General features: G+C 36.1%; 2 protein-coding genes across 2 annotated transcripts; one reads left to right on the top strand and one right to left on the bottom strand.

Moving 5' to 3' along the window:
• Positions 1 to 15,924: 15,924 nt before the first annotated feature.
• LOC121406251 (scavenger receptor cysteine-rich domain superfamily protein-like) lies at positions 15,925 to 28,659 on the bottom strand (the record flags this gene model as incomplete). Its single annotated transcript, XM_041597271.1, has 9 exons — positions 15,925 to 16,989; positions 18,516 to 18,735; positions 19,345 to 19,475; positions 19,938 to 20,264; positions 21,484 to 21,816; positions 23,121 to 23,438; positions 26,080 to 26,400; positions 27,116 to 27,439; positions 28,245 to 28,659. Coding segments are annotated over 9 exons (2,472 nt in total), but the record flags the coding sequence as incomplete, so codon positions are not given.
• A 12,753-nt stretch (positions 28,660 to 41,412) lies between these two features.
• Positions 41,413 to 64,452, top strand: LOC121405920 (protein SAND-like). The gene is made up of 13 exons (XM_041596916.1): positions 41,413 to 41,547; positions 47,857 to 48,052; positions 48,902 to 49,124; positions 49,879 to 49,957; positions 51,027 to 51,113; positions 52,120 to 52,213; positions 53,978 to 54,092; positions 54,898 to 55,119; positions 57,744 to 57,955; positions 59,227 to 59,405; positions 61,266 to 61,368; positions 62,872 to 62,967; positions 64,138 to 64,452. The coding sequence occupies exons 1-13, from the start codon at positions 41,480 to 41,482 to the stop codon at positions 64,180 to 64,182; spliced, it is 1,719 nt and encodes a 572-aa protein (XP_041452850.1). The 5' UTR covers positions 41,413 to 41,479; the 3' UTR covers positions 64,183 to 64,452.
• The last annotated feature ends 7,637 nt before the right edge of the window (positions 64,453 to 72,089 follow it).

Here is a 72,089-nt window from a genome sequence, read left to right as displayed (position 1 = left end):
TAAAAAAATAAATGTTGCATTGACGTAACCCGCCTGACCCTATGATTTTTTTGTCATAATTATTAAATCATTCAGTTAAAAATAAAAGTAATGGTACACTGCAAAATATTACAATATCAATATCAACAAAACACTGTTCACAAAAGATAATTATACATCATTCGAATAATCGTACAAAATGTCATAGTAAAAACATTTTCATATAGAGTGGATAAATTCAGTAACAAAAAAGTAAATATAAGCCATTTATAACCAATATAAATTCACAAAACCATACTTCAGCAATTGTGCAGAAAAATTAATTGCTCATTATTAATGAAACTTGATTAAATTTATAATATATTTATGAAATTTATGATATATAAATAAATATATATATATATACATATGAAAAAATAAATATATATATATATCCAATTATTCTATCCGGTTTGATAGCTGCACACTTTGTACACGTATTGTGCCTCGTATATTATGGAGAACATTGGGAAAATAGAGTTTTAAATGGTTAACAATCAATGACAAATTTGCCTATGTATTAAAATATTTCTCAAATAAGACACACGGAACTAAGATTACCAAAGGAAACAAGAACTGCACATCGATTTTTTGCGATTTAAGTGATTTGTTATCAACTGCGCATATAATCTGTGAAATATAAAGTTCCAATCACGAACTTTAGTGCTTCAGGGCTCTCTCAAGCTAGGTAACGATCAAAGGACCAAATGGGTTCCAAAGGAAACTTATCAAACTTCGCAAACGCACTACACAAACACAATTTTGACATGGGCTAGCTTCAATAATCTTTACTAAGCACGTGTCAATAATTAAAAGATAGACTTTTATAACAAGGCTGTAGCCCTTGAAATCAATTGTATCCGGAATCCAAAGTCACAAAATGGCAAAAGAGTGAATCATGATTACAAAACTATGCTTATAATGTCCCTTTTTAGGACTGAATATCAAAAATTTTCAGCTCGCGCTTCGCATTATTTGATCAGTAGGTGGTTTCAAACCGCCTCGATCACAAGAATCCCCGTTAAATTACGAGAACTTTTTAAGGCTAAAAAATACCCGTTAATTATTCCTGCATTCACACCGCCCCGAAACACATCCTTCGCGATAAGTTCCCGAAGTTACGAGCATGCGCAGTGTGGTCTGATAAGCAGCCAAGGCGGGAGATTCAAAATCACTTGCCCAGCAGCCACCCACGCCGCCGCGCCCAACGACACGCTGGGATAAAAGTTCCCGTAAAACATATCCGTTTAATGGCACAGTCCTTAAAATGTCTCTATAAGGTCACCTAGCAATTGAGTGAAAAAGTGAATTCATTGTGTAAGCGTTGAATGTCCATCTCTTCATAGGTCCAAGGCCTGGTTACTCCGGGCCTCATCTGTAGGTAAGGTTAATCATCTTTGCTTTAAACATGTCAAGACAGCGCCAGGTGAGTAACACAAAGCCTCTACACTAAATATAAAAAACAGCCGCCTTTTTCAACTAATAAAATGATTCCCCTCCTTCGATTTCTATTCCTTCTGGTATAGCTGCATGAGGTTCGCCAAACTGCTACAAGGAATTCTGAAATTTTTCTCCGTAAACGTTCATTTTCCTGAGCAACTGAGAACTCAAATTTTTTATTGTAATAATTATTTGATAATTTTTCATACCTGAGGCCTTTAAAAAGTTCAATTTCATTTCAAGATAAGATAAGATAAGATTTATTTTATTTATACACGGTTAAAAAGCCCAAACAGTTCACGGACTGATTTCCATTGGGGCCGTGTCGAACATTAAAATTGACAAAGTAAACATTTTAAAATCAGTGTTTAACGAATAACATATATGGAACAGAATTAAGCATCAATTAAATATTACAATGCAATCATTAAAACGTGAAGAGGAGGGGAGGAGAGAAAAAAAAAGAAGAAGAAGAAGGGAAAAGTGAGAGGGAGAAGAAAAAGAAAACAGAGAAGATAACAGAAGAAGAAAAAGAATAATAATGATAGTAAGGAAAAGACGAAGAAATTATATTATACCGTTCTCAAAAACATCAATAATTTAGAACATGAAATATCTATGAAGAATATGCCAAAGTGATACATTCCTGTACAATTCATGTAAAAAATTAAGTCCTTGTCAGAAGAATGTTTTTTTATCAATAGAAAAAATCCCAAGCATGATGATGACAATTTCATCAAAATCGGGTGTGAAATAAGAAAGTTCTGACGTTTTAAGGTTTCGCTTATTTTCCACTAAAAATTGATGTGCACAAGTCAGTGATATGCAAATGAGAGAATCGGTGATGTCGATCAATCACTATCTATATTGTTTTTGATTTTTTTGAATTTTAGTCGATATTTAATTTTTTTCAGATTCAACAATTATCACCAACTTCACTGATGCACAATTGTTAAATGAATGATAATTCCACTTGTTCAGGGATGAATAAAAATATGTTTCATATGTAAATGTGGAGAAAATTAAAGTGTTTCATATTTCATAAAATGAAAAACATAATAAACAATGATTGGTGATGTCACCAGTCATCTGATTGGCATACAAAGTGAAAGAAAGCACCAATTTAAAATATCATACCTTTCTTATTTTGCATCCGATTTTGATGAAATGCCTCGGCAGTAATGCGCCAGGATCTGGACTACTTTTACTTCCCTCGTTACTTATGTTTGTAAATTATTATTTGTATATGTTTCAATGATGTAAATGTTTTATTGTATATGTCATCTGATCCTGTATGAATATCTGAACAAAGTGATATGAAAAAGACATATTGTCTTAAACATGGATGTGTTCACAACAGGAACAAGTACTTACGTTTTGTTCATGAGAAGTTATTACTGCGAGGTCTCCGCCCTGTGATCGGCAATAATCCTTAGCATCATTCCATGTTCTATTCGGGGTATTCACCAGAAGGTACTGGTTATTGCCATATTCTCGCCAATTAGGCGTGTTGCATATCTGACCGCTCCCTGCATGGAAACAATTGTACAGTATACGAAACAGTGATAGAAAAATATGGATGATAGTAACATGATAATGATTATAATGTAAATTACATGGGCCGAAAAAACGGGGGGGGGGAGGCTTCATTCCCCTCCCCACTATTTTCCCAAACCGTGTACAAAACTTTAAAAATGACCATAACTACGGATGTAATTTTTTGCATGGTCATCCCCACCCCCACTCTTTCAAAACCGTTCCGTGGCCCCTGAATAATGATACTACTACTAGACTACTACTACTACTACCTACTACTACTTTCCACTACTGTCTTCTTCTACTACTGCTGCTGCTGCTGCTACTACTACTACTTGTATTAACAATAATACTCTGGGTGGTAGGTTAATTTCTGATCACATAAAAACAAATAGGTGTAATAATTAAGAAAATAGAGAAAAGAATGAAATAAAAATCGAGGGAGAAAGAGGGGAGGGGCAGGACTACTCTCCATCGGATCCGGACCAAGGTCATTTTTCAGAATACTATACGGACCGACGATAAAATATGATTGACATTAACCTAGGCTGCCATGATGTGTGGGCGCGCGTGGTCTAGTGGTTCTGACTCTAGCCTTTCAAACACAGGGTCGTGGGTTCGAATCCTAGCCATGGTGTGTTTTCCTTCAGCAAGAAATTTGTCCACACTGTGCTGCACTCGACCCAGGTGAGGTGAATGGGTACCGGTAGGATTAATTCCTTGAATGCACCAAGCGCCTCTAGCAGCTGGAGCTACAGCCGGGGTAATATATAGTGCGCCACTGAATAGGCAACTAGATAGATCGGCGCCTCATCAATGCTATACAGTGCGTATAAAAAAACGGGACAGATTTGAAAAGTCTATAAAATTTTTGTTTCAAATTATGATGTCTATATTTTGGTGCTACTAGGTGCTCTAAAGTCTTATCTTTGAAATGCAATTAAAAAAAAAATGAATTTTTTTCATGCTTGAGCGAACGCGGGAAGTTTTTGTTGGGGGTTCAAAAAGAGGCTTGCGCCACGGGATTGCAGAATATGAGTAATGTGATGATCATACTTCTTGCTAATCATGAGAGTTCCTCTGGACCTTTTCATTATTTGTGCCACAATTTTCGAATTATGCTGTCAAATTTTATTAACAAATTTATGTATTTACTTGAATTATTACTTGAATTATTTTATTTCTTTCATTTAAACTTCTCTTACCTTTTAATTTTCCTTCATAAGTAACTGAGAAAAAAGGGTGTTTTTTTTTTGTTAACCCAAGCAAGAAGATTTGCATTATTAATTGGAAAAAACTTGTGATTATTCAAATTCTTTTATTATATGAAACAAATTACGTTATGTACCTTTTAAAGACATGAATCTATTTTTCAAGGGGTCATTGATTATTTGACCACGTTAAATTGCTTGACAGGAAACACAGGAAGGGATTCATGTCTCTCATTGACAATGGTGTATTGAGTCAATTTTGAAGGAGCTAGATATGGCAGATCGGGTAAAATGTATTAAAAAGTAGTGAGAGAGCGAAGTGAGCACGCAAATATTTCCACTTTTTTATTATAATATCAAATTTTGTGATAGATTTTGACATAATATTCAGAAAATCATATCATATTTTGCTTTCTATCTTTCATTTCATTTCCTGTCCAATTTTTTCTTTGTCATGATTTTTTTTTTAAATTGAGGGTGGGGGTCGAGCATCCCGAGCCCCCGCCCATCTGTGTGGCACTATTCAAAAGGGACCATAACCTTTGTAGCACACAATGAAAGGATTTGAAAAAAAAAATCCAGGCTCTCCCATACTTCGGTTGAAAATTGTTTTAGCTTGAAGAAGGAATATTCAAAGCTCACAGAGAGCATATTAAAATGATACAACAACAGAACAATTTAGGTAAATAAATAGATCTGAAAATGAATTTTGACGGATGAGATATGAAAAGGATAAGAGGAAGTCTGCTAATTAGCAAGAAGTCCAATCATCATTTATGCCATTTTGGCGCAAGCATCCTTTTTAACCCCAGACAAAAACATTCCGTGTTCGCTCAAGCATGAACGAACGAATTTTTTTTAATAGCATTTGAAAGATAAGACTTTAGAGCACCTATTAACATCAAAATATAGACAGCATAATTTGAATCAAAAATTTTATAGACTTTTCTAATCTGTCCCTATTTTTTATATGCACTGTATAGTATTATTATCATTATTTGATTCTTTTTGTGTCATTAAATAAAATTCTTATTCCAACCCAATTCGGATTTAGAAAAAAATTCTCAACCGATTTTGCAATTACTAAATTACTTGATAATGTTGTTGACTCTCTTTCAAAAAGAAGTCATATAATCGCTTTATTTATGGATCTAAGTAAAGCCTTCGACACCATTGATCATAAGATTTTATTACATAAATTATATAATTACGGAATACGTGGAGTTGCCTGGTCATGGATTAAAAGTTATCTTTCAAATCGACAACAATTCGTCTCAATTAATGATATTAAATCTCCGTTGTCCTTTTTTAATTGTGGAGTGCCACAAGGTTCGATTTTGGGGCCACTTCTGTTTTTAATATATATCAATGATATAGTAAATTCTTCCCAAATTCTTTCGTTTATTTTATATGCTGACGACTCCAACATTTTATTGTCTCACAGAAATTTAGATGAATTGATTAATACAATGAATTTAGAACTAAAAAATGTTTCGTCGTGATTTAAATGCAACACGTTATCCTTAAACATAAGTAAAACTCATTTTGTTCATTTTCAAGCCACTCATAGGAATGACGATTTTCCCCAAGACATTCTAATTGACAATGAGCCAATAGATAAAAAAAGAATCTGTGAAATTTCTTGGCATTACAATAGACAAACATTTATCATGGAACCAACACGTAAGCAATATATCCTCATCATTGGCTAAAGGAATTGGAATATTATACAAATTGAAGTATTTTTTGCCAGAGCACTCCCTTTTAATGATATACAATGCATTGATACTACCATATATTAATTATTGTAACCTTATTTGGGGAAACTGTAGTAAAACCAACCTTGAACATTTACTTTTATTACAAAAGAAAGCTGTTAGAATCTTCACAAAATCAACATATCTTTCACACACTGATCCGTTTCCAAATTTACGTGTATATCATGTTTGGTTCAATATCTTAGTATACATGTATGCGGTCCACACGCTAATCACAGTGCCTTGTTACGGTGACTTTAATTTATCATGAATATTGTGTTTTGCTCTGAGAGGATACGCTAACAATCTACAGAATACGCCCTCCTCTCCAAAAAAAAGTTCAGTAAAAATTTTAAATGTCACTAAAGTGAGACAGGGAATCTTCCTCATTACTTTTCAGGGGGGGGGGGGGCACTTACATTGGCGAGTGGATACCATATACGACCGAAAACAAAACACATAAAAAGGATGTCTTTTCTTTTCAAGATAGGCACTTTACGTACGTAACGTAATAAGGGTTTCAAAAACACTAAAATAATGACAAAAGTTTATCTGTTTCGCTAGGAAAGCTACGTGTTTATGAGGGTTAAACTTGCGAGGGTAAAAAAGACTAAAATGTTCTATAAAGAATGTACTTTTGCCCGAACAGTCAGCACTACTTGTTTAGAGTCCGATTTGCGTGAGGTGTGGGAGATGGGGCCGTACTAAACTCTAAAACCGACGCCATTGATATACAACCCCATAAAACAAATATCGCTTTACTTGTATAGGGGTTCAATTTAGGGGATACTTGCCAATTAAAGGGGAAGTTCACCCTGAAGAAAACTTTGTTGCAAAAATAGCAGAAAAAATAATAAAAAATATTGGAGAAGGTTTGAGGAAAATCCGTTAAAGAGTAGGAAAGTTATTTGGGTTCAAAGTTTTGGATTTGTGACGTCATAAACGAGCAGCAGCCCCATGTGTTATGTAATATAAACTGTATGAATTTCAAATTTTGTATGGTTCCTGATGACTTAATTTTGTTTTCTATTCTTGATCGGGTGTGAAATGATTAGTCTATTGATATACGAAAGGTACAGTGAAAACCATTTTCAATTTTCTGAGAAAATGACATTTCATTAATTTTTTACCATTCGCTATGTAGGAATACTGCTCGCATATGACGTCACAAATCAAATAATTGAAATTCTAATAACTTTTTAATTATTTGATGAATTTTTCTCAAACCTTCGGCAATATTTGTAATTATTTTTTCTGGTATTTTTACGATAAACTTTTTGTCAGGGTGAACTTCCCCTTTAAGGGTATCGTTTTGTTTCCAATACTTCTTAAGGGTAGGGTTTCACACGCCAACACTTGTTAAGGGGTGCATTTTCAGAATATGGAAAATACTAGTACTTGCTTAGGTTGTTTTTCGAGACCCCATGGTCGCGCATGTTATCCACTCATCAATGGACATGATGGAAGTGGCCCCCGAGCTTTTAACGAAACATCGCACCTAAATTCGAACACACACTTGCACCCTCTATATGCACCCCCACACACCCCGTCAACCAATCAATCCCCGCACACATTAACGAAAGCAGTCCTGGGGTCCGTTGCAGAAAGAGTTGCGTTTAAACGCAAGTAAAAAAAAATCAATCGCAAGTCCAAATTGCGCGCTTTTGATTGGTTGAAAATCAAGTTGCGGATGATTTTTAGAGTTGCGATTGATTGCAAATCTTTCTGCAACGGGCCCCTGATAAGAATTGATTTCTCAAATGGCGTGCATGCAACACCCCTAAAAAGACAAATTAATGTTCACATTGACACTGACTGACACGGAATGTCTAAATGGTTAATCCCCGGGGCCCGGGGGGGCCACTTCCATTCACGAGTGGATACCATGCGCGACCATGGGGTCTCGAAAAGCACCCCTAAACACGTAATTTCCATATTCTGAAAATGCACCCCTTAACAAGTATTGGCGTGTGAAACCTTACCCTTTACAAGTATTGGAAACAAAACGATACTCTTGGCAAATATTCCCTGAAATGGACCCCTAAACAAGTACAGGAATGTTTTATTGTTACGGGTCCTTCGGTCGTCGGCTTTACCTTATTTGGTTTAGTACGAACCCACCTTCTACACCTCGCGCAAATAGGACTCTAAACACGTAGTGTTGGGGCAAAAAGGACATCCTTTATAAAACATTTTAATTTTGTTTTATCATCCCCGCAAATTCGACCCTAAACACGTAATTTTCCTAGAGAAATAGATACCCTTTTTTCATTATTTTTGTGTTTTTGACACCCTTATCACGTTACGTACGTAACGTGCCCTATCGCGAAAAGGACATCCTTTTTACGTGTTTTTTTGGTCGCGCATGGTATCCACTCGTCAATGTAAGTGGCCCCCCCCGGGCCCCGGGGGGCCACTTCCATTCACGAGTGGATACCATGCGCGACCATGGGGTCTCGAAAAGCACCCTAAACACGTAATTTCCATATTCTGAAAATGCACCCCTTAACAAGTATTGGCGTGTGAAACCTTACCCTTTACAAGTATTGGAAACAAAACGATACTCTTGGCAAATATTCCCTGAAATGGACCCCTAAACAAGTACAGGAATGTTTTATTGTTACGGGTCCTTCGGTCGTCGGCTTTACCTTATTTGGTTTAGTACGAACCCACCTTCTACACCTCGCGCAAATAGGACTCTAAACACGTAGTGTTGGGGCAAAAAGGACATCCTTTATAAAACATTTTAATTTTGTTTTATCATCCCCGCAAATTCGACCCTAAACACGTAATTTTCCTAGAGAAATAGATACCCTTTTTTCATTATTTTTGTGTTTTTGACACCCTTATCACGTTACGTACGTAACGTGCCCTATCGCGAAAAGGACATCCTTTTTACGTGTTTTTTTGGTCGCGCATGGTATCCACTCGTCAATGTAAGTGGCCCCCCCGGGCCGGGGGGGCCACTTCCATTCACGAGTGGATACCATGCGCGACCATGGGGTCTCGAAAAGCACCCTAAACACGTAATTTCCATATTCTGAAAATGCACCCCTTAACAAGTATTGGCGTGTGAAACCCTACCCTTAACAAGTATTGGAAACAAAACGATACTCTTGGCAAATATTCCCTGAAATTAACCCCTAAACAAGTATACAGGAATGTTTTATTGTTACGGGTTGTGGAGCCGGGATATGTGCAAACGCCGGGATATGTGCAAAACAACGGTATATGTGCAAAATGTCGCCGGAAATTGTGCAAACGCCACGTCGGGAAATGCGCAAATCTGTCAAAATTTATCAACGGCATCTGTGTAAACGTGACGACGGGATATGTGCAAATGAACCATTTTCACGGGAAATGTGCAAACCTCCGGGATATGTGCAAATCACTGCTTTTATCCGTATTAAGGCTATTTCTCATGGAATGTTTCATAATATTTCTGTTAAAAATGAGAAACATGCCTGCATAAGGGAGAAGCTACAGTACCATCGGCAATGAAACGCTCTTCAGAGAGGCGGGGGGGGGGGGGGGTTACACCCACAATTGTAATAACACTTCACCCACAAATGTAAAAATGCACTTTACCAACAAATGTAATAATTTTTGATCGCCCACAAATTAATGTAATAATGACTTTACCCACAAATGTAATAAACATGAATAAGATGATTGGGGGGTATTTCATCAACATTTATGTCAGATAAGTTGTCCGATCTGACAACTTTCCTTGATGTTGATTGGCTAAGAAGCAGTGCTACTATGGTAAGTGTCGGATAAAACGTCTGATAACTCCTTTCATGAAATGCTCCTCGGGCTCTTAGTTTTGAAGATTTTTATTAATTAGAAATTTCTTTGCCTGGAAGAAAAGTATGTTTTAAATGCATTCTTAATTAAAGGATCTTAGGCTGGAAGAGGGTTTTAATTTTAAACGTTTTTTTTTTGTTCTGTTTTTTGTTTGGTAAAACTAAGTATGTATTATTACATGGTTTTATAGTTTGGAAGATGCTGGGGTCTAATTTATAAGATTATGATTCACTTAATTTGTATTTTTAAAAGAACTGAATATGGGGTAAAGACAACGCTGTAAACCTAAGCATTTTAACTGGGTCTAATTTTGAAGATTGATCTTAGATTTGAAGTATTATCAATTCACTTTTTAAATAACTGGATCTGGAGGAAAGAATACTTTTTAAAACTCGTGTTACTCCACGAGAATAAGAATATACTAGGTTCTTACTAAAAGATTTGTTGTCGTATTTTTTAATGACTAGGTCTGGAATAAAGACAACGCTCTAAACCTCTGTTTCATTACAGGTTCTTAGTTTGAAGGATTGTTTGGCCTTAGATTTTGACTTTTTCAATTATTACTATTAGCTTTATTTTGAAAAAAATAACTGGGTCTTGCTGAAAGACTAGGCTATATTTCCATGTTATTCAGCATTGATAAGATTATGAGGTCTTTATATTCTTTTGTCTATTGTTATTTATAATTTTGAAATAACAGGGTTTGGAGGAAAGACTACGCTGTATTTCTATGTTATTCAATATTAATAAGATTGTGGGGTCTTTATATTTTATTTTGGTTGTTGTTGTATTGTTATTCATAATTTTGAAATATCTGGGTCTGGCTTAAAGACTATACTATATTTCCATTTTATTCAAAATTAATAAGATTCTGTGGGTCTGGAGTAAAATGTGGGTAAGATAGTTGCCGGCGATCTTTTGTGCGTAATATTTTATACGTCTGTCCTTTTAATACATTGCGTTACGTATCTCGCCCAAATGACTAAAAAAATAATCTCCTCCATTTGCCTTGAAAGTGCCTCAAGCAGTGTTCGAAATTCGAGTGTCCCTTAAATTTTAGTTTGGTGCGCCCCTGTTACACCCACAAATGTAATAATCGCCCACAAATGTAATAACGCCCACAAATGTAATAACACTTTACCCACAAATGTAATAACGCCCACAAATGTAATAACACTTTACCCACAAATGTAATAATTTTTGATCGCCCACAAATGTAATAACACTTTACCCACAAATGTAATAACGCCCACAAATGTAATAACACTTTACCCACAAATGTAATAATGCACTTTACCCACAAATGTAATAATGACTTTACCTACAAATGTAATAAATTTGAAGTGATTTTTGGCGAATTCGTTCTAAACTAATATCCTATAGTAATGCGTTCATATAGCACAAAAGTTCAAAGTCTTTTTTCCAGACCCGGTTAATGAAATATTACAGTACAAGTCCAAGTCTTTTTCCAGACCCGGTTTTTCAAAATTTTAATATACGTCCAAAGTCTTTTTACCAGACCCGGTTTTTCAAAATTTTAATATACGTCCAAAGTCTTTTTACCAGACCCGGTTGTTTCAAAATTATAATATACGTCCAAAGTCTTTTTTCCAGACCCGGTTAATTCAAAAATTATAATGCAAGTCCAAAGTCTATTTTTCAGACCCGGTCGTTTCAAAAGTTATAATATACGTCGGTGAGGGGTAAAGACAACACTCTAAGCCCAAGCATTTTAAGTGGGTTTAATTTTGAAGATTGGTCTCAGCTGTCATTTTTTTCAATATATCTTTATCTTTTAAATAACCGGGTCCAGACGAAAGACTAAGCATAATAATCGTGTTATTCCACAAGAATAAAAATATGAGTCTTTTGTTTTTAGGATTGTTTAAATCATTTTTAAATCACTGGGTCTGGAATAAAGACAACACTCTAAACGTGTGCTTTTCTACATGCATGGTCTTAATTTGGAAGATTGTTGGTTCTTAGATTCGTTGTTTGGGGTTGAGTTTTATTGATTTTTTATTCCTGAAATAATTGTGTCTGGAGGAAAGTCGATCTTCGACAATCGGTCTTCATGTTGTTCCACAGTAATTAGATTATTGGGTATTCGTTTTAGAATATTTGTAAAAACTATTTTATGTTTCAAATAGTAACCAAGTCTGGAGAAAGGATGTCTGCTTTACCCACGCGTTATTACAATGTTTTGTAGGGGTAGTAGTATTATTTAAAAAAAGACATATTTTTACTGGGTGAAAAGGCTTTGGAAATTTGGTCTTAGATTCGAACTTTTTTCAGTTACTTTTTTTTTAAATAGCCGGGTCTGGAGGAAAGAGTACGTTTAAAAACTCGTGTTATTCCAAGAGAATAAGAATATAAGGTCTTATGTTAGAAGATTTTTTTCGTAACTGTTTAGGTCTGGAATAAAGACAACACTCTAAACCTCTTTTAAAACAGGTTCTTAGGTTGAAGGTTTGTTTGGTCTTAAACTTTGATTTTTTTAATTCTTACTATTAGCGTTTTTTTAAAGAAAAAAATGGTCGGGCTGAAAGATTACGCTATATATCCAGCATTGATAAGATTATGGGGTCTTTATACTGTTTTTAAACTGCTATTCATAATGTTTAAATATCAGGTAACTGGGTCTGGAGAAAAGACTACGCTTGATTCTCAATTTACTCTTAGTGCATATATTCACAATATCCACCGTATAAGTTGAAACAACAACAAAGACATTAATTCCACCAGTTTTAATTAACTGGGTCTGGAGAAAAGACTAAGCTCGATTCCCATTTTTTTCCACAGGAATATCATTATCGTATCTTAGTTTGGACTTATATTATAAATTTTGAAATAACTGGGTCAGGAAAAAGACTTTGGACTTATTAAAATTCTTGAAACAACCGGGTCTGGAAAAAAGACTATGGATTTATATTATAATTTTTTAAACAACCGGGTCTGGAAAAAAGACTTTGGATTTATATTATAATTTTTTAAACAACCGGGTCTGGAAAAAAAGACTTTGGACTTATATCACAATTTTTTTAAACAACCGGGTCTGAAAAAAAGACTTTGGACTTTTATCATATTTTTTAAACAACTGGGTCTGGAAAAAAGACTTTGGATCTATATTATAATTTTTGAAACAACCGGGTCTGGAAGAAAGACTTTGGACTTGTACTTTGATGTTTTATTAACCCGGTCTGGAAAAAAAGACTTTGGACTTACATAACATTTTTTTTAAACAACCGGGTCTGGAAAAAAAGACTTTGGACTTTTATTATATTTTTTAAACAACCGGGTCTGGAAAAAAGACTTTGGATCTATATTATAATTTTTGAAACATCCGGGTCTGGAAGAAAAACTTTGGACTTGTACTTTGATGTTTTATTAACCCGGTCTGAAAAAAGACTGCACTTTTGTGCTATATGAACGCATTACTATAGGATTTTAGTTTAGAACGGATTCGCCACAAATCCCTTCAAATTTATTACATTTGTGGGTAAAGTCATTATTACATTTGTGGGCGATCAAAAATTATTACATTTGTGGGTAAAGTGTTATTACATTTGTGGGCGTTATTACATTTGTGGGTAAAGTGTTATTACATTTGTGGGCGTTATTACATTTGTGGGCGTTATTACATTTGTGGGTGCAACAGCCCCCCCCCCCCCGCCTCTCTGAAAAGCGTTTCACTGTTGCTTCTCCATTTTGTAGGCATGTTTCCCATGTTAACGATAATGTTAAGAAACATTTCATGAGAAATAGTCTTAATATTGATAAAAACAGTGATTTGCACATATCCCGGAGGTTTGCACATTTCCCGTGAAAATTGTTCATTTTTACATATCCCGTCGTCACGTTTGCACAGATGCCGTTAATAAATTTTGACAGATTTGCACATTTCCCGGCGTGGCGTTTGCACAAATACCGCTGTTTGCACAAATCCCGGCGAAATTTTGCACATATTCCGTTGTTTGCACATATCCCGGCGTTTGCACATATCACGGCTCCACACGGGTCCTTCTATCGTCGGCTTCACCTAATGTGGTTTAGTACGACCCCACCTTCTACACCTCGCGCAAATCGGACTCTAAACACGAAGTGTTGGGGCAAAAAGGACATCCTTTATAAAATATTTTAATTTTGTCTTATCATCCCCGCAAATTCGACCCTAAACACGTAATCTTCCTAGCGAATTAGATACCCCTTTTTCATTATTTTAGTGTTTTTGACACCCTTTTCACGTTACGTACGTAACGTGCCCTATCGTGAAAAAGACATCCCTTTTACGTGTTTTTTTTTGGTCGCGCATGGTATCCACTCGTCAATGTAAGTGCCCCCCCCCCCCCCCCGGGCGTTCATCAAACAAATTGTTTCAGGTTAATCATATTATTTATATTCTCTCTCTCATGATCTTATCTCGATGTTTCTTGAATGAATAATTTACAATATGATTTCGTTTAAACACCCTACCTTGCCCGGTCATCAGAAAGAGAATCGATAGAATAATCCATTGTGACATAGATATTAGAGTAAGAAGTGACTTCCTAGAACCCCACTGTGTATAGAAATCCCTCATGATTCACAAGTGTCAATCGTAGCACCGTTTGAATATCCAAATACACTACACGCTGCTATTTTCTCCGTATCGTGTTTGAAAAACTCCCATAGCTCGGCAAATCCAGTCAAATAGTAATACAACTCTGCAAAAGTATTGGTTAATTACTGCTTTGCCAACCTCTTAGGCATTTTCCCGAAAGGGAATGTGTGTGCGTATGTTAGAAGATGGTATTCGATCTGTCTTTACTTCCTCAAACGAGCATACCCGAAAACAGCTACATGTACATGTATGTACCTGTTCATCTACGTGTGTCCTTTCAAATAATTTCTTCGTCAAAGAATATTGTTGATGTTGCACAGAGTATGATTCCACACAAGTACAAATATGACTAGCACTGTTATGATAAGTGCGCATTTTTGTGAGACATACAAATGTATACATGGACCGACGAAGGTCAGGACCATAATAGTTCAACAATAAGACTTCGTTTTTTTTAACCAAGCGTTGATGTTTTTTTTAGTTTTTATCAAGTTTAAACATTTTAAATAAGTTTACAATAGAACAACTTGTTGTTATAGTGACGGGCTTCAACCACGTGTTACTTTTTTACTGGGTATGTTCGCTCGAGCTTTTCACATCATAATAAGAGAGAAAGTCCAATATTGAACTCATTCAAAAGGAGAATATAATGTATTATTATAACTGGACAGTATTATTTTTTCCTTCATTTGTATAAAGTGTGTGCGTGTGTGTGTGATAGTGGGGATGAGTGTGTGCGTTAGGAAATCGTTCGAGAAATCCCATAAATAAATATTCGACGAATTTGTGTTCGAAAAAGCACATTACAGTACTCTCCATTATATTTTCACTTCCAATAACTTAGTAAGCATTAATGTTGTATTTATCCTATTATGTAATATATTTAGCATCAGTAATATTTCAAAATGTATTTTATGAATAATACTACATGAATTCTAGATTACATATATAAACAAAAAATGCAGTAATCCTAGTTGGCAAATTCGATACATAGAAGAAAGCAAAAACTTCATGCAATATTTAATGTTCTTGATTATCAATAAATAATTAAGTTTAGAAATATGAATAATAGATGTTCCACTAATAATTCCATTTTCATTTTTACATTCATGTTTTTTAATTCAAATTATAAAGAATTGAAAAAATCTGTTTCACAATATCACACCCCAAAAACAAAGAGTTTAGAATTTAATTCAAAAAGAGCATTATGTAAAACGTAATTTAACAATTATTATCGATCAAATTAGTGCGGATGAAATTTGTAAACTAAAACGAGATCCATGTATCAATTTTAATTGAATGCTTATTTACTTTCGAGAGAAATCAGCCTTTCATAATAATATACATTAATCCTGTTGATTCAGAAAAATAAGCATCTTCCGAAAGAAGAGTGAAAATATCACACTTTTCAAGAAGGACATACCAGTATTATCAGGAAAGGAAATGTTATACCTATAAACACAAATACAAAGTAAACAAGTATATTTTATATTTACAGGGAAAATGAATACCTATAAATATTGTAGCTTTACAGACATCGTCACTGATATGGATGTGTTACAAATATAATAATTCAAGTTTCTTTCATTATTGCTTAAACCATTAGGGGGAAAATAGACAATGATGGTCAGTATTCGAGGTACAATACAACATACCATAAAACAAAGTAAAATTGGTTAGGGAACCCCCAAACATGCCAAAAGCAAGAAAGTGTAGTTTAATGGGACTCCCTACAGAGAGCCTCCAACACTATCAGGGCTTCGAAGGGAGAAAATAAGAATAAAAAGTCTTCATGCGATAAATAATTGAAAAAAATTAGGTAGAGTTATATGTCCATTATAAGATCGAGTAGGCACTTTATATTTATATTGTTTGGTAATCGTTTCAAGAACCTAAATCCGTAGTCAAACATCACATGAAATCACCACATGCCTGTGCTCTTGTCAATAATTGGTAAATTAAAAGCATTCCTATATTTCAATATAGGAATGAACAAGAATACAGCATTAATATATTCAACTGGATTTTGGAAGTAATTTGACACAACTTAATTGTAACAATGCCCTTCTAGCAAAAAAAAACATATCTATTAATGCTACCTGTGTTGTTTTTATTTTGGATAAATTCATTGATATTGGGTTGATTTTAACGGGAGCGACGTTAAAATTCCCATAATTACAAAACCCCTCTCTTTTAATTATTTGTTATTTTACTCCTAGTAAGACGTTATAAAGACTTAAACCCACCCCTACCCCTATATTGTGATTATATATGATTTTTTAATGAGTTTTTAATTAGTTACAATCCTCCTTTAAACTTGTCTAAGAGGCACGTGAAAGTAAAATCCGAAATACTTAGATGAACTAGACATTATGCATTGACATCTCTGCGCCATCATAGCGGTCAGGTCCTTTGCCTTGCGTGTGTTTGGTGATCTGCACTGGCGTATCTCTGACAACTCCGTTTACGCGTATTCCTATAGCCTCTCAGTGAGTGCGCTATTAGATTATGGCGTCAAATGCGTAACGTCTGAACTTTTACACGTGAATGAAGCCGAGCTCGACTGCAAGTGCAACCACGAGGAGGATGACAGAAAGAGTAAGACTCTCCAAAGACGAAGCTAATGCAATAATTAAGAAATAAACAAAGGAAAGAAAATACATGTCAATAATACACGTTCATAGGGTCAATTAAATCAAAGAATAAAGAAATTGACCCATTTATTCAAGCCCAGTGTATACTCAATTAATCACGTTAATCTCGTATATGTATATTGTTATCAATCTCGTGAATGTAGAGTTTAATTTCGAATATGGGTACTTAATTTATACGCCTGAATTTCCATTATCAGGGATAGATTTGAACATGTTAATTATATTTGTAGGAACGTCCCAACACAAAGAATGTGTATTTGTGATGGGCAGGGTATGGATTTTTATACGCGATGGACAATCAACAATGGTCAATGCGGTCGCCCAGTATACATATATAATGGTTGTGACTGAGTGTTAGGTTTATAGAAATGTCAATCTTAGCCTGTAAATCTACTAGGCAAGTGTTGCATGTTTTGTATTTGCCCTAACGACACTGATGCAAATAAATAATACGACGTTGCTTGTAGAGCGCATACCACTACCCATGGGCGTCTCTATGCGCTTAATAGAATAATAGACAAAGAAGAGAGAGGATTATGCTATTACGTGGATGGTCAGGCATAGGCCTACGTCTGATGGGGAAGACCATTAATAGGGAATTTTGGCTCTCACATCGCACGAAGGATTCGGGAACATAAAGAATGTATTGTCAAGTGCCCTTCATGACAATGGATTCTTTGTCAAAAGTTATTGATTCGAAACAACAAATTCGTCCTTGCCTCTTGACAAACGATATATATTTGCAACTTTTTGTCAGTTCCGAAACTTATGACGATCTGGTGTTCCGGTTCACAATCCTTTGACAATGACCTCTTAGCTGTTCATCGTGATTTGACTTGTATTTTCATTTTGCTGTGTTCTTGAGTTTGTTCTGCGTATGGCTGCGAAAACTCGCGTCTGAAGCGTGCATGGTGGACGCATATTGGCCATATAGCAGTCCAGTGGGTCGAACTTCACTTCTGCGTTCATCCAGACCAGGGGGGGGGGGCGTTTCATCAATATTTTCGTCTGACAAGTTGTCAGATCTGACAACTTTCCTGGATTCTGATTGGTTGAGAACCACTATTACTATACTAACTGTCGGATAAAGCACGACTTGTCGGATAAAATGTCCGACAAGTCGTTTCATGAGAGGCTCCACAGGTGGTTTTCATAAAGTTATTAAGAGCAACTTTGAGAACGACTGGTGAACCTTTCGTACGCCCCAATAATAATGAACATTTAATGGTGAATATCATTTACCAGAAGATAGGATCACCAGTCGTTCTGAATGTCACTCTTTTGAGGAAATGGCACTCGGGGCTGGCGCATTTTGACAGGTAATACACATTAAGATTTGGTGTTCGGTATTCCAAAGAGAGGAGAGAGAGAAGGGAGAGAGAAAGGGAGAGGGAGAGAATCATACAATCTATCTTGCAAATTAAGTTCATTTATGTAAGAACACGTCCAGTCTGGAAACAATTATTACTTTGATTATTGTCATATTTCTTACCTCTCCCTTCCACTTCGACACATTGAACCGCCAGCTTGTTACAATCACCGAGGGGGTCTCCCCAAGCGCTGTGACGACATCCATAGAGTGTGTTACAAAAAGTTGTTTCTGTAAAACTGAACCAGACTGAGGAGAGCTCTGGACTTCCGTCAGCAATCACCGGTGTATCAATGGCAGCAGCCTGGGAGAGGTTCATATGGCCAAGCTCAGAACATACAAGCTGGATGAAGAGTCAAGTACAGAAAAATGATCTCTTAAATTCATAAAGGTCGAGTAGGACACTTAATAATAATAATGATAATAATAATATTAGTCAATTCTTGTATTGCGCATTACACATTATGAATAACGTCTCTATAATTACGTGCTTCCAAATGACTTTAATATTATTACCCCGGCTTCAGCTCAAGCAGCCTTTCCAGCGCTCGGCATTTCAAGGAATAAATTCCTGCCAGGTACCTATTCACCTCACCTAGGTTGAGTGCAGCACAATGTGGATAAATTTCTTCCCTGAAGAAAACTACGCCATGGCTCGGCTTTTAACCCACGACCCTCTGTTTCAAAGTCCGAAGACTAATTCACTGGGCGACATCGCTCCATATGAATTATTTTTCGGTGCTGTTGCAATCAGAGTGATGTAATGTCGGGTTTCTATTATTATCATTAATATTGTTATTGTTGTCGTTGTTAACGTTTTGAATGTGTGGATATTTATCTGCCTGAGAAATCGTATTGGGGTAGAAAAGGGAAAAGTACTATTGTAATTATTTGATTGGCAAATTGTCTCATGATAATTGATGGGGAAGGGGATACCCTTCGTTAAACTCACATGAGAATGAAGAATGTTCTCACAAATACCACGCCATTGACCATCATGATACATCTCTACATAACCAGATTGGTTATTGACCTCATCTGTTTTCATGTCTGCTAGTCTTATGGGATGGTATGCAATTATATCTGTAAAGAGAGACCGATGAATAATATAAACTTATATACGGCGTCTATGAATCATTACGTTTGTGCTCGTGAAAGAAAAATGATTTGTTTTGTCTCCCAATATGACAAAAAGTCTTCTGATTAGTAAAATTAGTATATACACGTTAACATGGTTAAACGTTTACAAATGCAGATACATAATATAGCCAGGTGGTGTCAAGAGGTCTATATCAGGAGTCTGATTAATGTTATTTTTCGTTTTTTTCTGGAGATTTTTATCATCATTATTATTATCATTATGTTCTCTCTTCTCTAGGTAAAGCCCTCATCAAGTACCGCCCTATTTTATTTGTTTTAATAAAATCATAATAACTATACCTACGAACGCAGAGGGCAGCAACACTTTACACTACTTTGACTAAATAGTGTTGCTGCCCTCTATGTTCGTTAGTATAAGGACATACGAATGTTTCAAAAGCTCACCAAATGGCTTACAAACGACACCAACTTGTAAATCCTCCCCGCCTCCTGTCTGATATGTAAGATCTTGACAGTGGATACGTCCGGTTGACAGTACATACTCGCACAGACGTCCCAAGGTACCGGATCCTGCTTCAAAAGGCATCTGTCCAGGTCCAAAGTATTGGTAAACCGACTCTTCATATCCAAGGACAATGCAAAGTCTGTCATAGAAACGTTTATCTATGTTGGCGGTCGGAAGCAGCCAGACATGGACCCACTGTCCATCTTGATAGACCTCTACCCGTCCTTGTTCAGTATAGTCACTTCCGGTTATCCGAAAGTTTCCATCTTGGTTTTAAAGAAATAGAGAATCATTGCGTTCACAGCGGTTTATTTCCAAAGGGTCTAATGCCAATTCGTCCAATTACCAACTCGTCTACTATCATTTGGTCTATAATCGATTCGTCCACTATCCACATGGTCTAATAGCCATTTCGACAACTCACAATTTCGACTAATAACCACTTGATCCAATGGCCATGTAGTTCATAAACCATTTGGTCAGTAATTGGATAAGTGTTGATCGGGTGAAATGAATGAAAAAACGGGTATTCGACCAACTGGTTATTAGACGAAATGGTCGAAGACGAAATGGTGATTAGACGAAGTGATTATTGGACCAAACGGTTCTTGGATAAAATGTTCATGGACGTAATGGCATTAGACTAATGAAGGTAGACCATGTGATGAATGCACGAGTTGGCAGTAGACGAATCGGCAATTTAGCTTCACAGCAACACAGAGTGAAAGGGAGTTTGCGCACCAAGACGCAAAACCTGTTCAATAACAAAGAAATTGCATTCTTAAATGCTCCTTGTGTCAACAAAGAAGTCTTTGTTTAAAAAAAAAGTAAATGGAGACAGCAGTTTTGTCTTGGATTCAGGACAAACGACAAATTTTAACATTTTCGTCTGCTCCAAATCATAGGGACGAAACTTCCAGTTCACCAATTCTCGACAAAGACCGGACAACTAATCATTGTCATTTAACAGGCATTTCCAGTACATTTATTGTGTTCCTGAATCTATCTCTGTTGTAATTACGAAATTCCCTAATAATGCGTTCACAAAAACACGTGAAATAGAAGGAAAGATATCAATACATATCAGGGGCTGTGGAACGTTTTTGAAGGGGAGGGGGACTCAATATATAATGGGTGAAAGGTGGTTGAATAGGTGATAACGATAAGATAAATGTTTTCGAATAATAATAATATTGATAATAGCATGCAACATTTATATAGCGCTAAATAAAAATGTTTCTAAGCGCTGAATAATATTACCCCTTTATCACGGATACCCTGGTCGGGCGCTTTCAGCATTCAAGGAATTCCTTCCTACCGGGTACCCAATACTACACCTGGGTCGAGAGTAGCAAATGTAGATAAACCTTGTGGTTCAAATTCCACTGAGCCACAACACCTAGACATTTTAGCACATATTTATTCACAAAATAAAAGGTACTCCCCCCAGATAAAGACGATGGTAACTACAATGACATTACTTACCCACATTTGGTCCGCATCTGACCTGAGCAATGCTTCCAGGAGCACATGTTGTAGGGTTCTCTCTCTTGGTCACCGTACAATCTTCCAGTCGTTCCTCATCGCCAGCACACACGAAGTCCCACTGGAAGACGTCATCGAAAGTATCTGGTATCATACCGATCACTCTGACGGCAGTTCCACTTTCATATCCGATCATGCGACACACTGCACTTGCTTCTCGGTAGGTCCAAGTATCGTCACAAAGTAACGCCCGTCGATCCCGTTCTCGATAAAGAACAGCGCCCTCATACGACCCTGCCCCACTCCGTAGGTAAATCAGATCGATGTCATTTGCTGTAGATGAAAAATTCACAGAGAAATACGACAGTCACAACGGTGAAATCGAACCCTGCCCAACCTCATCGACTGCGTTATTGTTAATGACACACGAACAATCGGTTTTGAATCGGAAAATATCAGTGTGACTGCAGCCTATGTATCGATGTACAAACACTGAGCATGGTGTTGGGCTAAAATTAACAACTTTTTTTGTGTTGACCCTTTTTTCCATATTTAAAGAAAATGAAATTACTATACACTGTCAACTGACAGCACTAGTGATTTGTTCGTGTTTATGCAGCCATGTTATTATTAAAGCGACGCACACAAACAAGTCAAATTGTATCATAAACGAAATGAAATCAAGTATACATGATAAGGGCAATTGTCAATGATAAACTAGTGACACCAGTGTTATCTTCCAAACTTCATCCATTCAGATGACGCAAAACATGGGGACGTATTAAATAGATCACTCCTCGAAATTGTGTGTGGGTGGGCGTAAGGATGTGGGGAACGTTGGTGGATGCATGTAATTATGTTTGACAGGGATACGTAATGACCGGCTTCTGGTAACATTTTTCTAACATTTTATTTGTCGAGCGGGGGCGTCCCCGGTCCAACTCGATTCCTCATCTCATTTCAAACCGTCTCATTTAGAAAACTCATGATTCCGATCGACCAATAAATTACGTTCTTGTGGGACAGTAGAATGCGTCCCCGGTTACCACACTTTTTCACTGTCCGAAAATGAGTCTGGATTGATGATTATTATATTTTTTAGTGTATGTAACCCCAAACAAACATTTCCATGCACCCTTGTTTTTAATGATAAATGACATCATGACGGTCAGAATACAAGACTTAATGTGTCTGTACATTCTCCTTAAATACATACACACACAAATGTAATGCATGCTTTCATAAAAGTCCACAAAAAGTTAACACTATAGACAATTTTGGTTTAATCTTTTAAATATTGTTTTTATGTCGATTTACTTCTTCGCCTATTTCAGTATGCTCTCGTACATTTCAACAATCCCGATCGCTCCCCTTCAAAAATAATTTTACAAAATAAATAAATAAAAAAAGTTAAATAAATGAACAAAAGAAGATATTTGTGCAGATTATGCAATCATTTGTTTGGAGCTTGGGAAAGGAAAACTATTTTTTTATCTCGTTGAAATGAGTTACCTCGTTTTAACAAGACACTACGGTATAAAAGCGACATAATTACTGTGTCGCAAAAACAGGAAAAAATTGTTTCAGATATTTTTGTTATATCTCTGCCCGGGTTTCGAAGTAGCAAACAGGCTTACCAAAACATTCAACTCCCATGTCTTGATCGTGATTGCAGTTCGAGTCTTGAACTGAGACTAGCTGGCTCCTGCAATCGGTAAAGCTGGCTTCATCTCCAGTGCAGTGTACGTTTTCATATATGTATCTAGTCTGCCCTTCTCCGATTGTAAAGAACCTTTGCGCTCCTCGTGAAAAACCTGCGTCCCGGCAGACCACGTCGGCCACAGCCTGAGTCATCGTGTCATTGCAGATGGTTCCCCGAAATCGGTAATCAGTCAATGTTACTTCTACCCGACCATATTCAGGAAAGCCAGGTATTGTTTCCACAATAGATGGAGCTATATACACAATGTGAAAAATATGCATGCGTTGTTTAAATTGTGCCCTTTTGGCATGAGACACCAACTGGTGTATTCGTAAAAAAAGGCCCTTAAACAGTGTGCGCATCTAATAGTGACTTTTTGACCTAAAGAAATATGTATGAGGCGCGTTGAATATGATGCCAAAAGGTATGTTGTAATGCATTGTGTATATGTTAATACCTTTGTGTTCAATGTCATCCTATTCAAAGCCCTTTTGGCAGACGAAAAAATCGGGATACTTGTTAAGGGCGTTATGGAATTTATAATGATCTTTTTAATTTTAACGAATTTTTACAAATTATGGACATTATTAAAAAAAAGTATGTAAAGACGTATACGATGACACAAATAACTCAAATCACCGCAAAATTGGGTTTAGGCCCTTTGGTACTAGCCGACGATATAAGGGCGAAATTAAACTTACCCTGCAAAACATTTCTCATACATTTCCCTTGCACTTTTGGTCTATTGAAATAAAACGGATACATTCAAGCATTTTGTTAAAATTTTGCCACCCAACTTGAAAGTAAGCACAACTTTTACCTTTTTGTGCCAGATGGATCTGAGGACATAACTGAATCTGAACAAAAATTTATATCAGACATCTCCAGCATTTCTTTCACTAGGTTTTCATCATCTAAAGTGAGTTTACATTTCCTTTTTCACTAATACTTATTTCTCCACAGTTTTCCCAGGCTTTACAATGATTAACAAAATGAAAGTGAAGCCTAAGCCGTTTTATGTAGATCAGAGCTCAGTGTAAAGCAAATGTCGTCACGATGGCCTCGGGTGTGTGGGGGAGAGGGGTGGGGCGCAATGCACTTTTTCGAAGTGTTTTGGACAAATTAACATGTTAAAAAGGGTAAAAGGTGCCTTTAAATCAATTTTAAAAGCTAAATCCAACGCGTTTTTCATGATTAACGTCTACTTTCATTTGCATATAACTACTTCAAAGTTCTGCGCAAATCATTTGTCAATATATTCATTCAAGCGGAAATATTTTTCCACAGTTATATCGTCATTTGCTTAAATGGATCTCTACCAATGTTAAAATGTGGAAAAATGTTCAAAATATTACAAATGCAACATTTTACAAGATTTGTTCTTAGTGTAAATTTTTATTTGATACGCACTGTAATATACAGTGCGTATCAAAACAAAAATAGGACAGTTTTGAAAAGTCTTTCAAAATTTTGTTTCAAATATTAGATGTCTATATATTGATGTTAATAGATGCTCTTAAGTCTTATCTTTCAAATGCCATTTTTAAAAATTAGTTTTATTCATGCTTGGACGAACAAGAAACGTTTTTGTCAAGGGTTCAAACAAAATGCTTGCGCCAAATGGCATCAAATTAGAAAATATTAAACATCACATTTATTACTAGTTTTTATTTTACTTGTCCCCATTTCCAAATTTCTGCATCAGCTATATTCATACTTGGTGAATATGATCATTGAGTAATACCACAAATGTGCTCAAGGGATGATGAGGTCGAAAGTCATCCAGGGGTCAAAATGTCAAATGATATGTGGCCATGTCCGTCCTTTATTTTTTTTTGTTCAACTTGCTCTTATTTCTTTACCAATTATGTTCATACGTGGTAAATATGAACCTTGGGTAATACCACATGTGTATCCATTAGGATGATGGGGTCAAAGGTTACCTAGGGGTAAAAAAAAAGTATTTCATATTTTAATCATCGCGTAATCAGATGAGATCCGTGGTTCACAAACAAACTTGTTTCATGTAAATATGCTATCTTTTAGCATTGAATATTCTTCGATAAGTAAGAAAAAAAAATATATAGATCCATGACCTAACCAAGGAGATTTCCATTATTCATGAGGAAAGCTTGTAAAATATCATTTTATTATGTGCAACAAAGTTTATGGTGCCTTTGAAAGACATGAACCATATTGTCAAGGGGACATTAATTCATTGAACAAGCTAAATTGTGTTCTTGACAGGACAATGTTAATTCTAACAGAAGGATTCATGTCTTTCAAACTAAAAGGCGCCATAGCCTTTGCAGCACATAACATAGATAGTTGATTAACTAACTGACTAACTTACTTGGGTCAATTTCCTTTAGTTTTTGAAAAAAAAATCACCGCTGAAAGATACCATATTGGAAAAACAATAAGAGAACAATTCAAGTAAATGAATAGATTTCAAATGGAATATAATTCTAAAATTTTGGAAAAGATAATGAAAAGATTAAAAGGAGGTTTGATGATTTGATTCAGATTTATTTCCAACAGAACATGAAAAATAATCAATTAGCATGAAGTCTGATGATCAATATTTTGTCCCATTTGGCGCAAGCCTTTTTTGAACCCCTGACAAAAAAAAAACGTTTCGTGTTCGCTCAAGCATGAACGAACTGAATTTACTAAATGGCATTTGAAAGATAAGACATTAGAGCATCTTTTAATATCAAAATATCGCATACATTCGTAATTCCGAAGCTTCGGTTATTCCGAAGGTTCGTCAATCCGAAAACGAAATAAGCACACACACACACATATATATATACACACACATGTGTGTGTGTATGACATAGAGAGTAAATGTATACAGGTGCGTATAGCTAAAAGGGCGAACAAGGACTTACATTTTTCTCCTATCTGACAGACGACAATGGGATTGCGGTCCTGAGTACATTGTCCTTGGTACGCCCATTCAATCTGAGGACATTCCGTGAAATACTCCTCGACCCCGGTACAGTTGACTGTATTAATGATCGCGGGTATTGGCTCCGCTGGTCCATTATCACTACTGGTAATAAGAGCCACATCTCGATATCCAAGGTTTTTACAGAAAACAAGAGCTGCGTTGATGTCAAAGTTCTCCAGGCAGAAAGTCCCCCAGGTGCGGCCGAAGTATACGTAAGGTATACCTGCGTATTGCACGGTGGTTGAGAATAAGATCACCGCTGATATGGCGGAGAGAAAAATAACACAATGCAAATTTATTTATAATGATTAAAAATATACATTTTTGTTAGAGCACGTGTTGCATTCCCTTTTGATATTTGGGTAGTGTATAGTGATCTCCCATGTTTTGACTGCAAATTTAAACGTTAACTAGTTTTTTTATATGCGTAAGAGGGGGACGGTTTTAACTTCACGATTGAACTGTGCTACACAAATATACAAAATAATATGAGCTGCACTACAATACGTAATTGCACCCCCCCCCCCCCCTAAGACATTGATACTTTGTCGATCGGAGGCGGCCAAGTGGTTTATTCGTACATATTTAGACCGCTCCATATTTGAACCTCTGAACATAGTTTACAGCGCGCTAAGCTATTTGGGGTTTTCGCTCCGACAACGTACGGATCGAGGGTAAAAAGAAACAGACTCGAAAAAATGTTTTGTAACATGCCCTTCATGACAGAGAACGACCAAAAAAAAAAATCATTCGAAAATTTGTGAATCAGAAAAGGATTTCGTCCTCGACTCGGCCAAACTTCATATAATAGAAACTTTTCGTCAGAATCTTCGACGTAACTGCTGTTCCAGTTTATTAATTTTTGACGTGGACTTGCAGGCTATGTCATTTGAAAGGCCTGTCAAGTTACACCTTGTACGCTCTTGAACAATCTGTACGTCGGAGAGCGGCAACTCTCTTCTGCGCGTACTCACGAGGTTTGCATCGTAATCCAACGTCCTGCGCATGCGTGCAGGTGTCGGGTGTCCAGCTCTCGTCCTTGTCACACGCATCAAGTCTGCTCGGATCTTGAAATGTCGAGCATTGAATGCCTCCCAGCACAATGGGTAGATCGCTAGCGCCCTCTGCGGGGAACACCTCTATGGCTCCAAGAGTACTGAATCCAAGTTGAGTGCATGCGGCTATACTCTCTGAGTTACTCCAGGCTTCATTACACACTGTTCCCCATCCTAGGTTCTCATCCAGGTATTCCAGTCTGCCTCTACCGAATGACGTCACATTTGAGAGTCTTAGTGAACCTAAAAAGAACATAATAATGGAACGATTCGAAGTTCTTTAAGAGGATATTTTGTTTCTCATTATCAGCGCCGTCGTCATCATCATCAGCATCTTCGTCATCGTTACCATCGTTATCAGTACCATCATCAACATCATTACATCGTATGTTACTATCAACTTTTTTTTACCCATTTCTAGAACAATTAAACTTGCTTAAAGGACACGTCCACTCCAAAAAAAGTTGATTTGATTAAAATGAAAAAAAAAAATCCAACAAGCACAAAATCGGATGTAAAATAAGACATCTAAGACGCTTTAAAGTTTCGCATAATTTCATAAAATAGTCATATGCACATCCTGTATGGTATGCAAACGAGCAAAATGATGACGTCACCCGCAATTTCTTTTGTATTTTATTATCTGAAATATAAAAAGTTCTAGAGTCTTCTCATTGGCATGTGAAACAAAGTTATATTCCTCACTGAACATGTCGAATGACCATTATTTTAACAATTTATGGTTAAGTCCAGTTTGTCCTTGTCAAATCTGTAAAAATTGAAATATCGCATAATTCAAACAATAAAAAAACAAAAGAATTAGTCAGTGAGGGACCTCATCGACTCTCTCAGTTGCATATCACTGAATAGCAAATAAGCGAAACCTTAAAATGTCATAATTTCTTATTTTATATCAATTTTGATGAAATTTCCAGTGTTATTCTTGTTTAATTATTCTTTATCATTTCCATTCAACAATTTTCTGGGGTAGATTGACTTTTGAAGATCATATATTTTTTTTAATCAAAGAGTGTTCTGTTAGACTTACCCGTTGATGTACAGACCACGCCCACGTCTTCAGTATGGTCACACTCGGTGATCATTATCTCACTGTGGGAACAACCAAACAAGTCCTCCTCGTCTCCATGACATTGCACCATATCGAGGATCACATCCAGATTCGTTACCGCTCCGCTGCTGTTTCCAAAATAACCCCCTATTACGACCTCATCGGCTCCTGCATACCCCAGTTGCTTACAGACCACACTAGCTTCCGTGATGGTGAAGAGGTTATCGCACACTGTGCCCCATGCTCCATTGTAAAAGACCTCGACTCTTCCTTCGGATTGGAGGGGTCCATCTTGCAAACGAACGCCTATTGCTTCAGGAGCTGTGTGGAGAAAGACAATCCATGTGAAGAGTTTGCTTGCAAAAGGGGTGAGATCCACTCTGAACCATTCCGAAAATTGTTTTTTTTTTTAATTATCCCATATTGCAAAACTCTTATGAGAAACTAAATTGTCATGATGTACTACCCTACCTTGTGAACATAAAATTGGGTATAGAAATGTAAAGGTAAATGTCTTCAATGGCCATTTTTTTTTTTTTTTTTTCAAAAAAATAACCATTGTGGATTTAACCCCATTTGCAGGCAAACTGAAATGGATCAAATCCTTTTCTAATGAAAATGTGATTTCTTTTTCTTTGGCATTTTTATTCACGCTTTGATGGGAATTTCCAATTGTATTTTGTATCATCAGAGCGACTGAATAATCGTAGGTTCTGAGACAAAAACAATAGCATTTTATAAACAAATCATCTAGCCCCTATTGCCAAATGAGCTCTTCAGAAGAGTTTGTTCGCGAAAGGGGTTAGATACACTCCAAGATTTTTTTTTAATTCTCCCATGTGGAACTGTATTTTTTATTGTACCCTACCACGTGAACATAAAATTTATTATAGAAGAAATCTACCTGTCTTTTAAAAAATTGCTTTGTGGATGTACCCCCTTTTGCAAACAAACTGAATTGGGTCTTTACCCATCTGGCAAAAAGAAAATTTTCTTTGTCATTTTACTTCATTGTTTGATAGGAAATTCAACTTTTCTTTGGTATCATCTTATAGAGCTACATAAGGTTTATACGTTGAGACAGAAAAATTAAATTTTGATGAAAAATGGATCTAACCAGTTTTTGCAATTGAGCTTTTCATATAAAATAGACACAAATAGGCACTCAGAATTCTAACTCTCTGTCTTGAGGATATAATTATATAAGGCCAACACAAAGATAACATCAACTGGTGTACAGATGGGGGCTTTAGAGGGGCCATGTGCCCTAAAGCTTTTCACCACAAAAAAAAAGAAAGAGAAAAATGAAGAAAAAAACCCGGATAAATTCTCACTTATTTTAATATTTTTATGACTAATTGTCATGATCTACTACCATATCATGTGAATATAAAATGACGTATAAAATAAATCTACCAGTCTTTCATTGTTTTTTCTATATATTTTGTTGACAAAATTATCAGTGTGGACCTCCAATATCTTTAAACAAGTGTTTTCGCCACTTTTATTCACGTTTTAATGTAAAGTACATTACCTTTGGTATCATCAGAGCGACTAAAAATCCATAGGTTTTAAGATAGAAAACAAATTAATGAAAAATGGATCTAACCCCTTTTGAAAAATGAGCTTTTTAGAAGAGTATGGTTGCAAAAGGGGTTAGTTCTATTCCAACAAAATAATTTCTTTTAATTCTCCCACATTACAATATGCTATGCAAAACTACATTTTCATGATATACCCTACCATGTGACAAAATAAAATTAGGTATAAATAATCTACCTGTCTTAATATTATATTTCAGTATTTTTTTTTTACTCTTTGTGGACTTTTGTGGACCCTTTTGTTACAAAACTAAGATGAGCCTAACCCTTTTTTGAAAAAGGTGATTTTTCTTGGCCATTTCGTTCTCTTTTTTTGGGGAAAACTTTTTTTTGTGTCATCTTATGGAGCTACTAAAAGTATATACATTGAATCACAAAAAATCAAATTTGATTCAGAAATGGATCCTAACCCCTTTTTTTGCAATTGAGCTCTGTATAGAGTGAAGCTGAAATGATAATTTCATTTAATTTTAGTGCCAGGTGCTTTTCCTTTCAATTAAAACAAGAAAATGTGTATTGAAATAAACTTGATATGTTGAAAGACCTGGCCTTTAAAAATAAATGGTAGGAATGTTTTTTGATGCACTGAGAGCTGCTGGTAAAGTGGTAGCCTTAGCTAAATCCGAGGTGATTGCAGTTGGGCTTCGCATCCTCCCCGCCCCCCCCCCCCCCCCGTTATAATAATGATAAACTAAAGGATTTATTTCTGTTCCTGATACTCCTCTATATCATTGACATTGACTGTTTTGAGTCCATAAAATAAGTTCTCAAAATAATTTTAAGGATTAAAAAGAAATCCTGATTTTCTGCGTATACTGTCAAGCCGAATATTAGATTTGGATTTAAAACAATGTGGATTTTAACGTAAAACCTAATATGTTTGAGTCTAAATCCATATGAGATTCGGAAATGAATCCTTATGACTGTATTGAGTCCATAAAACAACTTCTTAAAATAATTTTAAGGATTTAAAAGAAATCCTGAATTGCTGCGAATACTGTCAAGCCGAATATTAGATTTGGATTTAAAATAATGCGGATTTTAACTTAAAATATGTGTAAGTCCAAATCTGTTTGAGATATAAAAATGAATCCTGAGGATTCAAAATAAACCAAACTATTGGCTGGTCGCTTTTCACATTCGAACTTCATTCATTTTAAATTTTTGAAATGTAATGTGCACTGCAAAAACTCAGGTGTTGCTTTAACACCAGCCCGGAATCTATACATGTCCACATCAGAGAAGCATTGAAACAACACCAGTTTGGAATCAAACCGATGCTGTTTTAATACTAATTGGTGTTGTATAAACACTTATCTTGTGTTAACCAAAACCAAACTGGTATTGTTAACACTTCTCTGGTGTGGACATATATAACTTCCGGGCTGGTGTTAAATAAACACCGGTGTTTTAGCAGTGTGGGGAAATCCACAGCATCGCTGAACTGAGACAAAAACTTGCCTATTATTATACAATACTCACATTGCGTCGTCAATCCGTTTATGCAATACCATAGTACTTGCATAAACATAATCTGTAACAGTCGAACACGGGTCTTCATTTTCTCAAAATATATTCCAGAATTTACACGGGAAAACATACATGTACGAGCTAGTATGATATTCCGTTCAAATAACCAAGCAGTTCTAATGCTATGCCAGATATACCGTCATCAAAGTAGTGGCATGTTTGTCGAATAAATTGACCTCATAATGCCGATGGAGTAATATTTGCCCAGATATATATCCAATCCCAGTCGTCGAAGGTAAGTCTTTGTGACGTAACATAATCATATTTACATATTGAAAAAGTGTTATGATGTGCTAATGACATTTTTTTTTTACTTGTCGACTATATGGGGATGTTCAAAACGTTGAGCCTACATATTTACAGGATATTCGTCAATATATCCACGAAAAGATACGGAATGTTTTTACTTTCCTGAAATTATTTGATTTTTTTTCATTGCACGTAGGACTATTGGAATTTTGAGCCATACCAGTGGCAGATCCAGCTAGGGGAGGGGGGACATCTGGCCCCTGCCCCCATCCTCTTTTGAGAGAAAAAATGGAATGTAAAAGTCGGGGGGGGGGGGTTGTGTGTAAACTTTTTAATTTTTGTGAAATTCGTTTGGTTATTTTTTTATTATTATTATTATTATTATGTACATACATACGCCCATACACACACCCATACATATATACATACATACACACATAATTACATACTTACATACATACATGATTATATTATTCCATATGCCGAAGTAGACTATTTCTATTATATATATATATATTTATATGTATATATATATATATATATATATAATATATATATATATACATATATATATATATATATATATATATATTTGTATAGGGGGCTGTAATTCTTTTTTGTTTCTTGAACCAAGTCCCCCAGCCACATTCCTTAAAAAACAGGATCTGCCTGAGCCATAAAAAAAAAATCAAATGCACACCATCATGTCAAAGAAGAAAATAACATATTAGAAAATATGAACTAAAAAGAATCAATAATGGAAAGAAAAGAATGCAGAATTCCACCGTTCCACTGTCATGAATTTTATGAATGGTTTGTGGAGCAATGGCTCTATCTTACTTGTCAGAATCTGTATCACTTCACTTGCAAATTTGATAGGCCTATTTACATGGTAGGCCTACAACGACATAATTTATAGACATTACGTTATTCTTATTCCTTAACTATTTTCAAATTCACTAGGTAAGTATAATACTTACCTAAATATATTCTATATTAAGTCATACAAACAGCCCTTAAAATAACGTTTTCAGGTCAGTATCATTTTGGCGCGCGCCCTCGTTAATTATTTGGGATATGTATAATTTCAATTTTACAATGTTCCTTTTTGGGGGTCCTAAATACACGAAATTTGCAGCACATCATTCTATTTTGTCCTAATTAGATATATAATATTGCAAGAATAAAAAATACAAACTCATGATTCAGTTTTTACTAATTAAAAGTATTTAGTTATGTGTCCCAAAATGTATTTTTTGCCCTCCTTTCATTTTCCTTCGATGGCTAAGTCTAATATACCCCATTTGGCTTTACTCAAGTCATTTCTACAGTCGTTGGATTTTATCCTATGAATAATATTTTTATCATGCAAAATAGGTTTAGGCCACTTCAGTAATTTGTACGGAGAAAAATGAGAACAAGAAACATCAAACTGAAAGTCAGACATATTAATATGACTCTTAAAAAATGTATGGAAAAATCATGTGATGATTAAAAAGGCAAATATAGTTTCTGGAGGCTGGGTCCGTTAAGCATGCATTATACATGATATGCAAATATTTGGGGAAGAAAAGAATTGTGTGTGTTTTTCGTCAAGTAGTAGTAGACGTTGCTTCATGGCTAAAAATAGCTGCCTCGTTTGACGCATTGCTCATTAATGCAAGGGATTGAGAATCTTTCAATTTAATATTGAATTGTGATCGAAGTTACAGGATGTGACTGATGACAATTTTGTTTTTTTAATTTTATAAAGGAACAAAGCGATTTCATAAAGAAACAAATGAACAATTTTACAAGGAAACAAAGTCACCTAGTAGAGCGGATAAGATCTAAAAATCACAACAATATATTTAGCAAATCATGATTAAAGCATGAAACTTTCACAAATATTAGCATATGCCGCAAGATTTATTTTAAAGATGGGAAGTAAATTAATGAATGCCATTTTCGGCCGTTGCCATGGCAACGGATTAATTTCGCAATAACGTACATTGCCATGTAAATGGTTAATAAACGGATGACCAAAAATATCATTTTCAGGCTTCCAATTGAATAAACAATTTTAAAAATATTCAAGATCACTGAGATAGTTCCAATTGGTCTGTTGCCATGGCAACAGCTTGTTTTCTCCAAGAAAAGTATATAAAAATTGATTGAAAAACGTTGTAGAATCTGATCTATCTCTAATTTCCCCTAATTTTGCAGTTCTAAATAAAGATACTTTGGTTGCTAAATGTATAATTAAAATCTGAAGCTATTGCCATTGCAACCAAATAACATCTAATTTACGAAAATTGACGAGACAATAGACATGTGAAAAATACACGATTTGACTTAATCTACATGTATGTACTTAAGGTTTGACACCCTCATTTGAAAAAAAAGATACAGTAAGTTTTCTGCATGAGTTCTTTAGAAAGATAAACATTTATGTTGCCTTGGCTATGCATGAATTTGGAAAAAAAAGGTTTCAAATGGCCCGTTGCCATGGCAATAACTTATTTCCCTCCAGAAAAGTAAAAATATTGATGAAAATGTATTATGATCATCATTCAATTTTCCCTGATTTTACGGTGCGAAAGGAAGATGTGTTTCTGGCGAAATGTATGAATATAACCTATGAAGCCATTGCCATGACACCCATATAACATAATAATTTTTGTTCATAACTTAATCACTGATCAATATTTATATAGATTACGTTATTTTTTTATCAGTTAACATTCCATCTGTTCCTTATGGCCATTTGCAACATTGACATTTATCATGTTTATTGTTGAAGTCAAGCATTACCAAGGCAACATCAATGCTTATTATTCTGATAAGTTCTGCAGAACACTTACTGTGATTCCCCCCCCCCCAAAAAAAAAAATAAATTAAATGAGCAGGTCAAACCTGAGGCACGTACATGCATATTAAGTAATTTTTATTGTATTTTCCACCTGTCCATAAACATTGTCATCCATCTTAATATTTTTTTATCATCTTATTGTTATCTGGTTGTCATATGGCTATGGCTTAATATGTTATTTATGCATTTAGCCACAATCATAATACAGATTATAAAATACCTAAAAAGTAGGAAAATGGAATGATGATCATATTCTACATTTTATTTTGATTTTCTGGGGGAAATAAGCTTTAACAGGCAGTTGCCATGGCAATTGCCTCTTTATGACATTGCTATTTTCATTAAATTCAAGCATTACCAAGGCAAAAATCCTATCTTTCTAAAGAACTCATGCAAACCGCTTACTGTATTTTTTTTTCATATGAGTTGGTAAAGACTTAAGCAATTCAATTCAATTCAATTTTATTTATTTCACTTCCATCAAACAAAAACAAATTGTATACCATATATAAGCACATAGATTAGATCAATTCTAATTTTATTTTCCACCTGTCAATTGTCTCTTCAACCACATGTTTTTCGTAAATTAGATGTTATTTGGTTGCTATGGCAATGGTTTCAGATGTAATAGTAACCTTTGTTTAGCACTAAGAAATTATGGAAATTAAAGACAAACCAGATTCTACAACATTTTTCAATCAAATGTTTAACTTTTCTTGGGGAAACAAGCAGTTGCCATGGTAACAGACCAATTGAAATATCTCGGTGATTTTGAATATTTTTAGATTTCATATGTATTCAATAGGACACTTGAAAATGATCTTTTTGGTCATCTATATCACGTTTATTTACCATTTACATCGGAATGTATGTTGTTTTGGCGAAATTAATCCGTTGACATGGCAACGACCGAATATGGCATTTAAAGATTTACCTTCCATCTTTAACAATGAATATTACGGCATATATCAATACTTGTGAAAGTTTTTTTGCGTTAGTCATAATTTGCAAATTATTGTTCGGCTTATCCGCTTTACTAACCAAGGCCAAGCAAGCTATTTGGGGGCTCAAAAAAAAATCGGTACAATATATTAACAATAATAATAAAAGCTGGACTTATAATGCGCTTTTTGCCAGAAGATACAAAGCGTTGCTATTATTACCCCGGCTTTAGCTCGAGCTACCATCACCGGCGCTTAGTGCATGCACGGAATTACTCCTGCCGGGTACCCATTCACCTCACCTGGGTCGAGTGCAGCACAATGTGGATAAATATCTGAAATTTTGCATACGACCAAAGCCAGCAAATCTGAATTATGTCACAATTTTGACGTATCTGCATAGAGACGCATCAGTAAATACTTTAATGCAATTCAAGTCTCAAATAAGGACCCAATCATAATCATCGTACTTCTCTCATAATGACGTATTATTGATTGGGATTATTAAATGCAGGCAAACGGATACAACTCATTCTGAGATATTTTCAATACAAATTTGCATGTCAGTTCATTCCATTCCTTTCTCCTTGAAGGTCATGTCCATCCCAGAAAAAAATATTGATTTAAATAAATAGAGGAAAATCAGACAGGAAACGAGCGGAAAATTTCATTCAAATCGGATATGAAATAAGAATGTTATGACCATTGGCGGCGGAGCAGAGGATTATCTTGTTGGGGGCAGCTATTGTTGCGTCCCCCCAACACAAAAGATAATCCTCTGCCCCCCCCCGGGTGCACGACTCAAGAGGCTCGCTGATGTCCCTCCCTCACTACCTCTCTTTTTTGATTATGCAATATTACAGTTTTTACAGATTTGACAATAAGGAGCAACTTGACTGAACCATAAAATGAATAAACAATGGTAATTTCACATGTTCAGGAAGAATGAAATCTTTTTTGACAGGACAATGAGAAAAAATAGAATATTTCATATTTCACATAAAAAAAATGCAAAAAAATATAGAGAGTGATGTCTTCAGTCCCCTTAATTGCATACCGACCAGGATGTGCATATAACTGTTTGTAAAAAAATAAACTAAACTTGAAATTGTCATAACTTTCTTGTTTTACGCTTGTTTTTTTTTATGATTTTTATTTTTATTTTATGATTGTTGGATTTTTCTCTTTTTTTTCAAATCAACTTTTGGTTGGGTGGACATGTCCTTATTAATTCGGGTAACGTTTGCTTTACCGGAGGTTCGAATATTCCGAATGTTCGTTATTCCGGCGGTTCATAATTCCGATGGTTCGTAAATCAAAATTTGTTAATCCGGAAATGAAATAAGGATCATGATTCCGAAGGTTCGCTAGACGAAATAAGGTTCTTACGTCCGAAAACAAATAAAGTTTTTTGGCGTTGTGAAATTTAAATTCTAGTAATTTAATTAAAGGGCATGTCTAACCCCTGGCTATGGACATATAGGCCATGCTTGGCTGATGGCTCCGGGATCGCCTCAAAGTTAAGTATTATTGTTTTGATCGCAACCGTTATTGCATGAAATTTAGAAATTATTAGCGAATCATTCTTCATTTACATTTCTACGCCATCCCATTCTTCACGTTCTTTTTTTTATCATCGGTAGCCCAGCCGTGTTCCCAGGTAACAATACAGCGTTGGCGTTGGACCATCGTTGGTAATTTATTATTTTTTTACGTTGCCTCAGCATTGGCAAGCATCGTTGCATCATTGAAAGAAGTGCACGCGCATACATCGTCAGACCATTGGCGGCGGAAGCCAAATATTTTAGGAGGGGACAACCCACAAAAAAATTTGACAAGCAAAAAAAAAAAAAAAGGTTCTCAATCTAAAAATTTTAGGGGGGACGCGTAGGAAAATAAATTGACAAGCAAAAAAAAAGAAAAAAAAAGGTCATCAACTACACAAATTTAGGGGGGGGGTCCGTCCCCCCTCCTCAAATTTAGGGGGACACGTCCCCCCCCGTCCCCCCCCCCGCTTCCGCCGCCTATGCGTCAGACAGACGTTGTCTGGCAATGCTGGCTGGATCGTCAGTACGACGTTGCTACATTGGTGAACAACGTTGAAGCATTGATGGAAGTGCACGTGTATACATCGTCAGTCCAACAGTATTTTCAATGTTCCACCATTGGTTTCTGGCAACAATGTTTCAACGTTATCTGGAAACGCTATTCCAACGTCGGCTAAATTACAGCATTGGACAAAGTAATTGGACCAATGTACGGAAAACTTTTACAACGTTGCATCATCGTTAAAAGTGCATGCGCATACACATCGTCAGACCAATATGTTTCCAACGTCGAATTCGCGTTATCAGCTCAAAATGTTCCAACGTTGGTTCAATGTTGGCTGAATCATCAATAAGATCGTCGCTTCAATATTAGAGGGCAAAGTTGGAGCATTGATGGACATGATGGAAGTATCCAACATGCCCGTACATTGTCGGTCCACCGTAAGCTTACAATTACGTTGCATGGTTTGATGTTGCATATGTTTAGCAACATTCCTAGCTCTAATGTTGTCAGGCAACATTATTCTAATGTAGTTATATTCAAACAACGTTGATCCAACGTTATTCGAACATCTTGCAATCTTAAAAAAAAACATCTATTGGTTTCAATATGAAGTTCATCTTTACAACTCTTTACTCCAACATTGTGGCTCATAACCGGGCATGGTGGCTAAATGGTAGAGCGTCCGCCTCAACGGGAGGTCGTGGGTTCGATCCTCGGCCGAGTCATAACAAAGACTTATAAAACTTGAACCTTCTGCCTTCTTGCTAGACACTCAGCATTTAGATTTGGGAAGGGTAATATTATGTCATTCAGGCCCCGCGCTGGTAGAGCAGTTTGCTAACTGAAGTGGTTACCCTGGATAAACACGTACATCATTATTATTATTATTAACCATTCTCATCCTATCTTTTCATATAATCCTAAATCCAATATCTATCATCCTATACCTATCCACCGAGTGCTGTCTTTGACTTCTATATGTAGAGCAACTTACCTAGGCCTACTAACCACGGTCAATGACATATTTCTATAATTAACCTTGAAAATTTCACATAGAATAACCATGTTTCGATTATGAATGATATGGTAATAACTGAACCACGTGCTTTTATCAAGCTTGCCATGGTTGAAATAGTGAATAAACATAAATACGTTGATCATTATAGCTGTATTATGGACTATTACCTAAAATTTTGGTTAATAATGAATATTCATGAGTGCATAATCATTATGTCCAGATCAGGCAGGTATGGCAGCTGCGTTGGTCCAATGTTGGTTGGTCCAGCATCATATTTTAAACAAATTTAACGAAGTGCCATCAATGTTTTGCTAAAAAAACGGCAACAAACCAGATTCCATGCGTTGTACCATCTTCTTTTGTCCCGCCAATCTTACTTTGTCCACATCTGTATCAGTAGATGGTTTAGTCAGCAAGTTTCCATCAAACATGATTTCAACTTTGTGCCATCATCACTTGTTCACAATTTGTTTTACTCATTTATTAGTATTTCGGTATTTGTTCTCGTTCTCTTGTTCTTGTTTGTTTTTTCTTCCTTTTTCATATTTCCTTCCGTTTCCGTTTTCTTCTCACTCTCTTATTTCTTCCCCTTTTCTTCTCCTTTATTTTGCTTTCCATTTTATTTGTCCTCTTCTTTTTTTGTTTCCTTCTCCTTCCTTTGAGTCCCCCTTTTTTTCTTTCTTTATTTCTTTTTTCTTTTTTTGTTTCTTTGTTTCTTTCCTTCCTTCTTTCTTTCTTTCTTTGTTTCCTTCCTTCCTTTATCTCTTTCCTCTCCATTTTTCCGTTTCCCGCGGTGAGCTCCGCCGGGGGGGGGGGGGGGGGGTTAGGGTTAACCCCCTATGGTAACCATACGCTCTTAAAAAGAATTGGTCAAAATGACCAATCTGTTGGTTAATATGTGTCCGACCGATAAAATTGGTCAATATCAACCAAAATTTTAGTCGATTTGAACCAATAATTTGGTTGCTTTTGACCAATTTTATCGGTCGGACACATATTAACCAACAGATTGGTCATTTTGACCAATCCTTTTTTAGAGTGTATGATTACGCCATCTCGAATGTTGGTTATAGACAAGGGCGCCGGAAGCAGGGGGGGGGGGCAAAACGAGATCCCCCCCCCCTAATGTGTCCCCCTGAAAGTAGAAAATGATAAATTATTTAAGGACAAAAGTAAACGAAGGCACTTTTTTGCCTGAAAATTGTCATTTCCATTTTCAAAAATGAATTTGTTTTTGCCCCTGACGGGTTATCATAGTAAGCCTCGCGTCTTTTGACGAACAGTTCCTTTTTGAAACATACCTTTGAAAAGCCCCTTTTCCATTACAGTAACGTTTAACCTTTTAATGAATACATTTCAGACTAAAAGCCAATGGCAAATTGATAGTGGTCCACCAATGATTAGGTTTATAACTCTATGATCATGATGATGCTGGCTGTGTCGTCTAACAAACTCGCGGTCGCCCAGAAACGTTCAGACCGTACCCGATATCACTAACGCGCTTATACACTAGTTAATCGAGCAACGTATGGAATCTATGTCATAGCTGTGTGAAGCCAAGAAACCAAAACATCTCGAGAAACTTGTTTCAATTATTTCATTTTCAACTAAATATAAATTGAGTTAATACAGTGATAACAAGTCAGTGACCTAAAGAAAATACTAAGGTCATTTCAACTTAATATAGACATGTTATCAGAATATTACACACAGAATAATCATGTGAAGAGGATCATAATTTATAATTTGTGAAAATGGTGAATCCCACTCGAAAGCAACTTAGAGATAATGTTTAGACATGAAGAAAATAAAATCATCTGTGAAAGTGTATTCTTGACCGGACTCATATTATCCGAGATATGAATAAATATCTAAATAAAGAATATAAAAGAAAAAAATAAGCGTTACAGTCAGTAGCGGACCGTAACCCAGACGAGACAAAGCATTGGGGGCACTGGATTGTCTGTGAACAATGCTGTGCCCCCCCCCCCATGCTTTGTCTCCTCCGGGTCACGGTCCGCCACTGGTTACAGTACTGCTCTACTATAAAAAAATATATTTTCGCAGCCCCGTATCTTCCTCTATTCCTTTTCATTGGCATGATTGGAAGGCGTTTTGTCTGATACTATTTCAGCTCATATGATATAGCACTTAATGTATTTTAGATTCCGAAACTTCTCCCTATTACCTGTTACTAATCAAATCGACATGGCAGCTATGGTCTCTGGTTCATCCCAGCTTTTATACCGTTTTGCAAAAAAAAATAAAAAATCCGGGATTGGGTGGGGCTGCAAGACCTAAATTTTCGAAGAAACTTAAGAGCGAGGGGTTTGTGATGGGGAGCCTTTGCATTTTCTAGAATAAAATTGAAGGATTTCGTGCACACTTTTGGTGAATTTTGTGAATGTTGCCCTCTCGATCGGCGGCCCCCAGCTGCGTACGGTCATGTTTGTCATCTTAAAGTCTTTAAAAGGCATATATTACATTGGTTTGAAACAATTTCGTTTGCAATAATGAAGAATCACCAGTGTGGGTCAGAAGGGAAGAAACAGAAGGAGCAAAAACAACTCCAAGATTGTTTAATTATCAAGAAATTTATTTTTGAATGCTCTTAGAAACGCAACTTTTATACTCCATTTTTACACAAAGTCCTTACCGTGGGGGGGGGGGGTCCCACAGCCTCTCTCGCTCGATCGCTTCGGTCTCACGCTGTAAAAAATATTGTGCCCCCTTCGGGATTTTGCCCCCCCAAAAAAAAAATAAAAAATAAAAATAAGGTGTTCCAGTGCGCCTGGTTATAGAAAAAAAATCCAAGCAAGCAGTTCTGCGAGTTTATGGCCCTTGATTTTGCGGGTTTATTTGCCTTGTGGGCACTACCTAACCATACTGAATTCGAAAATGATCGTTAACTTCATGAAATTTGAGTGCAATTGAGATGTTTCGGTTATGATCACCAAAGTTGGAAGAAAAGTATGGCTACTGCAGCGACTTCAGTCGGGGAAGAGACAGTTGTATTACGAGGAGAGGAACCAGGCGCAAGGTGAGATGGGCTAGATGATTATGCCCTTTAAAAGATAGATTGAATAAGGTGGATTCTTTTCCTGCAGTTGTTGACGGACACTTGTTGAAGTCAGCTGGGCGTACGTTCTACCGTAGTCCCGCGGGCAAGATTTTGTGTGTGTATAATCCGGCTAATCATGATGTCTGTGTGATCTTCACCCAGGGAACGCCGATTTACCCACTCATTCAATGAACAAGGTTATGATATAACTAATGTTGTTAATTGGATCAAAAATAAGATCGAAAATCGGATCGGCAGTTAAGCTTCTAAAATCGAATCGAAAATCGAATCGGCGATGTTTAAAAACAAAGCCAAAGGAATAAACAGTCAGTAGAGGCGCACGGCCAATATGGGAGACTCTCCAATAGGGGAGACAATCTCCCACATTGGAGACTTGCTTTGCAAAAGGACAAAAGAAACAACACCAACAAAAGCATGATTTTTTCCACCCAAAATTTTGTCTCACTGAGGTCAGAAGCCCATTTGTTCTGTGTGTGATTGACAACAAAAATCCTTATCAAAACAAAAGTAGACGGTGAATTTTTAAAGTAGACGGTGAAAAGGGGGAATTTTTCATGAGGAATCTGCTTATCACATTTTTATTTGCCGCCAAGGTAATCCTTTTGCCGCAAATGTAAACAAAGGAAATTGGTCTCCAAAACTGGAGACTGTCTCTGAAATTGGATACCCAAATTCTTCACAAAAGTCTCTGATATAGGAGATAATCTCCAACATTGGAGACAGTCTCCAATATTGGTGTGCCTCTACTGATAAATAGGCCTAGGCCTACATCAAAATTTTGTTTGCGGTCGTGATCGTGCGCATCTTCCTGAAAAAGTCACAAAGACGAATGCATTGGAATGGAAGTCGCCAACATGCCCGATCGTTTGGAATATGTTGTAAAGGGGTTTTGAGGTGTTATTGCTTTAAAATAAACAGAGTGATTTTTATTAGAAAGATAAACGAAAGATGCATCTTCCGAGCAAAAGCGCAAAGAAAAATAAAATAAAAAAAATATTTCTCATAGATCACAGGTTAATGAACGATCGGCGGGACGTCGTTTTTAAGTATTTTTAGGTGATAGCGATTAAGAATTATTGGAATGATCTTGATCTCGTACGACGCATCATCTTAAAGTCGCAAGTGCAATTAAAATGTAGTAGAACTTTACGCAAGCACGCATGATGATTTGAATATGTTATAAAAATGTTTTGGGTAAATTGATTTTTCAAATCAATTTATTACTATCTTGAGAAATGAACTTTTGATATCTAAGAAGAAATATAAAAGAAGCATCTCCCGACGAAGTCGCAAAGACAAATATATTATTCAGGTTGAGAAGATGTATTTCGTCATAAACGATGTAAGAGAGAAACGCAATGAGCTCCATCGATGGCGTCGATAGTACGACTTTTAAAAGTTCACGGCGGGGTCAGCTATCACCACGAGGTTGAAGAGAAGATTTATATGATCATAAACGATGTAAGAGAGTAGCGCAATGAGCTCCGTCGATAGTACGACTTTTAAAATTTCACGGCGGGGTCTGCTATCACCACGAGGGTGAAGAGGAGATTTATATGATCATAAAGGATGTAAGAGAGTAGCGCAATGAGCTCCGTCATTATCACGACTTTTAAAAGTTCATGGCGGGTCCGCTATCACCACGAGGTTGAAAATGGAATGTATATCATCCTAAACGATGTAAGAGAGTAACGCAATGAGCTCCGTCGAAAGTACGACTTTTAAAAGTTCACGGCGGCGTCCGCTATCACCACGAGGTTGAAAATAGAATGTATATCATCCTAAACGATGTAAGAGAGTAACGCAATGAGCTCCGTCGATAGTACGACTTTTAAAAGTTCACGGCGACGTCCGCTATCACCACGAGGTTGAAAATAGAATGTATATCATCCTAAACGATGTAAGAGAGTAACGCAATGAGCTCCGTCGATAGTACGACTTTTAAAAGTTCACGGCGGGGTCCGCTATCACCACGAGGTTGAAGAGAAGATTTATATGATCATTAACGATGTAAGAGAGTAGCGCAATGAGCTCCGTCGATAGTACGACTTTTAAAAGTTCACGGCGGGGTCCGCTATCACCATGATGTTGAAGAGAAGATGTCTAGCATCATAAAGAGGGTAAGAGAGTAGCGCAGTGAGCTCCGTCGGTAATACGACCTTTCAAAGTTCACGGCGGCGTCCGCTATCACCACGAGGTTGAAAATAGAATGTATATCATCCTAAACGATGTAAGAGAGTAACGCAATGAGCTCCGTCGATAGTACGACTTTTAAAAGTTCACGGCGGGGTCCGCTATCACCACGAGGTTGAACAGAAGATTTATATCATAAACGATGTGAGAGAGTAGCGCAGTGATCTCCGTCAGTAATACGACCTTTAAAAATTTCATGGCGGCATCCGCTATCACCATGAGTTGGAAGAGAAGATATCTATCCTCTTAAACATCGTCAGAGATAATACCGCGTCTTTCTCCCTGAATAATGCGACCTCTAAATAGCTAGCACCTCAAAAACAATCTTGAAATATGTTCTCAACGATCACGCACTGTAACTAGATCTACGCCAACTTTTTATTTTCGATTTTTTTCCTTCAAGGGGCATGATCAAAGATCGGCATGTGATCGCCGATTGTGGTGAAATCGAATGGAATCGGTTGCCGATTGCAAAATCGGTTACAAGCTTAGATATAACCTTGTTCTCACTTATATCTCCATGTGTGGCAAAATAAGGGTGGCAATGTTTGGCTTATTTTCTCTTTTTGTTTGGGGCAAATGCTTGATTTTTTTTACACTGACAGTTTCCAGTACACCTATTATTCATACTACAACTTGACTCTAGGCCTAATTTAAATTTGATTCTTTAAATTATTTTTTTCTTAATTAAAAATAGAGATCAAAAAATGAAAATTTTCTTGCCATATTACTTTCCACCAATAGAGGGCGTACAAAAAATATGCCCAAAATTCAAGTTTTTGAGCACTCTGGTGAATACAATAATTATTCCTAAGTTAATGAAAAATAAATTGCAACTGTATGGAAATTAGTAATTTTGGTCACAAAAGTGATATTTTAATGATTTTTTAAAGTGTGTGCTCTGTACAACATTGGCATACCAGTAGATTCCCCACAGGCAGGGTGGTAGCAGTGAACAAGTGGATTTACCCGTACTCACTGAACAAGGGTAGATTTTGGTCAAAATATCTAGCAAGATAAATTGTGAAAACAGAAATTATGCACATACCACGATTATGGACATGATGGATGAAGATCTATGGAGTGGTCAGTGACATCGCGTCGAAGCACAGACTGGAACTTGTTGTTGTGGACATGGAAGTTAATGCAACTTGGAAGTTTAAAAAAAGACAAAAAGTTATCTCCTTCTACCCGATCTGCCATTGTTGTTCGAGGCACAGACTGAAACCTAAAAACAAAACAAAAAAGTTCTCTCCTTCGATCGGCCATTTTGTTATGATTCATAATAAAAATGGCCGAAAGGAGACAACTTTTCGTTTTTTGAGGTTCCAGTCTGTGCTAGTCTGGACTCTGGAGGCATTTGGGGAGTGAAGTCTTCTACCTACGTAGTCACTCCCCTAACGCCTGGTGCACGAATACATAGGCTCCCACATACCAAGGGAAAAGGCAACTATACAAATGCACCAAACTGCTTAGAATCTGAGGTTAACACTTCTGTACATGGTTAAAAATGTCAGTTGGCAACGTTTGGCAAAAAATGGATAGTTATGGTTAAAAAATATCGCAGAAATGCAATAGAAAAATTAAAGCAGAAGAGAGTTTACTCACATTTGTTGTCATCGCCATCTTTGATCCATTCTTAATGCAACCTAGTAACGATGTGTATAGAGGGTGGCAAAATCATGAGCGGTGCTAGATTAAAAGTGCTAAAATGTTCTGCTTTAACCACTGAACTGAAAATACGTATTTCAAGATGGCGATGACAACAAATGTGAGTAAACTCTCTTCTACTTTTATTTTTCTATTGCATTTCAGCGATTTTTTTAACCATAACTATCCATCTTTTGCCAAACGTTGCCAACCGATATTTTTACCCATGTACAGAAGTGTTAACCTCAGATTCTAAACATACATGTAACTAGCAGTTTGGTGCATTTGTAGAGTTGCCTTTTCCCTTTTTATGTGGGAGCCTATGTATTCGAGCGCCAGGCGTTAGGGGAGCGACTACGTAGGTAGAAGACTTCACTCCCCAAACACCTCCAGGCTAGTCTGTGCCTCAATGTCAGAAAACTGCCACTCGCTAGACCTTCATCCATATAATCGTGTAAGTGCATAATTTCTATTTTCACAATTTATCTTGCTAGATATTTTGACCATAATCTACCCTAGTCCCATGAGTATGGGTAAATACACAATGAGCCCCTGGGTTGGCCGCGGGCGCTCCTTGGGTTAGTATGATCTGTGAGTCTGATCGTCTCTGTCTCACTCAGTTCCGAATTCAGCGATTCCTCCTAGATCTAGGCCTAGGCTCGAGGACATAAAATTATTTTGATTTGTCATTACATCACGAAGCCTAGATACGCATTCATTGGGGTCTGACCTGGGTTTCCTATCGGTACATCATGTACCGTAGTGATTTTGTTGACAAGAAAGAAGGGAATTTCCTTTTAACATCTGAACATTGCAACTGACAATTCAGGGTAGGCAAGCCCACATGTTCACTGCTACATGTACCATCCTGCCTGTGGAGAATCTACAGGTAGGACTATGGTATGCCAATGCTGTATTTAGCACACACTTTATAAAAAAATCATTGAATATCATTTTTGTGACCAAAATTACTAATTTCCATACATTTGCAATTTATTTTTCATTAGTAACTTGGGAATAATTTTTTTGTATTCACTAGAGCGCTCAAAAACTTGAATTTTGGGCATATTTTTGTGTACGCACTCTATTGGTGGAAAGTAATATGGCAAGAAAATTTTCATTTTTCAATCTCTATTTTTAATTAAGAAAAAATAATTTAAAGGATAAAATTTACTTAAGAGTCAAATTATATGATAAAAAGCTGTAAAGGAAATTGAAAGTGTAAAAAAAAATCAAGTATTTGTCCCAACGAAAAAGAGAAAATAAGCCAAACATTGCCAACCTTATTTTGCCACACATAGAGATGTAACTGGGAACAAGGTTATATCATAACCTTGTTCATTGAATGAGTGGGCAAGCCGCAATAATGGCACCAGATTTGTGCTGTACTGTAGGCATGTGTCCAAAAATTCAAAATTCACCAAAATAGGTGAGTTGGCCTCAAATTTTCATTCCAGATTTTGAGTGAACAATGTAGATGTAGATAGTTAAATGTAGTAACATCCTCACATTTTCTGGCAGCCAAGTTATCAATGACATGTTTACACGCCACGGCTCATCACAGAGGCTCAAACAGTCTACATGTAGGTCAGCATAAAGACAATAAAATGCCTATTTTTGGCCACTATCTCACACTGTATAGCCTGGGATAGGCCAAAATGCTACATGCATTTCTAGGCACATATTATGGAGTATTTAACGTTAAGCCTTATTTTTCACTATTTAGGAAATTTTGAGGTAAGTTTTCAGCAATGTCTTTGACAATAATGCTAGCAAGGAACCTATTAAGCTAATGCTTTTTAATAGAAATGTTGTTTTGTTTTTTCATCGTCTTACCTTGCCAATTGCATTAAAAATTTTAACCAATTTTTTTTCAATTGCATTGGCCTGGATCCACCTTGGTCTGTAAACTTAATGCGTTTAAAGGTATGACCATTTGGCACAAAAAATAAGAAAAATATGAGGTTTCTTACCTGACCGATCTCTTGTATCCATTCATAATTGCGTAAACACTGCAAATTAAAATACAATTATAGGCTTCAGTGACCCTTGAACCGCTTTGTTATTATATTATGATGTAGCTTCAATGAGTGGTATTACAAAATGGCATTTTGAAGAACATTTTAAAGATAAAAATTGTTATTTAAGAAATAACCATAATAGAATTTAAATTTTTAGTGTGAATAATTATTATTAATAAAAATTGTTTACAATAAAAGTTTAAATTTGTTATTAATTTTTTTAGTTTTTCCAGGCCTTTGGCTGCATTTTGGATGAGAATTCACCCACAGCCCTTGAAAAGCTTGAAAGGATTAGCAAGCTTGATCTTTACTCCAAGTTTTCTCACATTTTTTTTTTAAGTTTTAAACATGGTTACTTAGGAGCAGTATTGAAAGACTGCTATTTTATCGCTTTATTTTGCAGTCAACATTCGATGCTGGTTGCTGGAGATTCTTATGAAGAACTAGACTACGATCTGAGTGTGGATGATAACCAAGTGAAAAGAAGACTGAAAAGTGGAACTATTGCTGAGATTGTTGAGAATGATGATGTTCTTCCACCATCAGTGCCAGTAGGAGAATTGATAAATCTTGAATTGGAAGTCTTTGACGAAGTTCCGGTAAGTCAATAGTGGTATACTATAAAGCTTCTAAAAGTGTTTTTTTACATGGCAGCATACTCATTTTTTTGTTATTTATCAAATTGTATTAATTTAAAAATATCTTTCGAGCATATAAGGAAACATGACACAACATATTTTTTTACTATGCATAAGTTTATAAATCTACATACACACAAAAAATAATAAATCAAAATGTACACCTATATGCACAAAAAATATTGTTTGCGTGTACAGTTTTGGATATGTTTAAAGTTCACTGGTGATCTCCAATGTGGATGGTTCAAATGGGGCTCAGGATACTTGAAGACAATGAGAAGTTGAATTAACTATACTTCAAAAGATGTAAATTTTTTGCCGATATTGTGTTTTTTTTCTTGATATTGTGTTTATTTTCTTCACACAATATCAGCTTCTGAACGCACCCCACTTCGCATGTGAAATATTTTCGGTATAGTCTTATTGAACACTGGAAAAGTTTACAAAATTTCTGGTCAGCTATTTTTACCATACTTTTTTTGAGAAATGAAAGACGTTGAAAACGTGTTTTGGCCCCCTTTCATCATCTTTCTGTTCAAATTCCGTTTGGAAAGATGTTGCAAAGTAAGCACATTGAAATTATTTTGTGATTCCAAATGCACACAATCTGTAATACAAACTGTATAAAGACTCACCTGGGGCCGGTGCAGAAAGAGTTGCGTTTAAACGCAAGTCAAAAAATCAATCGCAAGTCCCAAATGCGCGCTGTTGATTGGTTGAACATCAAGTTGCGCATGATTTTTTTAGTTGCGATTGATTGCAACTCTTTCTGCAACGGGCCCCTGGAAATTCTGTATTTTGTTTTCATAGCAGGGAGATTGTGCGGATGGCGTCGACAGGGTCAACGAACTAATAGCAGAGGTCAATGAACTTTCAATGAGCCAAGAAACAAATGAGAGAGTACAAGAGAATGAGCTGAACAGCGAAGCAGAAGCTTCGGCACCGGCTGCATCTGAAGAAGAAGAAATGAGGATACGATCCGGGAGCATGGTAGATAAGGTCCAGCATACAGAGAGAGGGCAAGTGGTTGAAGGTAAGTAGTTAGATAGGATAGATAGGAGAGAGGAAGAGACGGATAGAGAAAGAGGCAGAGAGAGAGAGGGGTAGATAGAGTTGCAAGTGGTTGAAGGTAAGCAATTAAAACAGGATAGAGAGAGAGGCAAAGAGAGACAGGAAAAAAGAGGGAGAGGGGTAGATAGAGTTCACCATATACAGAGAAAGGGCAAGTGGTAGAAGGTTCAAGTAGGAAGTTAAACAGGAGAAATAGAGAGAGAGAGAGGGAGAATTAATAACAATGATGATAATAATAATGATAATAACGGCATATTTACCCAGGGTAGCAGCATCAGTTCCAAAAATTGTTCTCCCAGCAGGCCCTGCTATTATTACCCCGGCTTTAGCAAGGGGTAGCATCTAGATTAGGAGAGGAAGAAGAATGAGAGGACAACAAAGAATAAAAAGAAGAATAGGATGAAGGAAAACAAAGGGAAGGAAAAAAATACAAGAAAAAGATAGAAGAACAAGGAGAAAGCAGAAGACGGGAAGAGGCTGGAGAGGAAAAAAAAACATTGAAGCAGACGAGGAAGGATAACTCAAAGTAGAAGAATAGGAACGGGGGGGGGGGGGGGGGGGGAGGGGCAGGAGGATGTGGATAAAAGGGGTAGAAGATTAAGTAGGAGATGAGTATACAAAGTTCATATTCCTGACATTTTTACAAAAGCTAAAGACATCTTTAATTAATCCTTTTGTTAGACTAATATAATTGCTGTAAATTGATATTTTCCCAGATATTTGTACCACTGAATGGAAGCAACAGAAGAAGCATGTGTTTGTGTTCAGTGATGCTGGCAAGCCTATTTATTCTAGGTAAGTTTGTAGATTTTCTGTCTTCCCGGAAAAACAAAATATTTTTAATTTAAGTATAAATTCCATTTGTGGAAATGGTCTGAAATAAGTTAGGGTCCGGTATTCAGAACTTGGCCCCATAACACAATGGTTAGTGATTCATCGTACGCTTGATTTTCATGATTGATTGTACATTGTAGTCAATGCAATCAATCATAGAAAACTGTCTACGATTATTGCTAAGCTTTGTATCACGGAGCCCTGTTGTGGCTAACCTTGCTAAATGCAACATTATTTGTAATTTATCATTTCTTATTTTTGTTATTTTTTCAACTATTATTATTTTTACTAGTATACCTCTCCCATATGTGCTTATATTGGCAAATTTCTTCATCCTTCTGTTAAAGTCTAGATTCCAATAGTTTTACAGGATAAAACTATGTCCCATTTCAATTGATAATGAACTACTTTGGTGGTATGGAAAGTGTGAGACTGAAGTTTGGAGGCTCGGTTGAAATCATTATTCACTACTCTGTTGAGGTTAGCCTTAAGTTGTATGGATCATGGTTGTTGGAAATAACTGAGAAAGAAGGATGGATTTTTTTTAAAAAGATAAATGGAAGAAGTTGCAGTAAACACCGTGATTTCACGAGAAAGTCTGTAAAACCAGGCTTAATTGTCACTATATCATCAAGGATCAATATCTGGTACACTTACATAACTGAACTTTGTGAAATCTTGAAATCTACTCTGAAAAATGTTCACACTGAAAATCACCACCACAGATAAGTGCACGTGGGACAGTGTATTATTATTATTGCTTTGAATGTTGGCCTGACGCTTGACCCGAATCCCGTGCTTATTTGCTAATTTCTCAGCAATTACACAATTTCTTCCAGAATCCTTTGGCACATATTTTTTATTTATATAAACAGACACTTTGGTGGTCATTTTATTGGATTCTGTATGAAGTCATTTTGAAATCGTTACCACAACTGGCATTTATCTTTAAACAAAGCTGGATAACTATTTCATTTATACATGTAGCTGAATGAATAAGGAAATGAATGTTTTTGTTTTGTTTTTATAGGTATGGAAAAGAAGACAAATTGAATCCTCTGATGGGTGTGATGCTAACATTAGTTTCATTCGTACAACTTGAAAAGGATACTCTCAGGTATGTGATCACTGAAAACCATTGAAAAAAACATTGAAAGGCCACTGAAAGACCATAGAAAGATAACTGGAAGATCATAGAATGACCAGTCAAAGACCATTCTCAGTCCAGGGAAAGTAAAAGACCGCTGAATGACCAACATCCACTGAAAGACTACTGAATGGCAATAGAGAGGCCACTCAAAGACCATTGAAGGACTACTCCAAGACCACTGAAAGACCTTTTAATGTCCAGTAAAAGCTGAGTAAAAGACCCTTGGAAGACCATAGACCTTGGAAAGATCATTGAAAGACTACGGACATACTAGACAATAGGGAGACCCTTGATAGACCATAGAAAGACAACTGAAAGACATAGAACATTGAAAGACCACTGAAAGACCATGTAATGTCCAGTGAAAGGTAAGTAAAAGACTTTGGAAGACCATAGACCTTGGAAAGATCATTGAAAGACTATGGATGAACCTCTGTTAGACCATAGGAAGACCCGTGATAGACCGTTATAAAGACAACTGAAAGACTTATGGTCAGTTCTAAATATTTTACTAGAATGGGTGAAAATTCAAAGCAAGAAAGTGAAGAAACATACAATTTTCTGTGGTTGCAATGTTTCAATTCAATTAATATTCTTTTCCAACAAAATATGTACATGTACATTTGAAATACACATGTACAAAAAAATAGATCAAATACATACATGTAAGCATAGTAAATTAATATGAGGTGAGGTGAGTGAACACCAATCATGTCTTTCCAAGTGACTTCGCACCAAAGTCTGGAGATCGTAACGCAACTTTGTTCCCCGGAGATGGAAAATTAATCACGAGACGGCTCTGAACGATCCTTACACTTTCATCCCAGGCATGTGATAGCTGGAACCACAAACCGCCTCTCCAATTCAAACTGTCCGTAGAGCGGTCTTGCTTTCTGCAGGAATTGTTGATATCTTTTCATTATTTTGCTGCACACAAGCATAATTTCCCGCTCAAATTTTTATTGTTTTTCAGGTCATTTCGAGCTGGCAATCATCTGTATGTGTTCTTATTACGTCAACCTCTTATACTTGTAGCTGTGTCTAAAACCAGTGAATCCCAACAACAGGTAGGATTCAATTTGTTTGTAGTTTATGAAAATACATAATTTATTGTTTGAAATAGACATGAAATGAAATGCTCCGAAAATTTCCTTTTGCCCAATGGATCGTGGGCCTCTGTGCAGCGCCAGATCAACGAGGCTCTATCCCTTTAATCGTTGAATGCCAAACAGGGTAGCAGCAACTCCCATCTTTTAACGTCTTTTGGTCTGACACGGCCAGGGTTTGAACCCCCGACCTCCCGCTTGTGAGACGGGCGCTCTACAAACTGAGCCAACACACCTATTATCTATCATTTTATTAGTTTCCTACTTACAGCTCTATCTAATCACTCTTCTAATGGTTGCTATATAAAAAGGCAATCAATCATTATCATAATACCAATGGGGGGGGGGGATAATGTAAAAAATGTCAGCAGCATAAGAAGCCATCAAAAAAGTGCTTCAGTACTTTATCAAAAAAAATATTTTGCAACTCGTGATATCGGATTTCTGATCCACAGGATAAAAGAGAGTGTCAGACCCAAATTGCTCAAAAGCATGATTTCATGTACAAATTCAATGAAATTTATGTTTATATCCCAAAATCCTAGATTGATTATTGTTTGCACATCTGCTGAAATCTAGCAAATTCCCCTTAGGTTTACATGTATGTACAACACTTGGGTACAGTATTGCACTGTATTGCCAGATCTACTGAATAATGCTTGGTAAGGATGATAATTATTTGGGATTGCCAGAAATATTCACCAGGGCCAACATTGTACTTATCAATAAGTCATGTAATATGTCCTTTTGGAATATATCCTTGTCTCGTCTTTAGAGTTGCGATTAATCCAATCAACCTTAATAGTATATTGAAATCTGTCAGTGTCATTGTAAATTTTCATGCAAAAAGATTTGCACAATGTTCTTTGTAAACAAAGAGAGCACCCTGAATTATAAATGATGAATGTACAAGTCAGGGTTCCCACAGTCATGGAAAATCCTGGAAAAAGTCAGGGAATTTGGAAAATTTGTGAAAAATCATGGAAAAGTCATGGAATTGCATTTACCTCTTGTCTTGGCAGCTTTCCAGGTTGTCATGTCTCGCAACTCTCATACTCTGTGATCATACTCTGCTTTTATAATTGGTGTTCATGATTTCCATTTACCCCAGTTTTGTGACCTCCCAATTTCTACACAATTCCCGGACGTCACGGGATGCCATGGAAAGCCACAATTTAGTCATGGAAAAGTCCTGGAATTCTGTTTTCCAATTTCGGTAGGAACCCTGCAAGTGTACATTATATCTTGGAAACATATTTGAACATGCAAGCATTATAGATGTTGGCATTGCTAGCTCTCCATAGTCATAGTTGAACGGATCAATCGCAACTCTTTTGAAGACGAGGCCAATGCATCTTATTCTGAACCATCCAATATAATATAACTATTGGAATGCTTCCTCTCTTCACAGTTGTGGTTGATTTGATCAATCGCAACTCTTTTGAAGACGGGGCCAAATTAAAGCATCCACTTCTGAGCCATCCAATATGATATTAGAATTCTTCTTTTCACAGTTGTGGTTGTTCGGATCAATCGCAACTCTTTTGAAGATGAGGCCAAAGCATCCCATTCTGAACCATCCAATATAATATAACTATTGGAATTCTTCCTCTCTTCACAGTTGTGGTTGATTTGATCAATCGCAACTCTTTTGAAGATGGGGCCAAAGCATCCCATTCGCAGCCATCCATTATAATATCACTATTGGAATTCTTCTCTTCACAGTTACTGATGCAGCTGACCTATGTATACAACCATATAATCAGCGTTTTAACCTACTCACGAATAAGTAGTATATTCAAGAAGAGAGATAATTATGATCTACGAAAGCTTTTAGGAGGTAAGGAGTTGAGTAGTGATCTGTATCATAACCTTTCGGTGTTTTGGGTCTGGTGATAAGTTCCCTGACTTTGAAGCTCAATTTCTGGTTTCACTTCCCTCACTCTAAAGCACCACTCTTCATTTGCTATTAAATCTACAACATAGTGCATTATGGTAGGGCTATTTTTGATTGATGGTATCATTGTGTGCAGTCAAGTGTACAAAGCAATGATACATTGTATTGATTAGCTTCATGTGACTTGTTTTGTACGTGTGTTTGATAAGAATTCTACAAAGATTCTGCAAACAAGAATAGCATATGTGAGATGAAGTTGGGTAAATTAGTGTGAACCTTTGATTTTAGGCATGAATTAGAATAACTAAGTAGGGCATTATCACAATAATCACATATCACTGATTGACATCTATATAAAAAAAACCCCTCAATCACGTACAAAACACTATTTCAGGGAGTTATAGGTTACACAAGGCTACCAATTCTTCCAAATTTTTGGAGACACAAGTGAAAAACTGCAGACTTTTGATATATCCCTCACTCGTATATTGATTTCTTTCATTGGATTGTATGTAATTGATAAAGTTCTCCCTCCTTCCTCAGTAAATTCTCCCTGAAAGTTAAATATAATTTGCAGCTCTGGTTGTAGAATGTGAAGCATTTATGTTGAGTTGACGGCCAAGATCTTAATGGTTGGGGGGGGGGTTTGAGTTGGCTGTAACAATATGCATCATTCTCTATTCTTTTCTGTTGGAGTATAATTCTAGCCTCTCCGTCATAGTTTCATAATCCGTCTTGTGTCTTTCAGGTACTGAGATCTTCCTAGATAACCTAATACAATTAATGGACCACGATCCGTGTTTCCTCCTCACCGCTATCAGATGTCTACCGCTAGACAGCACGATACGTGATATGATCGGTAGCGCCATGCACAGCGCTAAGGTCAAAGATTTGGTCTTTGCCATCCTCATAGCTGACAACCAATTAGTAACACTAGTTAGAATGAAGAAATACATCCTACATCCAGCAGGTTAGTGAACATGGGTATGGTCTTGGTGAGAGTGAAAAAACAAAAGAAATAGAATAATTGACAATGCAGTGAAAATCCATCAAAGATATACATGTAGGAGTTAAGTTGTGATTGTGCGATGTCGCTTAGTGATTGATTATGTATACAACTCATACAAAGATTCTTGTAGTTTGATTGAGAGCCAGTCGATATTTGATCCATTTTGTGCTGCATGCAAATTCTATTTTCCATTGCACGGCAGCCATGCATTTTTTTATTTTGCCATTGCACGGTTGAGCTTTCTCCCTCAGTGTGTACCCTAAGCATGCCTGAAGGTGTACATTTATATGTGTGTGTGTGTGTATTCCACATCAACAACTATGTGCACTCAGATTCATGAATCAAAGTGCGTCACAAAGGAAAGAAAACAATTGACTGTTTTCATAAACGGGAAAATAATCATGTTTCCAAAGAAATGAATTGTCGGACAAAAGGCAAAATATATTTTAAGTCCATCTGCTTTTGTTTTTATTTTCCTTCTATTTTGTCAAATAACATGATCTAGAAGAGCCGTTGTATAAACCAAGTGATGTATGTCTTCATTCGTCCGTTATCGTTGGGGGTGTGCTCACAGTGAGGAAATATCGCATAATGAACTTGTGTGCATGCATATGATTTGTATACCAATCCTATAGTAAGGTTCTTGATGACAATGATAGTGATAATGCTCACAAAAGAGAGAACGCAAATAGATATGAAATTAAGTTTGAGCCAGGTACTATGCCATGAGAATTTCCAGAAAAAAATTAGATACAAAAATGTTTGGCTGAATATTGCACAATGCAAGGTGCTGTAAACTTCACAGCTGTGGAAATTTCTCATCAAGATATTGCACAATCAATGCTTCAATTTCTCAGAAGGTACTTGAAAATTCAATGTTGACATTTTATGAACTTAAAATGATGAAGAAAGTTCAGTGAAATTTATGGAAAATGTCCATGGTGAAATTGCACAATGCAAGAGGGCACCAATTTTACAGAGTTTACTTGAAAATTTATTATTGACAATTTGTAAAGCGAAAATGACCAAAAAAGTTCAGAAAATGTTTGCAAGTTTTCTGCATAAAATTACACAAAACTAGTTGGCTTTGATTCCACAGCAATTACATCCCACTCACTAATGATAAATTTCAACATAAAATTTATCAAAAATAGGCTTTGAAAATTTTCGCAAAATCTTCAACAGGTATTATCTTATCGATGCGGTGGTCAAAAGTGAAAATTATTTCAAGTTATTTGAAGAGAACCGTCCCCGCTACAACATATCAAAATGTCACAGAGAAACAACCAGTAATAACAAGAGATACAGGTACGGCCGAATTTCCATGAACTTGATGTCATATGGTGAAAATTGGCAACTGAGTTCCGATGGCATTATGACACCCTCCTGATATACTCGAGGTCCAAATGAGACATTGAATCACATCACAGACTCATGTTTTATCCAACTTTGAAAAAAAAAATTGGGGGTCCCTGTTCATTCTGAATAGCTACATTGAATTTTCTGTGGCATGTTTTTGCCCATATAAAGCCTATGGAAAGAGTGCACATGTCCATGTGCTGCGATGTTTATTGGGCACTGATTTCCTTATTTATGATCATTGAGAGCTGAACAAGGTATCAAATTGCTCAGAATTGTAAAGCTAATATATATATACATAAAGAAATTGGTGATTCTCTGTTGCGTAATGACGTTATGCTTGCACATACTTGCGTGCCCAAAATGTTGAAATGCTCTAAAAGTTAATCCTAGTTGATTTTGATGCATGCATACACGCAAGTCACAGCATTTGCATGATCTTTGATGACATGGACAGTTGACCCTTGACCTGAAGTTTATGTGCTGCAAATATTATTGATGATCTTTTATGATACGAGCAATTGAAGAATTAAACAAAAGGCGCCTAGATGACGTCATCATGACCTAATGACCTTGGAAAGGCTATTCTGGCGTACCTACGATAGATGAAACTAACATGCTTGATTTCGAGAAAACTTAGCAACAAACTTTGCCTATAAAGACGATTAAATAATGAAAATTCTGATGAAAACGATAGGTGTTCTGTCGTAGGCAGACCTCCTAAATAGTTTCTGTAACTGGATAATTACCCTCTGCTTTAAAATCACAGGGATATTCACGGTGCCTCTTATACGTTAACTCCACATTAGAGAGCGCTGTTGGCTCAGTTGGTAATAGTCTGCTCGTCGAACCAAAGATCATGGGTTCGAGTCCACCCGGGTGGATGACTGAAGCCAGTTCGTTGTGTGTAAAGGTCTCTCCTATGTTTCATAAATGGAGGCTATGTTACAACGGAAAACACTTCGTACCTCAGATTAAACGGAGGCCCCATGGAGAGGAGAGTCACCACCTTTGGAAATTAAGAACCCACTGCACTATTCGTATAAGAGTAGGGGGAAACCCCGGTGTAATGGTCCACCTGCACCCCCCAATCAGTTATTTCGGGAGGAGCGACCTGCGGGTCATAGTGATTCAGTTCGCTTTTCGCCTCCCAGGCTCAGGTGACGCCAAACAAATAATATTTTTTTGTTTTTCATTCACACTTTTTTTGTCTAATCTTACTTTAGATTTACATCTTATTTTGAATCTACTAAATAAATCAACGTCATTCAAACACTCCGACTCATGGTTGCCAATTTGCCTACCAAAGTTTGATAGTAGTGGTTTCCTTCATGCGCATATATCGTACCTCAGCGAGAGTCCTGCATGTTTGGTTCTGCTTACAGTGGACAAAATGGCCTTCGCAGAAATGGCAAAATGCAAAGAGAAAATATTAGAGGTAAGTGCTTCTACTTGGAAGTAATTTTGAAGCTCTGTAAATTGATGTTATCTCCTTTCATTTACATTTAGATGTATCTGATATATCAGCATAGGTTAAGACCTTTAAATTTTTGAATGAAAACTCAATAGAATACGGCTAAAAGTAGTTGCAGTTGTGATTGAAGTAGCAATAGTAGAAGTAGTAGTTGCAGTAGTAGTAGTAGTAGTAGTAATAGTCGTGGTAGTAGTAGTAGTAGTAGTAGTAGTAGTAGTAGTAGTAGTAGCAGTGGTAGTAGTAGTAGTCGTAGTAATAGTAGTGGTAGTAGTAGTAGTGATGGCAGTGGTGGTTGTAGTACAGTGTATTTAGAGTTTGGCAGAGGGAGGACAGGGAAAATTTTTCCTGGTATCGCATCGCAATTTGCTCACATTTTTGAAAGACTGCTGAGCATAAAGTTTTTTTACAGCATATTTTTACAAAAATGTAGGACTGTACATTACTTAGTTGAGAGCTTTTCTATTATGACCAAAAATGCTATTCCGATCTGTGAAGCAAAATTACTACCTGGAGGCAGATGAGAAGAAAGAAGAGGCAGGGGGGCAGAGGGTAAGAGAAGTGGGGAAAAGAACAGGTGAAAGGAGGAGGGGGGGGGGGGGTAGAAGAAGAGAAAGAAAGACGAAGAAGGAGGGGAAGCGAAAGAAGAGGAATAAGGAAGGGGTGGGAGAAAAGGAATATGTAGGTGATTGAGAAGGAGGCAAGAAATTATAGTGGTATTGAAAGCTGTTTTCTGATTGGTGATTGGTGGTGATTTTTTACCTGATTGCTAAGAAAGCATGAATGCTTGTAAGCAAGCAACCAGAGGACCGACCTTCAAGGTCCTCTCTGAAGGACCTGGTACTGAGGATTAATGCCTTACCAAAGGGCACTAGCGTACCAAGTGGGAATCGAACCCGGGTCACCGCAATACGAATCCCCGCTCTACCGACTGAGCTATCGCACCTCCCGGACTAAGCTGTTGCGCCTTTTTCTATTGAGGATATAGATGGAAATTATTGGCTGCAAATTATTATTATCTTAAATGGCTTAATCTAAGATGTAAACAGCATACTTGTATACAAAAAATAGGATAAGGAGAGTCATAAGTAAAAGTAAAAGATTAACTTGATAAACTATAACTCGAAAGTTTTCCTTTGTAGTTAAGAGAGCGATATTTATTTAAACATCACAATAATATTGTAGGTTTGTCAAAGTTTTATCACATTGTTCTTCACACTTTATCTTGCCATTTACAGAGATTACAGAAGAACAACTGTATAGCTGCCATTCAACGAGCCGTGTCAAAGGGCAGCTTCCGATGTCAAGAGGTCGGAATTGGTGACCTTCGTCACTTCTTGTACAAGGTCCGAAGCACGGCTCAGTATGCTGCTCCTGAACTAGACGCCCCTTACAATCAACCGGATGAGAGAGACAGGTATGATTATCATCAGGGGAGGGGAGGGGGTGGTTTTTCACAGAGATTAAAATTTATTTTAAATTCACTTTTACATTCTCATGTGTGTACAGTATATAACTCAACAGTGTAGATAGATAGATAGATAGATAAATGGATTTTATTAAAAACATTTCTCGCAGTACAAACTGAAATGAACATGAATTACAGATTAAAACAATTACAAGACAATAAGTAATATACAGTATTAACATAGGAATTTAAATTAAAATTAAGGGGTCACTCTCGCAGTGCACTTAATTTCGGCAAGGAGAAATACATATCCAGGTACCCCAAATGGGGTACCTGTAGAAAATTAACTTTGAATACAATCATCCAAAGTGCACCACGAAAATGACCCTGTAAATACTTGACATGAAAAAAAAAATGCTAAGTTCTTACTTCGGTATAACAAGGCATAAATTAAACTAGATTCGATTCATAAAAAATCATGAGTAAAGTTAAAACTATCAAAATTGTACACAGGAAACCATTAGGACTTTACATTTAATATTAATAAAATACTTTACTATTAATAAAATAGGAAAAACTAGCATTTATATAAAACAGAATATCAAATTATATGGACCCTAATTGCACTTAAAATTAGTTAAACCAGTGAGTAGGCTTATTCATGTGAGATTTTGCACGAAGAGAGAGAGAGGGGGGGGGGGGAGGAGGAGAAAGGGGAGAGAGAAGTAGTACATGTATATAAAGTCAACAAGCAATGGAAACATCTTATATAATGAATAAGTTAAGTTATATAAGATATAATTACAATAATTAACGCCAATATTTAATTATAAATGCATTGTCAAGGGTATTTTGTATTTCTTTATTATTGTTATAATTTACATTCCATAAACCCAGTAGTTTTGCTTTTCATTTCATTGATTATATGGTAAATAAGTATGTATGTAACCTTTATGTACGCAAATTGTGGTTTAGCAATTTTCCAAATAATATAAATATAAACGTTAACTAGTTACGCCAGAGTTGATATTCCAATACATCTGAGACCAGTAGGGGTGCAGGGTAAAACGAAACCATGAGATGACATAATTTTCTTTTAAAAAAGTGTCAAAAGCCAAAAACTTGTAAAAACTTGTTAAATACAAAAAAATAATAATATCTCGAAGTCATGCAATCAACAGAAAAGTGTCACTTGTTCATTTACAGTCCATATCCATTCAGCAGTCTGGAAAACAGGAACAGGAATGTTTTTCATTCTAGTAGTTCTACTTCTAGGTTCAACACAGACACGTTGTTTCCTAAGCTCTCGACGTTTGTATTGGCGAGACCATGCTCAGAGGATGCACACTTACTGCGTATTCATCAATGCACTGTTGTACAGATTTTGGGGCAGGGGGCTTTGGGGGCCATGCACCCCCCCCCCAATTTTCATGACTAAGAAAAAGAAAGAAATGGAGAGAGAAATTATGAAATATGATACTTTATTTTATACTTTGTAAGGAAATATGTTTTTGTTCAATTCAACAAATTTGTGACTGTGCTGCCACATGCATGTTTTTACTGTACCACACACTGACTTTTTAGTTTCAAGTCTTGCGCATGTTTTGAACAAATTTGCAACCCTCGGGTACATGGTTCTGAAAATGAGCAACATATTTTAAGTGCATGTCAAGACCAAAAATTTATCAGATACGTAATTTTGTTACAAAGTCAATGCACATTGTGTTTTCAACCAAAAATCATAAATATATGATCATTTTCACTTTTGCTGGTTTAATTTGCATTATGTTTTATCCAAACTCAGATATTTTTATAGGTTTTTATCTTTACAATCCCTCATTTCTCTTTCAACTTTGATATCTTTTGTAGGTTATTATCTTTATACCAATACACTCATCAACGGATTCACAGTCCAGCCAGACCACTCAAAATCATGTTTACCGTGGGATCTAAAGAAGCTGTCCTAGGATGGGTGAGTTTCTAATGAAGGGATGTTCAAATATGTGACCTGACTCCCCGAAACCAGCAATCAGTTGCCCCAAATGAATGTTAACCCTAAATCTCCCGGGGTATTTTGATTCTTGTCATTCGGGGGGGGGGGGGGGCCATTATGGCCCCCCCTTAAGATCTCGGCTGCCGATCGTGCGAGCGACGCAAAAATTTGCACGCTGGTAGTGTGCGATGTAATCTACAAGGCTGTATGGTAAAATTTTCCAAAATAATGAGATTTTATTTTATATGAATTAATTATGCTAATTTATGCATAAATCATACTTTTTGCTCTAATTCACTAAATAAAGCACCTAGAATGCTAATTTTTGGTAAAAATTATCTTTGTATCATTCTTAACAATCGTAATTCAAAAAAACTTTGGTTTGGAAATAAATTTTTTATGTATTTTATTGTTTTATGAATTTCTTATGTATTTCTTTGTTTTTTTACTTTTTGTTTTTTTATTGTTTTTTAAATGGAAATTGTTCCAGACGTAATTCTGATCATAAACAAGGCAAAATTAATTAAGTTTAATCAGTAAAAGTAGAAATAATGATACATTTATGAATTTTGGCTAAATACGCAATTTACATTGGATTTGTACATGAAATCACGTTTATGAGCAATTTTGGGTCTGACATGCACGACTTGCATAATGTTGCGTAATGTCGTAACCGCGTACCCGGGCGTCACAAATGTGGTCTCAAAATTTGCGCGAGACTTGAATGTAAAAAGTGTGTGAGCTGCGAGGTGAAAAAATTTCGTGCAGCAGATATATCGCGAAAATTGTTGAGGGGGGGGCAATTATGCCCCCCCCCCCCGGGAGAATTAGGGTTAAGATATTCATGGATCTTGAAAAGCACGTTATAAGCTTTAAAATGATATATCGTCGGTTGTCTGAATATCGAATCTCAAAATTAAAAAAAAATTTAGGGCAGCGTAAAAAAGGCTGTATTTTAAAAATGTAGTAATGGTGGCATTCTCATACTGAAATCAGTCTCCTGATACCCGTGAAGAACTCTTGAGGCAAAAGTAGGTTGTTTCCCATGTGATAACTCTAAAATCTGGCTTATTTTGAGATGTCATCAACACATTTAACTCTTTAGATACAAGGTTTCATCCGCCCAGCCATGGTATAACTTGTCAAATTTTATCAACATCAGACCTCACACTTAATTAGTTGATTGATGAAGAAAGTAAGTGAGAGCTTCTGATAATTAGAAAGAAGATTTGAAACTATGAGTTCTCACAAGCAAGATATTTTCCCACCATTTTATCTCAATGAAACATTTAGGCAGTCTGTGTGTCTTGTCTTTCATTTATTTTTTCAACTTCAAGAAGCAGAATTACTCCTTCAAATAAACTGAGGATTTAATATAAACCCATTTTAATCCCAAGGACAAATCGTTGACATGAACTTTATGTGGAAACATACCTTAATCTTTTTCCATTGATTCTTTTCAACTGATTCTTATATATCCAGGTAACGGGAGGATTTGAATTGTTTGCAATCTTTGGGCCTCTTACAACGAAACAAGCTGCTATATTTGCCGTCAATAAACTACTCAAATGGATCAAGGTATTTATGAATTCATTGCATTGCCAATTTAACCATTTCAGTGATTATAAATCCCTTTTAACAAGTTTAAGGTCTGACCAAAAGATACTGAAAGCTGTACCAGTAGATTCAGATTTTTTAATTACTATCATTTTGAGGGCATTCCATCAAATGTTATTTAGGCTAAACCATAAAAAATATGGTAAATTTGTGTCCGAAATTGGGTAATTCACTTTTGGAGTTGCATTAAACATCTGAAAATCTGTCTACTATCAGTTTGGTCTAATGGTAGATTGATCTACACAACACCAGTGCCCCGTCTTACAAAGAATTACCATTGATCTGATCAATATCAAGTTTATGGAAATCCATCAATGTCATTTTTTTGTTTAGGAAATTTGCTTATATCCTTTGAAAACAGAGAGAAGCAAACTGAATGGTCAAGAAAATTGAATGTATGACTATACATCATTTCTAGAAAATATTTTGGACAAAAACGCAGATGTTGACTTTGCTGGCTTTCCGAAGTTGTGGTTTATTGGATCAATCGTAACTCTTTGTAAAGCGGGCCCCTGGTATAACGTCCACTTAGTCAAATTTCCAGATTGTCTGATTTTTACTTCATCTGCACTTTGTCAATTGAAAATTCAGTTTGTAAATGGTTCATATAATCTTAGTAAGTGGTGTGAGGCAAAGTGGATGAAAGACAAAATGGATAGAAGCCAATCTTATTGTAGACGAACTAAGATTGAACTATGTGGGATGAGAAAAGAAAGCAGACAAAGTGGGTGTAGGCCACTTCCTAAAGAACTCACTTTGCGTTTTTCATATTTATATAGCACACATATTCACCTTGCAAGGGGCTCAAGGCACTCCTATATTACCCTGGGTCAGCTAGTCTACCGATTCCGGTGCTCACAGCTTTTTGATGAATTACTTCCTGCCGGCACCCATTTACTACACCTGGGTTGAGTGCAGTTCATTATGGATCAACGTCTTCCATGTCTTAGTAGAACTGCAATGGCACATAGCACACATCGCCCTTGACCTTGTAGAAGAACGAAGATGAGGTCTAGCAGGTTGGGACTCAGTGGCTATTTAACATCTATATAAACTTACTTTTGTTGCAATGGAGCTTTTAACTCTTGTCTTTATATTCTCTAAATCTCTCATTGTTATTCAAATTTACAGAAAGAAGAAACCAGATTATTCATCTTGAACCCACCAGAGTATTGAACCAATAGACGATGCTGTCAGGGATACTTCATGCAAGGCTCTGCTGTTTCATCTGCTAATCTGAGGGACTTGTCAACAGCTAACGGTCAGTTTCTGTGGCATGCCAACTCTTGTAAAAGAAGGCATTATGATCCTTGGTGCTTTTTCCAGCGAATGGGATGTGGTATTGATATCCATGATGTCAACTGAATGGAAGTGTAAGCCTTTTTTGCTCCTTACCATCCAACTGGGGAGCTTTTCATGAAAAGTGATTTTCAATGATGAATTGCTCTCAGCCAATCAAAAACAAGGATTTCCAGTTGCAGACTGACCAATTGTCCTGGGCTCCGTAACACAAAGGTTTGCGATGTATTGTAAATATGAAAGAACCGCACTGACTGGTCCCTGGTCAGTATTTTGAACCGAATACGCATGAATCATAGATATTGATTGGTCATTTCATTTAGCGATTGATCGCTATTCTTTGTGTTACGGAGCCCTGATTTCATCGGGATGGTCTTATTATCACAGAACTTTCAAAATAGCCAAGAATCAGGATGTCCTGATTTCTGAAATTTCATTTGAAAAAGAAAAAAATGTGGACAAACACCGTAGACCCATTCATGCCCCCAAGTCTTCACTACATCTTGAAACAGCTTGGGCTCTTTAGGATTAAAGTTGCTAACATACAGAAATTTCAGGCGTAAGTGACTTCTTGACCCCCACATGGGGCTCTGCACCCTCGGCCATTGCATGACCAGATTTTGCATTTCTAAACATAGCTTTTATCATCTGTCGGTGAGAATCTCACCAAAGAAAAGAGTATCTTGCTATCTTGCTCTTAGCAATCTGATGCAAGGATTATAGTAGCTTATAACAAATCAGTGAGGATCAGTATCGATTTCATGAATGTGTGATATCAAGAAATGGGGTTTAAAAGATAAAAAAGCTTGCCACATGTACAAGTTCTGCATGTTGGTGTAGGCTGGCTCAAGTGTTCTGGTTTGTGTTTCATAAAGCTGTTCATAGTTATTTGCGACTTTTCAAGCGACTAGTTATCCTATCTCGTGGTTACGTGAACTGAATTTCATTGATGTTGATTGTTAAGCTCCTAAGAAAGGGGTCACCAGTCACTTTTTAAGTCGCTAGTAACTGATGAACAACCTTACGAACATCCACCAAGTGTTGCAGGAAAATGCAACTTTAGATCAAGAAATGTATTTTGTTCACAACAAACAAGAAATATAAAGATGTCGAATTCTAAAAACCGATTCTTGATTTCAAGGAATGGAATTAAGAAAACAGCTTGCAAATCATCAGAGTCGTCATTGACAAAACAATTGGGACTGTCGGAAAGCTGCAATAAAAAGATGCATTGCGTCCTTAAAGTGAGATCCTGCTGTACAATGCAGCAGATTCTTTTGACATGTTGCCTTAGACCATGGTATAACTGTGCTGAAATTATTGGAAGCAGAAATTGTCAAAATCATGTTTACATTGTATGTTTTTTTACGTTAAACCTGAATAATTCCGCCCCCCCCCCTCGTCATTTTTGGGTTATAAAGCTGTCGCGCAAATTTTTTTTTTACCTTGTCGCCAGCTGACTTTAAAATGTCAAATTACCCAACATTTTGTAAATGTTAGCAGACCAAAAATTGCAAAAAAAAATGTGAATTGTGTATAAATTCAATGCAAATGGTATTTTTAGCCAAAATTCACAAATGTATCATTATTTTTTTTCACTGATTGAAATCAATTAATTTCAACTTGTTTATGGCCAATATGAAGCCCCCAACGATTTCCATGTAAAAAACAATAAAAAACAAAGTTGAAAAAAAAAACATAGAAATACATAACAAATTAAGAAAACAATATAATACATAAGAAAATAAATGTGATGTTGAATTTTGTTAAAGTACATTTGATCAGATCCCTATAAAGAGTCTGTAGACCAATTATTAGCATTTTAGGGGCATTATTCGGTTAATTAGAGCAAACATTTGATTTTACATAAATTAGCGTAATTAATTAGCAGTTACAGTTTAAATGTGTTTAAACCACGTCTTTAGACCACAATTAAATGAATATCAAGGTTTGGAGCCCGTAACACAAAGCTTTGCAATCATTGGTGGCGGAAGCCAGAAAATTTAGGGGGTGTCCACCTGAAATTTTGGGATGGACACAGGTACAAAATTTGACAATCGCCCCCAAAAGAGGTTTTGAACCTATATTTTATGGTTTTTGACAAGCAAAAAAAAAGGCATCATAAATTTTATGAGGTGTTAACCAAAAATTGTTTGACAAGCAAAAAAGAAAAAAAAAAATTACCAAAACAAAATTTAGGGGGGACCGTCCCCCCCAACTAAAGTTTGGGGGGGACACGTCCCCCCCGCTTCCGCCGCCTATGTTTGCAATGATCGTAGAATAATTTTTTTCACAATTGATTGCATTGACTACAATGTACAATCAATCGTAAAAATTAAGCGAACGATCAATCATTGTTTTGTGTTACGGAGCCCAGTATGTTCAAAGTAGAAATTATGAACCAATCTCATAACAAACTACATTCATGAGGTTCCTTATATATATGATTACAAAAAATCATTTCGGTTGTCAGTCACTAATAATATACAGTTGTTATTTTTTTCACTTTTGCAATGTTTGTATATTCTAGATAAATGTGTACATATTACTTTATATCATTTTGTATTTATTGTCACAGAGAAAAGATGTATTTATTGCCATGGTCTAAGAAATTTAACCCCAAATATTTTTCGGGTTTCTGAATAAAGTAAGTTACTTTGAAGTACACAAATATACTTTTGCAGCAGTAAATTAATTTTTGGGTGGAGTTACTTTTGCACTTTTCCCCATTCATACACTGTATTGGGAAAATGTGTAAGGGGAAGTTACCCTTTCAAAAAGTGTATTGTGATTGCAGACAAAAAATATTGGTGAAGGTTTGAGGAAATCCATCAAAGATTTTTTTTTTTTAGAATTTGAATTACTTTGTGACATATGCAAGCAGCTTGCACATAATATATCATTTATTAAAAAAATAGGTGAAATTGTGTATTTTCGAAAAATAAAAAAACTGTTTTTATTATATATTTAGCACATCAACAGAAATCGCTGATGTGGTTTATGGTACACCATGTGGAGTGATATAGAAACAGTGGATAGAAGAGAAGAAATGGATAGGCGAGAAAGTGGAGATTTGAGAGTAGAGTATTCTGTCTCTACTCGCCGACTCAAGCCAGCATCTCCTCATCAACTCAACTACTCAAGCTGTTCTCACTCATCAATTCCTTCTGGTTTACAGTCCTTTCAGGACTACTTTCAAGAAAGAATACTCTACTCTATTTCTTCTCTTCATCTATGCTGTTCGTTCATTGGTTCTGTCTCGTATCGATTATTGCAATGGGCTCCTTTCTACAATTCCCTCTAATCAATTAGTCCGTGTTCAACGACTACAAAATTGGGCAGCACGATTAATTTTACAGGTTTCCCGTGATCATCCTTCCCAACCACTCTTTAATTCTCTTCACTGGCTTCCTTTTAAACAGAGAATTACGTTCAAATTACTCTTGATTGTCTACAAAACATTGAATAAACAGGCTCCACAGTATTTAGGTAACTGCTTGAATCTTTATAAACCAACTAGAGCTCTTAGATCGGCCAGTGATCACCTTCGCCTCACATATCCATTAACTCGTACATTAGCTGGTGACAGAACTTTTACGGTGTCGGCTTCAAAATCCTGGAATGATCTGCCACTAATAATTAGACAGTCTCCATCATTAGCAATCTTCAAAAAGTCGTTAAAAACTCATCTCTTTCATACTTTGTAATTTTTTATATAATACATCTTACCAATTCATTGTAAGCGCTTTGGGCCTAATGGGAAAAGCGCAGTACAAATAATAAGTAATAATAATAATAATCCACTGTTCCTATAACGCTCCACTTGGTGTACCCTATGCCACATCAGCAATTGTACATGCCACCATGCAAAACTTAAAACAACATCAACAGAAATGTAGTTTCCCACTGCTCTTGAAATGAAAAAAAAAAATAGTCACAAACCATCACAAAATTGAAATAAATGCATTTTATATTACAAAACATAAGGGGCAGTTCCGTGTATGATGTGCCAAATAAAAAAAAAATCAAAATTCTCAAAATTTTCTTATTTTCTTCAAACCTTTGCTTGAATTTTTCTGGTATTTTTTAACAAACTTTATGTCAGGATTAACATCCCCTAAAAATCTTATTTTACCTACATACACCAGTGAATACAAAATGCAATGAACTTGTAAATTTCCCAAGTCTCCAACTTTGAATATTCCAAATGAAATTTAGTGCAAAAAGCAGAAGTGTTTGAATTTCATTGCTAGAATGTTACCCAGGTAGTAAAGAAAGTGCATACAATATGTTGGGGCAAACCACAGTCTTATATTTCTCATGCACTTTAAGGGATGCTTCGGCCTGAAAATACTAGTAGTATATCTTAATAAGTAGAGTAACATTCACAGAGCAAAATGCTGAAAATTCCATCTAAATCTGATAGCAAATGGCGAAGTTAATGAATTTTTAACTTTAGCAATATATTTTGAAAACAGTTATATGCAGGTTGTCATGAATATTCATTAGATGAGCCGATGATGTGACATCCCCACTTTCCTCTTATGTTATTACATGAAATCATAATTCTTTCATGTTTTTGTACATCTGAATGATATATCTCCCTTGTATCTAAATGCACTCATCAGTTGTCATTCCAATAGATTTGGTTATTGGAAAAATTTTGAATATACCTAATTTCATATAATAGAATACAAAAGAACAAGTTGGGATGTGACATCATCAGTTTGCTCATTGAATATTCATGAAGAAATGTTTCACCAGACTAATGCAAATCTTTAGAATGCCATAACTTCCCCATTGCGTGCTATGTAAGATGTGATATCATCATTATTTAAAGGACAAGTCCACCCCAACAAAAACTTGATTTAAATAAAAAGAGAAAAATTCAACAAGCTTAACACTGAAAATTTCATCAAAAGTTTCGGATGTAAAATAAGAAAGTTATGACATTTAAAAGTTTCGCTTAATTTCACAAAACAGTTATATGCACATCTCGGTCGGTATGCAAATGAGGGAACTCATGACATCACTCACTATTTCTTTTGTATTTTATTTTATGAAATATTTTGATTTTCTCATCATTGTCATGTGAAATGAAGTTTCATTCCTCCCTGAACACATGGAATTCCATTATTTTAACATTTTGTGCTTCAGGCAAGGAGGTCCTAATCATTGAATTCGTAAAAATTGAAATATTGTATAATTCAAAGAATAAAAAACAAAAGAAATAGTGAGTGAGTAACATCATCGACTCTCTCATTTGGATGTAACTGGCTCGTTCATATATTTTGTTAAAAATAAGCAAAACTTTGAAATGACATAACTTTCTTATTTTACATCCGATTTTGATGAAATTTTCAGCATTGTGCTTGTCTGATTTTTCTCTATTGATTCAAATTCTTATTTTTCTGAGGTGGACTTGACCTATAAGGGAGGGATTATTATCACTTATCAGCACCATGTGCTTTTACCGATATGGAGTGGTATAATGTGTGTCACTTACGTCTGTAAAATACCTTAATAGTTTCTAATGAAAATGAAATGTACATACCAAATTATATATTATTTGAAATAAATAAGAAAGATGTTAACTACAAAACTTTAGGTAGTAATACAAGTTCTTATTTTTTGTATTATTTGATTTTGAAGTTGAGTATATTAGATTAGATGTCTCTAGAAATATTCTAAGACATTTTAAAGTTTTATTTGGTCAGGTTTGGATTTCATTGGCAAACCCCCTATCCCTCTCTCCCCCCCCCCTCCCCACTCCTTTCCTTTTTTCCCTCTCTTTCCACCCCCTCTCTCCTCTCTTTCTCTCCGTTTGCAAAACTCATTTTCCTTTATCATGATGCCAATGCATGAGAAAACAAAAGACCTTTTTTTAATTCAGTCATGCATCCTACAAATCATGATACATAATGCGGTATTTAACTATGCATTAATCATATAACATGCTATTTACTTACTTTGGTTTTAAAAAATCAAAATATTGCGCCAGGCATGGCATGTCAAAATATTAAGTCAAGGATGCTTTGTCATCAAACGTAAATAAATGAAGAACTATGATTATTTCAAAAACGATGCACATTCAGAGTTTTATCCAGGTGGGAGCACTAGAAAATATATCCGCACTCTACGCTTTAATATCGAAGCAGCCAAGATACTCTCAATTATCACCACCGATTATGGCCAAGTGCATAATTAACTATCAAGATGTGTTGCTAATTCTCATGAATGCCCTTAGTAACTTGTATAAGTATATCATTTATTTTCTAATTCACAGATGTCTTTGGAATAAAGGAAGAAGGCAGTCTAGCATTACTTTAGAAAAAAATATTTATTTCAGTACTTATAAAACAGTACAAAACAGTACATAAAACAATAATAGTCAGTATTTCGAGCTGTTACTCGAACAGAAGCTTGCCTGAATTCACGATAACCTTGTACTTATCACAGACACCTATATCTAGGACGATCAAAGCAAGTACATTAATTTCATAGACACACATGTAAAATTGATCAGTTTGGGAGAGGGTTTTGTTGGTGTTGAAATGGCACAAACTTCACCTTTTTAAACATAGTTTGCAGGAAAAAAAATCACAATGCTCTCAATAGTAAACTTTTGTTTCTGTTCAAAGCTAGATCATCAAAATTTTTTAGAAATACAATTTCCAGCCAAAATACATATGCAAAAGAGCTGTCTGTAGATCAAATGTGTCAGAACGTATAATAGGACCTATAAAATGGTGCCAAAGAAATTTGTGTATCTCTTATATTTGTCTATGCCACTTAAAATTTTGACATGAAGTGGAAAAATCACTCTTTCAGATAAGTTGATTTCCTCATTTTTAATTTTGAAGACATGGGGAGCGTTTCATCAATATTTTCATCCGACAAGTTGTCAGATCTGACATCTCTCCATGATTTTGATTGGGTGAGAGGCACTGTTCCTATGGTAACTGTCGGATAAAATGGGACTTGTCGGATAAAACGTCTGACAAGTCCTTTCATGAAACGCCCCGCAGATTACTACTTTCGCTATTTGTAGGAAACCTTCAACGACAACTTATTGTTGGTTTAGGGTGGCAGGTTGCATGATGGCTTCCATATTCATGATATAACAAACGTTTATTCACACTGACAGGGGAAAAAATGCACGTCAAAGGCGACAATTTTTTTAATAATAATAAACTCTAGTCATTTTCACTACTTTAACTGCAATCTGCAGCCTTGTGTAAAATTGTATATAAAACATCACATACATGTAATTATTGCATAGATGAGTATGGAAGAAATGGAAAGAGGCAATGTACATTATAGTATAATATATAGAAACCATCTATAGATAATGCATACCATATTGGAAATATACTTCATAGAATGGAATGATATACAAGCCAACAGTTAGAACTATACAACTTTCCCCTGTGATGTTATGGTAGGACATTATCAAGCTTATTTCGTCCAAAATACTAAGATTCATTCAAATAATCACAAATTGCAATTAACCCTTGATACAAGTTAGCTTGTGTGAAGACAAGAAGAAAAAAATTGTAGTATATTGTCTCCTTCCCATTTATTCACATCGCCTGAGAGCATCGAAATTAAACCTTTTTTAGATAAACAGTATGGTACCTTGTAGTCTGAATTGTGTTCAAGTATCACAGGGCTAAATAATTTCCCATAGACTTAAAGTGGCACTGTAAATAAAATCATAAAAGATAAGGAGGAAATTCGAGGGTTGAATGTTTGCAACCAGTGGATAGGATATGTCTGACATT

Source organism: Lytechinus variegatus, chromosome 19, assembly GCF_018143015.1.
Source record: "Lytechinus variegatus isolate NC3 chromosome 19, Lvar_3.0, whole genome shotgun sequence".
Classification (NCBI taxonomy): domain Eukaryota; kingdom Metazoa; phylum Echinodermata; class Echinoidea; order Temnopleuroida; family Toxopneustidae; genus Lytechinus; species Lytechinus variegatus.
This window is presented reverse-complemented; position numbering and strand designations above follow the sequence as displayed.

Coding starts and splice junctions, on each gene's coding strand:
- LOC121405920 (XM_041596916.1), top strand. CDS start 41,480: ATGGCTACTGCAGCGACTTCAGTCGGGGAAGAGACAGTTGTATTACGA. Junction 52,214..53,977: donor CCAGTGAATCCCAACAACAG/GTAGGATTCAAT, acceptor TTCTCTTCACAG/TTACTGATGCAGCTGACCTA. Junction 57,956..59,226: donor GCAAAGAGAAAATATTAGAG/GTAAGTGCTTCT, acceptor TGCCATTTACAG/AGATTACAGAAGAACAACTG.